The sequence below is a fragment of the Podarcis raffonei genome, chromosome 13 (assembly GCF_027172205.1).
Source record: "Podarcis raffonei isolate rPodRaf1 chromosome 13, rPodRaf1.pri, whole genome shotgun sequence".
Lineage (NCBI taxonomy): Eukaryota > Metazoa > Chordata > Lepidosauria > Squamata > Lacertidae > Podarcis > Podarcis raffonei.
Genome location: NC_070614.1, coordinates 3,648,308 through 3,708,044, shown reverse-complemented (window position 1 = coordinate 3,708,044; position 59,737 = coordinate 3,648,308). Strand labels below are relative to the sequence as shown.

Sequence of the window (59,737 nt, the reverse complement as noted above, 5' to 3'; positions counted from 1 at the left end):
AAACAGTGCCAATATATTTCACATCTGGCAACCAATGCACCCCTTTGGTTTCAGACAGTACATGGGTAGACAGTCTAAAAAGCCCTGGATTCTGACCAAACTAAGCTGCCTGATGTATATTTTGCTCTAGGAGTCTTAATTTGGTCAGAATTGAGTATATACTTTCAGATTTAACATGAAATACATTACTTCTGGTAAATGAGCCACCATAGCCACTAGAGGGCCATGAAAATTTGTGTCCTGGACTTTTGGGACTTGTCAACCCATGTACTGTCTGAAACCAAGGGGCGCATTGGTTGTCAATTTCCCCCCAGCACTCTTATCCCACCAAACCTTGTGTGCATAAGTGGCTTAAATTTGTGTCATGCTGCCCATTTAAAAGCATTAACATTTATCTAAGCAAGATAATATAGATCAGATTGATTGTTGCCCACTATGTACACCGTATCCCCCAACAGTTAGCTTAACTGTTCACACAAGTCACCACTTTGGTGTATGTGTGAGAGCAAAAGAGGCTCCCATGATACCTACTGTATGTTAGGACACTTCTCCACAACAGCCAGCATGTCGGTTTCACAAACGAAGCAGGAATGGATATTCACAATATCTCTACTACAAGATGGAGGCTTGAGTTAACACCTTTTAGAAACTGGACCATAAAGAAGGCTGATCGCCAAAGAATTGATGCTTTTGAATTATGGTGCTGGAGGAGACTCTTGAGAGTCCCATGGACTGCAAGAAGATCAAACCTATCCATTCTGAAGGAAATCAGCCCTGAGTGCTCACTGGAAGGACAGATCCTGAAGCTGAGGCTCCAATATTTTGGCCACCTCATGAGAAGAGAAGACTCCCTGGAAAAGACCCTGATGTTGGGAAAGATGGAGGGCACAAGGAGAAGGGGATGACAGAGGACAAGATGGTTGGACAGTGTTCTCGAAGCTACCAGCATGAGTTTGACCAAACTGCGGGAGGCAGTGGAAGACAGGAGTGCCTGGCATGCCCTGGTCCATGGGGTCACGACTAAACAACTAAACAACAACAATCCCTGCATTAGTTAGGAAAATGCCCTCCTCCTAACAGTAAATAGATAGATTTTTTCACACCTTTAAGATGCCAAAGTATATTTCTGTTCTCTCCAGTGTTATGAACAGTTAAAGATAAGGAAGCAATAATCCATGAATAAAGCAGGGTATATTTTGCTAAAAGGGAAATTACTTCCCGTAGCTGTTCTGTTCCTAGCAAACTAGGGTCATGGGCTAACAGATATTGATAGAACTAGGGGAAACTACAACAGTGGTTCTGCTTTTAAAGATCTACAAGACCTGCTTAATATACTGAGAATATGAACTGGTTGACATATGACCAAGAGTTCATGTAATTGTTGGTGTGATATAAATGTGGAGCTGTACATTGGAGGTGTGGTGGAACAATCTACCATTCTGCATGGATCACATCAGTTTGGACATGGGAATGAACTCTTCCATCTCAGAAGCCCCAACTTGTGAGGGAGATTGGGAGGGCTGACGTTGCGCATGCAACATCACATGCGCAACATCCCGATGTCAGGACATTGGGAAGAGCCAGGTGTGGAGCTGAAAGCGATGGCAGCGTGGCTTCAATGGCTGGTGGCTCCTCCTGCTGCCACTGCCCCCCGGGGGGCTGCTTCTCCTCACCTTCACCTCTGTGGCAGGAGGAGGAGGAGGAGAAAGATCCGGCCAATGAAGTCACTCTGTGCTTGGCCCTGACTTTTTTAAACATTGCCCCCCCCCAAAAAAAAACCACCCAGGGTTGGGTCCTCAGGAGCTGGCAGCCCTGTTCCATCTCTGCTTCCTGACACAACCATCTGTCTGAGAGCAGCCACACAATCATTTTGATGTGCAGAAATCCTTGTGTGTCCTTTCCCTGCCCATGGCCAGTTGGTTGTGGCAAATAGTTCTGAGGAAGAGCCAGATAGACTTGAAATTGCAGTTTTGGTTCTGTGCTCCCATCAGGAGACATATTCAAGTCTATCCTGGAATTGTCTGTAAGATGCCAGGATGCATAGAAGTGAAATGTAAATGGCGGCAAGCTTTTTCAGGGTTATATATACTAAATAAACTCCACAAAAGTTGAGGCATATGACAAAATGTCCATTTATTTCAGTGGTCTCAGGTTTGCATTGTGTGAGCGTGATCCATGTGAAGGACAGATCCTGATACTGGCAAAGGGCAGAAGGGCTGCTCCAGAAATGGCACAGGGATTGGGGGACCATGACCAAAATCTTAATGATTTTTGTTATGAAGTGTCTTGACACTGGAAGGAACTGGTTCTGGCTGCAGTCTTTGCATTTTTTTAAGGAAGGCTTGGTTATGTTTAAAATCGTCAGTGCAAGTCAAAACTTACTCAAATCAAATTTAAAATGAATAAACAATAGTTGGCAGGGAGGAGCGTAGAAACTTGCTGTTATTTTTAAAGTTAGATGGGTTTGTATGTATTTTAAAAGTAAAGATTGAATATGGGTATAGTTGATAATTAGGGTAAATGTGAACCACAAAATGCAGCTGTTGCTTTTTCCTGTATGCTAAACATCCACTGTGCAAATGCTATTAAGCTATTAGATGACTGGTGTATGGAAGCCATTTCACAACTAACACATGCCAATTTTATCACGTGGTTCTATGAGGTTTTGGCGGTCATATTTGCAGACGAAATGTGCATTAGGCACACTTGGCAAAGACGTGTGTCAACCATTACATGTGTTCCACCACTGCCGCCTCTTCCCTAACTTTGTTCATGGGTTGGGGGGGCATGTTCCTCAGAAGCTTATGGCAGCCTTCCCAAACCCTGTGCTTTCCAGATGTTCTGAACTTCAATTCCCATCAGCCCAGGGCAGCATGGTACTTTTAAAGTTATAGTCCATAACATCTGGAGAACCTACAGTGACAGATCCACGCCTCTGGGTTGTATCTAGAGTAACCATGCACGTCTCCTCCGAGGTAGGCCTTGTTGAGTTAAATGGGACTTACTCCTAAATAATGTTTACTTGGGAGTTAACCCCATTCAATTTTATCAGATGTACACCCAGTTAAGTGTGCATAAATTTGCAGCTGCATTTAGGTGAACTTTGGTGCCACTGAAATAAGTGTAACAGCCTCAGACTGGATCCTAACCATTGTCTTCCAATCGCCATCTTTCTCCCTCAACTCATAGCTAAACATAAGGGAAACTGGTGTGTTTTGGGGTCACTTCTGGTTTAGTGGGGCACAGGAGGCTGGGCCAGCCAGGGCCAACAAGAGCAAGGGCTCTCTCCTAGGAGCTGCTTGTGTGTCTTCTGCAACAAACTCGGTTTCTGTGTCAGGTGTAGATGTAGAAGGTTCTCGGAAGGTAGCAAGTTATAAAACTCCTGCTCTGCTGTGTTAACTGGAGAGGGATAAGTAAATCAGTTTATCCTTGTTGAAATGTAAATGTTTCCACGTACTTTAAGCACAAGAGGAAGATTATATATTTATATTGAAAACTATTTTTGACTAATACTGTGAGCATGTTTTGTTGCCTCTTTTTTGTTTTGCACAATTTAAGGAAACACAGGTTTGGCTTATCTTTTTTGTTGAATATATATATAAAAATTTTTGGCATATGGCCAGGGAAGGGTTATTGGATAACTCCCTACCCTGACCATTTGCCGTGCTGGGAGACGCTAATGGGAGTTGAAGGTACCACATTGGCTACCCCAGCATATGACAACACATGGTTTGCTTTCAAATTGCTTCCCTTTGGCTACCTAGAGATGCAACTGCATCATATGCTGGCTACTGGTGGAGAAGGTGAACTTGCTGTTATCTCTCCCGGAACACTAGACAGCATTATAAAAGCTGGCATGGACTCCACCTGTTTCTTTTTCCTCATTGACACGTCATGCATTAAAACCAGTGAAATGGTAACCTGTACAATGTATTCTCAGATCTCAGAAGGCGTAACATTTGGCTGCTCTGAGCACAGTGGGCCCCGCCCAGCACAAACTAGTCAAACTTAGAGCAACACCCTAGGACATGTTTTTTTCTGGAAGTCACTCAAAATGAAACAGGGTGTGTGTCTTGCTGAGTAAGCCTGCATAGATTTGTACACCAGCAGCAGCCGCTCTCGGGGGAATGCTTTTTGGAGGTGCAATTTTTGTCAGGATGCAAGCGTAGCGGGTGGTTAATTCCCTTCTAGCAGTGTGAATTCTTACTGGATCCCCCCCATAGCTGTTATGATAGTAACATGTTAAAACGCAACCATGCATTTTAACATAGTGCCCATTTTGCCAGATTATGCGTGTTGTCCCCGCTGAGATTCAAACATTATGAAAGTCCTATGTAAACGTGGAGTGAGATCAGTTACTGAGAATTTCTAGTTTGGAAAACATCTGGTGTAACTTCAGACTTAAGCTCTGGGGCTGATGGATGTTACGGAATTCACCAGCAGGGGGAGCCTTTGCAGTTGGAGGCTTCCCTGGTGCTCCACCACTGCTGCCGGACCACGGTTGGCCCCCCCACAGGATGCTCTAGGGCAGGGGTTGGCAAGGCTTACCAGGTATGGGCAGGATCACTCCCGCGGAGATCCTCTGTGAGCCAGGCCTGCACAGCGCAACGCCGGAAATCACATCTGCACATGTCCGCGGTGCAGGAAATCACGTCTGCACATGCCCAGACCCTGAAAATCGCACCTGTGCAGAAGCAATTTCCGGCGTCTGGGCATGCACAGAAGCGATTTCTGGAGCCGCAGAAGAGAGTTCCCACGCCGCACCGGTTTAGCACAGCACGTGGGGACTCGCTGAGCAGGCGGCTCTGTTTGGGGGTGGCTCATGGGCCAGTTAAGCCACCCTCATGGGCCGCTTCTGGCCCATCGGCCTTCGGTTGTCGACCTCTGCTCTAGGGGGTGAGCAGCCTTTGGTCTGCGCGCTCCAAAGCCTCTCCTGACGTGCCCTCAGGGAGGCCAAAGAAACTGTGTCAGTCCTGGAGCTTGACTAATTTGCTCCCAAATGTGAGGGGAGTTGGGAGGAATTTTAAAAGGCAAAATGAGGCTTTTAGAATTGCCCTGAAAATGGCAAAAGAAACAGAAAGCTAACATTGGCTGATGAAATTTCACCATATGCTGGCCAATCTAACAGTGGAAAGTAAGGCCCAGGCAAAATCTATTCTGATTGCAGGTCTTTATTTTTTATTAATTTATAATACCAGTATTAAATATTTACACAAGTAAATTAAAAGAAACTTGAAAGTGAGTTATATACTACTAGTTTGTACTAGGCTTTTTCAGGAAAATGAAACAAATTTATATATGTGTGTGTGTATATATGCAATATATTTTTACACAATTTATTAATGCTAGAAACTCAAATGTGTATCACTTTATCTGTGTGAATGTTAAAATTGTGATAAGTGTTCCAAATGCTGAAATCTTCTGCTAGTTGTCTTTCTAATTTCTAAAACCACATTGATGGCTTCTGTCAAGTAAACATTCTTCATTCATTAGAAAAAATCAAGTTCATCAGTTCTAATAGTGCTGTAAAAAGCTTGGCTTGAGAATAGATGTCAGTTTTCATAGTGTTTTATAGCTGTTCTTTAAAAGCAAACTTTCTGTAATATATATATTATTGCTGATGAGAGTATAGAATTGTATCTTAAGTTGGTAAAGTGATCAATAAATGTATTAATATAAACGTCTTAATTTGCTTTTGCAAGTGTCGTGTGTGTACATTTCTAAGAGAACAGTCTTAATGTGGTCAGATCACTGGGTAGCTCAGTTCAACATACCTTGGTGGTCAGAGCATTTTTTGCTGCTTTGTGTCACATGCACTACTGACTAGAACGCCCTTCATAATTGCATGGCATCCCACCCATATGCTATTTTCTCATGGGTATACCAAGAGCTCAGGCCACAAGTTTCAGTATAAGGAATAATTCCTACTCGAGAGTTGAAAAGAAAAACGTGTATATTCTGCTAAGAATGATACAGACTTCCAACAGATTTATAGTCCTCAAAAAACTGAGCTGAAGAAGGCGTTTATTCCGAAACAGGGCCCTGTCCTGGTCACCACTACTGAGTCGTACATCTGATTCACACTCCGGATACTCCTTTTCGGCCCTATTTGATTCTTTATTCTTTATTCTGATTCTATATAATATGGACTCCTTTTGACTGCCATTGAGACTTGTACAAAATAATTGTTGTGTACTGGTATTTTATGTACCTTTATACTATATCACTGCATATTTGAAACTACATTATTTCTGTACTTAAACGTTTTACCTTAAAACTATCGTACTTACACGTTGTGTTTAAATTTACTATTAGCTTCAAACTGTTATTCTTAGCAGAATATACACGTTTTTCTTTTCAACTCTCGAGTAGGAATTATTCCTTATATTGAAACTTGTGGCCTGAGCTCTTGGTATATCCTTTTTAGTGTATTTTCAACAAGAACTCCAATTTCTTTAATAATTTTCTCATGGGTGGCTACCCTGTGTTGCTGGAATGCAATTCCCACTATCCCCATCTACTGTGCTGCCCAGGGCTGATGGGAGTTGCAGTCACCATTGGGGGGCCACAGGTTGCGTGACATAATGACATCACAATGCTAGTGGACAAATGCCATGGCCACAAGTGGCTAATTGCAGCCATCACCTGAGAAGCAGCATTGGAGCTCATGTGATTAACTTTCTCCAGAGGAAGAAAAGATCCAAGTGCATTATCTAAAAGCTGATTTCGCAGGCTAGCTCCTTTGCTAGATCCCATTCACCTTCTGATCTCATCTACTGGAGTATTTTTAGGCAGCTTAGCATACCTTGCAACTGTACAGTTTAGGTGGCAGCTGCGTTTATCCTGCCTCATACGGCATTCAAGGTGTACTTGCCCTACTTTCTCCACAAAGCAGTCGTCAAACACTTCACACACCCTTACATTTCGCTCATCATTCACACCCAGCCAGTTCCCTGCTGTTTACAATGGAACCAACGTAATACAATACTACCCAACTTGCCTACTGGGCTGAAACTCAGATCCTTAGAGCACTAGAACTCTGGCTGCATTAAGGAATCCTTGCATGAAGTCCCTTCAATGAAATCTTTTAGGAGTTTCTTTTTCAACACTGAAAAACAATGGTTTCTAAAATGAACAAAAGGTGCTCACTATGGCCATGAAACCCTTTCCACACAGGGAGCAGGGGGAAAGGCAAGATCACTTCACTGGGGTTTGCTCTCAACGTGCACACCACCTGGCTCAACGGAGACCACTATTGTCTGTAAAAATGTAAGAACAGCCCTGCTGGATCCAGCTAATGGCCTGTCTAGTCCAGCATCCTGTTCTCATAGTAGCCAACCTGTGGGAAACCAGCAAGCAGGAAGCATTGTTGCCTCCAACTGTGGAGTAGAGCAGAGCCATCGACTGCCCTTTCCATGACTTTGTCTGTTCACTTAAAGCCATCCCTGATGGTGGCCATCACAGACTCTTGGGGGAGCAAGTGCCATACTGTTGATTGTGCTCTGCATGAAGAAGTAATTTCTTTTCTCTGTCCTGGATCTTCCAAGATTCAGCTTCATTGGCAGCCCACGAAGTCTAGTGTCAGGAGAGAGGGAGGGGAAAACTGTTCTCCTCACTTTCTCCCTGCCAGGCATAATTTCACACACTTCTATCATGTCACCTCTTCCTCAACTTTAATCTAAAGTGTCCCAAATGCTGCAACCTTTCTTTGCAGGGGAGTTGCTGTGTATCTTTGATCATTTAGGTTGCCGTTTTCTGAACTTTCCCCAACACTGCAATATCCTTTTTGAGGTGAGGAACCAGAAACGTATACAGGACTTCAAATGTGGTCACGCCAGAGATTTGTATGACGGTATTATGATAGTGGCAGTTTTATTTTCAATTCATTTCATAAGGAGCCCTAGCATGGAATTTGCCCTTTTCTCTGCAATTCTATGATTCAATTAGAATGCCTTATCTGGAAAACAAGATTAAAAAAATTGTTGGAAGTTTTAAAATTAAGTGCATTTAGAGAGGCTTTTTATCTGGTCCACTTACATTTCTTGAGTAGGAAAAGCATATATTGCATGGTTTCATTTTAAAACACACACACATGTGCAAACACTGCACAGCCAAAAGTCTGTTCTGGAATGTAACAACAGTATTATTATTATTATTATTATTTATTATTATTATTATTATTACTATTACTATTTTTATTATTTTATTTGTACCTCGCCCATCTGACTGTGAAAAGGAAGGTGCTGTTTCAGCATGGAACATATTACCATAGGAGATGCTTTTTGTTCAAAAGTTGTACCAAAGGAATTTGAGGCAGCAACTATGTGGCTCTTTAACGTTTTTTTTTTCTTTAACGTCCAAAACGTTAAAGAAAACAAAAGGTCACTTCAGTAACATAGGACACACACCATGATATTTCCCACCAGCAGAAATTTGGGACTGCCAGAATGCAGAGAGAAACTGGATCTCAGTGAGCAATCAACCTAATTAGTTGATCAAATGGTATCAATGAAGATGTGGACAGTATTGTTGAAACAGCATCTTTTTAATGGAATATGGAAACAGCAGCTACTGATCTCATATGCCAAAGGTTAATTCTTGATCCACAGATAACACATTCAAGGACAGGATAAGTGAAAGAATAAGCTAGGATTATTATTTTTAAAGCACCTGCAACAGTATGAGAATCCCTCATCCCTTCTAAGGCTGCAGTTCAAGAAAACATGGACAGGATTGCACTGCAAGTCACATTACTGCTAAACTTCATTCCATGAGCAGAAGTACTCGAAGCATGTCTTAATGCCATGGTTTTGCAGCTGTTGCTAAAGTATCAGCACACAGCTCTGCAACAATAACTTGGTCAATGATAAACATGATCCCTATTTGAAAAAGTCTGAGGTGAATACAAAATTCACAGTAGAAGAGATCTATTTTATTTTACTTAAAAACTCCATATAAATTGCCCTTGATCGAATAATGCATTAAAATCATTCAATAATTTAATATATTCACTCCTATATTCCAAAACCATGGGGAGGATGTCTTTAAAAAATGAGGTACAAGAGAAATCAGCCACAGTGTTAAAAGTTGGTTGGTTCATGGAAGTAAATAACCCCAAGGGTTTGTCATCCTTTATAAATCATTTACACTCACATGCCTTTCACTGTTATTAACATCTGCTGATGTTAATTTTGGGTGATGTTGCTAGGAGGAAGTGTTTTCTTTAACTGATTGTAGTTCCAGTGTAGTTGCTCCACTTCCGCCTTGTGCCGGCAACGTGCCTCTTCCAGTTCTTTTAAGAGACGTTCATTTGTAGAAACCAAGGTTCTGCAAGAAAGCGTTGCATTTTTTTAAAAAAAGAAAATCAATTATTACGTTACAAAATAAACTATGGAACCTACAGATGTGAACAGCCCTGCGCGTGCACAGCTGCACTCAAACCTGGAGAGATCACAGATAACATATTTTGTTGCTTGAAAGCATGTCTTGGCTGCTGGTCTGTCAAAAGGGAGCCAGTTCTTTCTACCCCTTTGCTCCGCTGGTTCAATAATGGGGAGGGAAAATCCCTTTCTCTTCTACAGGATAACAAATAGATGCTCGTGTGCATTTTTTCACATGCCTTAAGGTAGCCTTCTCCTTACTTGTCCATTTGGTTTGAGACCTGTTGGTACTTTCTCTCTCTCTCTCTCTCTCTCTTAACACCAAGGGATTGCAAATGCAAGAACAGGAGGTAAGAATGAGAAAAACGACAAGTCTTTTTTTGAGGGGGGCAAGTCAGGGAGGAAAAATTGGGAACCAAGTTTTTGGGGGTAAGCAGGGTGGAAGGGAAGAGAGCTTGGAGTGAAATTAAACTTGTATAAGAACAGCTGGTTCTGGCGTTTGTGATTCAGACCCTGCCTCGACCTTTCAATCTGTCTGTCTACTTGTGCAATCACTTCTCTCCTCCTGGGTCAGCCCTCCATTTCCTCACTTTTCTCAACGTTTAGTATTTAGATGTTGAGCACTGGAGGCTCCAGGTGGGCAACGTGGCTGAGCAGAGCTTGGGGTCAAGTAAGAAGGAGCACTTCTGTGTGGAGGGAGATGAAAGAACATGTGCTGGAAGCAGCTTGGCAAAGACAGTGACCATACATTGGGAGAAGCCGATGCCATTGAACACAAGAACAAATTTTTAAATGGCCAAACGTTTGAAATCTTGAGAGCTTCCACTTAACATCCAGTACTAAGCTTCTACCTGTGGCTTTCCTGCAACATCTTTGTGAGTTCCTGCATCTTGTCAAAGTGCTGGAGGCGCTGTTTCAAACTGGCATTTTCATCAGCCAACAGCTTGTGGTGGTTTTCAAGCTCTGGAGAGAGAAAGAATATAGCCATAGGCAACCATCTTACTTAAAAAAGGTGTTAGCACTGCATGACAGGGAAGTATATATGAAAAAGATGAGGAGAAAGGGCTTGCTTGTTGTACTCCCATTCATTGCATTCCCCTGAGCCATATGAAAAAGTTCAGAAGGAATGGGTATTTGTCAGCTAAGCCAAGCAGTTGAGTGTGTCATGGATCCAATAGGCAGCACACTGGCTGCTTGTGAGCTACCAAGCCCAATTCAAGGTTTTGGTGCTGGTGTACAAAGCACAAAGCTTGGAGGCCCAAGTACTTAAAGAAATTCCTCCTGCAGTGCCAGCCAACCTGTGCCCTGAGGTCAGCAGGGAATGCCCAGTTAGTAGTACTACTGATGGGTACTGAATTATTATGAGTATTGATATAAAATTGTGATGTATTTTTTAAACGTTTTAATCTTTGCAAGCATTGTATTTTAATTATGTTGTCTACCACCACCAGTTCCCATGAAAGAAAGGGTGGGGTTAAAAAGGGGACCAAAAAAGGTCTTTGGGATAGGAGCTGCCAACTGATGAGATAGTGACATTTTCCTATGAGCAAAGCATTGGGATCTCAACACGATCTAGCACAACAGGACTGAGACAGAGAGCGAAATCAGTTCAGACACGAGGGTTAAGAAATTTTGGAACTTTTGAGATTTACTCCTCTGAAATGCCGTTTTACAAACCCCAATAATGCATATATTTGATATGCTTTTTTGTATCAGATCTCAGGTGGAAAGTGTGGGCACCTTAATCCGAGTAAATTGTACACAGTTATCATTCTGAAAATCAATCAGCAGGAATTTAAGGGGATTTTAAATCTTATTAGCAGGCTTCTTATGTGACCAGGTCTCCATGTGCTTGAATACATGAAGGCAATATTTGGGTGGGTGGGTGTGCATTTTAAAAGACAGCCCAATATGCGAGGTGAAAGACACCACAGTCCTGTTTCTGGTGACCCCCCCCCCACACACACTTAGCTGGCCTGGTGGCCCTGCCAGGTTCACGGTCCTTTCCCGCCACCACCAGTTAGACTGTGCCCACAGCATCTTTGCCTGTACACTAGGGATAAGCTCATCTCCCCCTCGCACTGCAGCAAATGCTATTCATAAAGAGTCTGCAGTGATTAGTGCAAGGCTAGAAAAGACCAAAATGTACATGCAAAGTTCCATATGCCATTTGCAGGATCTCTGCTCTAGGTTGCCCCTTCCACAACTGCTATAAACTTACAAAGTTGCCTTTTATCGGATGGAGGATACAGAATCTTCATGTGTTCAAACGAACACATGGACAGCTTTATTCAGATACATATTTTTAGAAACTTACTGATTATCTGCAGTGGTGCTGCCTGAGTGGCATCTGCATTCTGGGTCCTTTGTTCCATTTTGGGACTGTGCACTTTCAGAGTTGCATGTTCTTTCAGTAATTTGTCTAAATTATGCTTCAACATATCCTAACACAATGAGGGAGGGGAGGTGTAGAAAGGAAAAAATGATGAGACAGAGAAAATGATTAAAGTAGCTATTACTTCACCAAACCTTTATTAGGCATCACAAATGATTAAAGTAGCATTTCAGACTCTGTTATATTGTCTACATCATTTTCCTTTAAGTAGTTTTGGAGAGTTTTTGTGAGACTCTCTAATTTGTTTATTTGTGGTTAGGATGGGACTGAAGGACCATGATGGGGTGGGTAGTGTTCCTTCTCCTATTTTAATGGTGACTTCTACTGGGGTGTGATCTGTGATTTTAGTGTTACCTATGTTTGTTGATTCCATGGAGGGGATTGGACCTTGTGTGAGTAGAATGCTGTCCAGTCTGGACACTGTACCATGGCATCCGGATTGGAATGTATGGCTGGTGTCTCCTGGGTTTTGCTCACCCCAAATGTCAGAGAGACCCGTTTTTTAGCATTTTTAGTAACTTGTAAGGGTCCCTAGTTGTTGGGGGTTTCCTTCGGAGGAAGGTTGCCCATGGGGTTGTAGGGTGTATGTCTTTCAGGGATATGCCTTTCATATTTAGATTGAGGTCCCCTCCTAGGATTGCTATCCTTCGGAGAAGGAGAGGAACTTGTTTAGTGTTTTTTGGGTGAATTCTAGTTGTTTCGAGTTTGGGGCATACATGGAGCCGATTGTCAGTTTAATTTTGCCATCTAGTGTCCCTTTAGCAAAAATGAATCTGCCTCTTTTGTCCTTTGTTGTGGCTTTGAAGTTCAGGTCTCTACTAAGTATTATGGCTACTCCACGGGCCTTCCCTGATACTCTCTATAATCTATCCCCCACTCTTTAACCTAAATGTAATCCTAATCCCACTAGTCCCCCAACCACCACACTCTAGGTCAGCGCAACCCCAGTGGTTCGTTAAACAACACAAAGTGAGAGGCACAGGACAACCCAGACGGGTTGGCAAGGAATCACCCTACATTTCAGACTCTGTTGACAGGCCTACATTAAGACCACTCACCAGGCGAGGATGAGAGGCTCCTCCGCTGGCCTTGGTGCAGGGAATCACCTGACTGAGACACAGGTCAAGTAGCTCCCTCTCAGCTGTGCGGCTCGAGGGGCTTTGGAGGAGAAAGGATGGCCGGCAGCATCACCGAGGGAGGAGAAAGGGGCAAACTGGTTGGACCAACGTCATCACCTGCTTAGCCATGCATGGCACCTGCTGTTCCCATTGACCCTTGCTGACTTTTTCATTCTGTACCAATTTGAGCAACCAAGGAAGTGAAAGAGGAAGAAGATCTGAGTCCAAGTCCTCCATCCAGCAGGAGCCAGGACATTTAAAGGCCAAGGCTTCATGCAGGTGTCCTCTTCCTGTCCCCCTGTTCTGACAGGGCCACACTCCCAGGGAGCACTGATTTGATGTCAGTGGTAGCAGGCTAAGCATGTTCATATGACTGAAGTGGGAAGAGTTTTCAGGGGCAATTTGACCCTGTCTTCTGAAGAGGAGTTAACCCTATCCTATATGCTCTGCGGACAGAGAAAAAGTAGCCGGGTGGATGCGAGACAGAAATCCAAGAAGATGAGGAAAGAAAGAGGGATTTGTAGTGACTAATTGGCAAGATAGACTTGACTGTATTTAGCTCAAGCTGCTGACCAGTAAATTACAGTAAAATGAAGAGCAAGGAATTCAGGCATGTGTTACCCAATATTAGTGGCTTGAAATACTGGCCAAGTACACCAATAATTCCACAAAGGGGCTATAAACCTTTCAATGATATGCCCTGCAGAGCTCTGACAGAAGCAAATGTCAAGCTCCGGCTGCCGGTGTGGGTGCAACCTCTGAGCACTCCTTCCTACAGATTCTACCCAGCAGCTGCTCCAACTACTGTGGGATCCCAGTGATCCTCTGAGCTAAAAGTAATCAGAATAGACCCTGCGGATCAAGCAACAGCTGCTACAACGCAACACCAGAGGACAAAATAAATTAGAATGGTCTGAATTTCAGTGTTTGCTTTGTATTTTGAAGGAATTATAGAGCTTCTATAGTTAAGGTGGCTTAAACTGAAAAGAAAGAAATCTCTGATTTGCAGACAAGTTTGGAGAAATTCTGCCCTGAAAAGTAGACCACTGCCGCCTGGGGAAGAGATTCATTAGGCAGGATTTGTGCTTTTCATGGCCTTTAGTGATGGAGGTATATGCTGAAGTTCCACAAAAAGGACAGAATGTGACATTGGAAACAAAAACTCAACTTTCCTTTTAAAAATAAAGCAAATTTCTACCCCTTTGCCTAGGAGTACATAGTCAACGATTGCTGAAACATCGGAAACCAGAGTGAATTGCTGAACTTTTCACCAATTGCTGAACTCTTCCCTATGACTGGCAGAAGCAACATTAAGCAAAAAATGATAGAAGACAAGTCTGGTAATCAGCAATACAGGAAAACTAGTATAGCATCCTGCACCCTAGGTCCTTTGGATGGGTTTTAAGTTCGAATAAATGCATTTTTTAAAAAATCTGAAACTGATTGTTGGGAGTTTGACAGCTGCATCTTGCCATCCCAGATTAGAAGACTGTTTATATGTATGTAGATACCTATATGCACAGGGAAATCATGGGGTTGCGGAATACGTCATTCTACTTACCCTGTCTTTCTTAGCACTATTCAAGTCTGATGCCAAACTATTGATCTTGGCATTGAACTGCTCTTCTTGCTCAGAGATACGCTTTTGCAAAGCCTGTCTCTCTAACCGAAGGTTATTCAGCTCTTGGTGTTCTGCAGGTCTCTGTTGATCTGTGGGTGTGGATTTCTGAATTGCAGACAAAACAGTTTCTGCCTGAGCTAGGAATTAAAGGAGATTTTTCTAAGTTCATATTTAGTGACCAGGTTTTTTTGGGGGGGGAGCGGGGGTGTAATTTCCTTCAAACTACCTGCTTCACTCTTCCAGTAGAGCAGCATGGCTTTTACTTGCAAGTAACCTCAGCAAAATTGATCCTAACAGAGCTGCTTTACTATGAGAGCAGAAGGCGATGTCCAATGGACACGCCTTTGTATTTTTAAGTTCACAAAGAAATTCTGCTGCAGGAAAATTTGTTATTTGCTCTTGTGACCAATGGCCCTTTTACAGCATCACTACTGAGCCATTCAACCACTGGTTCTCCAGGCCCCAGTTCAAACAGAAGCCCCTTTTCTAATTCCTTATGCTGAGCCAAGTACCCTCAAGTCTCATCCTATCTATTGAGTCATGGGGTCACATTGCAAAACACAGTTTTGATCACATGAGACCTCTTCAGACCATTTTCTTCCTGTGATTATTTCCAGGCAGAGAGACTAGGTGTTGGGATCCCCCACTCCCTCCCTTGCCCCACTGTGCTTCATAGCATGAAGAAACCGAGGTAACCAATGCCAGTTTGGGAAGATGCCTTCGCCCAGGTAAGCGCTGCTCACCTTGCTTCTCCTCTGGCTGACACTCCTCCCATCACTCTCCGGAGTAATCTCCTGCTTCCCAAGGAAAGGGACCACTTTTGTGTTGCTACTCACATGACAACAGGTGTCCATCCCAGCAGTTCAGAGTAACCTCATGAAATGGCACAATGAGCCTTTTAACTGGCCCGTCTTGCTCCTTGAGCAAATGCAGTGAATGGTGCTGAAGAGGCCAAAAACACGTGAGGAAAAATAAAAGCCCAGCTCTCATTTCCCCACTGGGACTATTTCTGCCAGGTGAAAAGCAGTGCACATCTGTCAAGCTTGTTGCCAGGGTTGGAGAAATCAATGGGGGAAACAGAGCTATCGTTACCCGCAAGTCACCTTGCAGGAGGAAGGAGCCAAATTATCACGGAGAAACACACATCCCCAACAAATGACTCGTACTTACATAAAAAAGTTTGGTTGCAATGAAGTGATTTGCAACCATTCCAGTGTTTATCAACCAAGTCTAGAAGACATTCAAGTCCTGTTTCATATAGCACTTCATCCGCCAGCTGAACTGCTCCTTGAGGTTTGCACTTAAAAAAATAATAATTAAATAATACTTTAATGTTTACATGTTTTTTAAAAGAATTCTTACTGCTTTTAAGTGCTTTTAATTGTTTTAAATACGTTTTTGTTTTATTTTTAATAGTGCTATTTTACTACTTGGCGTCTGCTACCCTGGGCAGGATAGATTAACAGGCACTGCACACAGAAAAATGTTGTGAGCTCTCTAACCACTATTGTGCAGGATCTAGACACAGCTTAAAACGAGGAGCTGCATGCAGCCTGCGGCCTGGCACAGTGAGCAAGCCTGTGCTTTCCCATTAGCATTGCAAAATGAACAAAGTAATGTATTCTCACCTCATCCATAATGCTCTGGGGTTCAGAACTGCCTGGATTGCTGATATGCACATGTGCTCCATTTGCGTATCTAGTCCCCAGCACTCACCTTTGTCGGATCAGTGCACAGGGCTCTTTACCGGAAGTAAATGGCATATAGACTAGCTTATTAGTCAAACAGCTAAAATCCAAAGGGTTGCTTAGCATTCTGCTGCCCCCACTCACTCCTCTGGTAGTGATCAGATGCATATGGTTGCCATGTTTAGAAGCGATATTTTCAAGCTCATGGGCAGAAGAATAAAGATAAATCTACTCTCTGGCCATAAAGCTCTTAATCAACAAAACTGTTAGTCCTAGGCTATATGCAAAGAAAGGAACATACAAAGCTGCTAGTAGATCAGAATGCTGGGTTAGAAGTGGAACAAGGAAATGGAACACAATGATGCAAGGAGGCAGGTGTGTAGCAGGCAAAAAGTGCAAACTCAGAAGCAAGAGGCAGGTTAACTCAGCTAACAGGGTTCAAGCATTGGAGGAGCATGGTCCCTAAATCTGAAAAAGAGGGAAGCGACTACTTTAGGGACTATGACAAATGGATCAAGAAGACAATTGGGAAAAGATTCTCTTGGCTCTTGGGTCAAAGCACGGCACCTTTTTCAGGCAATTTTCTTGCCCCATTATTAATCCATGTTCATAGAAAATAGTTAAGTCGCCAAGTCAGCTGTGGCGAGAAGAACTGCAACCAGCCAATGAGTCACAGAAGGTTTATGAAAACCTCTTACAGATTACAAATTACTAATAATGTATGACTGGCTAGTAAACATTTTGTGGGTTACTGACTTATGTAAGAAGGCATTGCTATCCTTGACAGGTTGCCTCTACACAAATGCCTTTGAAGATGATGAGCTCTTGACTGGCTCACCAATACACATAAATGTATTGGTGCACTCGTGCCTATCAAATAATCCTGAAGAAAAACAAGGAGGGGATTTTTCTGAAACATTTCAGGAGAATTTCAAGAGAAACATTTCAGGAGAATTACAAACCAGGAATGAAAACTTAAGGTACGATGTCTATGCCAAACTTTTTTAAAAGGGGAAATTACTGAGCTGTGTGCCTGAGTCATGAGGAACCACTTACGAGCCACTCCCACAAAGATGGGAGTGATCTAACAGGGATATAACACATCAAACAGTATTAAAGATATCCTAGACTCAAGTTGTTAAAGGCTTTGTAAATTTATGCATTAACTTTGTAGTTGGCCCAGTAGCATATGGGCAGCATGTGTAAACTGTTACAACACTGGAATTATGTTCTGGGAGATAAACATCATTTCCATATGAATACACAGATAGCTACCAGAAAAAAGGGGGGAATTACTTCACTAATGAAAAGGAGATGAATATGCACAGATTTCAGAAAGGAATTGGGATCCTATTATGGAGGAGTCAGTTACCAGGATAAGGAAATAGAAGGGAAACTTAGTGCCTCTTTAAATGAAGTACTAACTTTCATTTGAAAAACACACACCAGGAAATGGAATGCTGATAAGGGGGGGAAATTTAACCAATCCATGCTAGTATCAGTGATGAGGTGCAAACACATATCCTTAGGAATCTTCAGTGTACCCGTTTTGTTATAACTGATCCACTAGAGAAGTTGGCTTGATCTCAAACTGACACATTTGTGACATTATCTCCATTCTTTAGGTCTTTGCTCTTTAGCCTTTCACGTTCAGGTACCTTCTGGTGATGTCCCGTTGTGGTCTTCTGAGAAGTAACTACTATTTCATTGACTTCTGGTGGGGCTACAAATGGAAAAAGTATTTGAACATAATGGTTTCAGTTTAGGTGAAAAAACACTAAACCATGAAATAGCAGAATAATAAAAAGCATTTATATTCCTCCCTTGTGAGGTTGGCTAGGCTGAGAGGCAGTGACTGGCATCAGAGCTGAGTGAAGATATGGACTCTTGTCCCCCAGGTGCTAGCCTGACACTCTAACCAGAACACTGCACTGGCACCCAGCAACTTTCATAACAATAAGATAATCTCAATATAAGCAAACTATATTTCTTTTCCAGTCGTCTACGTTATGTCATGTGCAGGAGTTACATCTGCTGCTCTGTGGGTCAGTGGAAACCGTTCTCCTAACAAATGCTGGATGTTTCAATGTGTAGGTTCTCATAGGCCCAGTTCACACATAATACTAAGCCAGAACACAGGTCAGCACCAATTAGCAAATGCATGGGCTCCTGGACAGGTGATCATGTCTACTCTGTTCCTACCTGGCCATTTGCTGCTGCCCTGTACTGAATTAAGTCATAGTTTGGCTCGTGGCTTAGCTCTCCCAAGAGAAACTGTGAGATACAGATAAGCTCATTTTCTCTGCAGAGAAATAGCTTCAACTGAAGCTGAATAAATGAAGTACATAAATAACTAGTGAAATACTGGGCTACTCCACATGGTGGCACCCTTATCATAAAGATGGCTAGGAATTAGCACATATGTTTGAGGCACAGAGTCCCAGATCTAAGACCATCCCTCTATTTCAGAAAGACAACTGCCACAGCCAACCATCTTTGCTGAAAACAGCAGCCAGACATCTAGCTCCCACATTCCTCTTCATACAGTCTAGCAGAACTGATCCCTAGCCCATATCCCTGAGTTTTCTTGGCCATGCTCCACATCATTACCTGCCTCTTGTGGCGGGGAGGGAGTGGAGAGTCATGGACACTGACTGAGAGACCAAAACGCCAGTTAAGTTTGACAAGACAGGGCTGGGAGGGGGGGGTAGATGCATGGCTGCTGCTGCTGCTTTCGGTGGCAGCTGTATATTTAGATGTACAGCAAGGCCACAGAAACACTTCAAAAACAATTTTACCTGGATGTGGTGTAAAAATAGCATGGCTTGTGATCTTTTCATATGCTTCAGCCTCATTGTGGAACTTCAGATTAGGGTCTGTCTTGGGCAGCTCTTGTGATTTAGCTCCTAAGAAGGAAACTCTAACGCCGATTTTCTTTTTCTTGTGTCCTTGACCAAGGGCACTGTGAGAAACTTGTAGAGTTGGTGAAGTAGGCAAGCTTCTATATTCTGGAGGGGGAAACCCGAATTAGTGCAACATACTGACATGTATTTGACTTCGTAATTTGCTACTGGATAATACAGTTTGGAAACTGGAACAGTCTACAAACACATTATTCAAGTCTAGCTTTAAGCCACTGAGGTCCCGCTGGCATGAAAGGAGACGAAGAACCAGTTTACTCTGATCAGCAGAATCACAGAGCAAGGCTGGTCCAGGACTAAACCACTTTAATCGGCAGGTGATAGAGCTTGCTGACAAAAACTTTCTTGAGCTTTTAAAGTTTTATTTATTTATTTATTGCAGAACAATATGTCCAGCTTAACCATTCAGGCGCAGTGCACAGTTTAGGCCACAGTCCAACCGAGATGGTCGTGTTTAAGGCCATTTATTCCCAAAGTACTGAAGTGCGAAGTCTGCAGTACAATGCCAAGGAGTTCAGTCTCACTGAGGTCAGCGAGGTTTACTTCTAAACAGTTATGCACAGCACTGCAATGTCACTCTCCATTTTGGATTCTGACCATTACCTGTAAAAAAGGTACAAATCTAAAGCCAAGTTGCAGTGCAATTAAGTGACACGTGTTCGCCTGTATGCTGGAGGAGTGTTCCATATAAAAACACAAAAGTGAGGATTATAACGGTATTTGTTTTAGCCACTTCACTTCTGTTGCTTGTCAGTAAAACCTATCTATCAGCATGCAAAGTGACAGTTGGAACCCTGCGCAACAGATGCCTATGGTATTAATGACCAAACTCTGCCATTTAATTAGCAGAATAACATTTGTTATAACATACCTTTATTCGTTTCTGAGGCTTTCAGCATATTTCTACTTTGTAACTGAGCAGCCTAGAAGGAAAAAGAAAAAGAGGACTCTTCTACAGTCAGGATCTCTGGACTCAGCTATACAGCTGCAAATAAAACATTTTAAGTGCGATATACAATGTGACACTAGATGGCAATGGTGAGCCTTATGGAAAATTCAATGAATTTTAAAAACGCTTTAAAAGGCACTTTCAGAACAGTTTTTATATGTGTGTAGATTCCACCTCTGTAGCACAACCAGCACCTGACAAAAGCAGGGCTTAAGTCTGAACCCACCAGCCGAATGGCAGTCCTGTTTGGACCTTCCTTTGTGGTCTAGCTTGGCATCCGCTGCAGTAATTTGGAGCCCATGTTGCTGTCCTGTTGGCTTTGGGGCTTTTTGAAAGGGGGGAGCTGTTCCCATGAGAGTGGGAGAGGTCCTCACTCCCTCCTTTTTCCAGCGCTTGTCCCCAGTTCACACCAACTTATGTTTTGAAGCCTGGGGACTTCCTGGCCTTACAGCTCCCCATCACTCAACTTGCTGCTCTTTAATGCTATAATGCTCTGTTTTGTACCTGGCCCCTGTGGAGACTCCCACTGTCTCACACCTCCTCTTTCAAGCTCTTCCTGGGTGGTTTGTAGCCAGGCAAACAGCCGCAAACCACCAGGTCTACTGCTGATGTTCCTACCCCTCTAGGAATCCCTTGTGAGTCCTGCAGTCCCTCGTGCGTGCGTCAACGGGAAAAATAATTTGGGATGGGGAGGGCAAAACAGAGAAGCAGATACAACATTTAAAAGCTTTTGTAACAAAGTTAAACAGATGGGTTTTTAAGAGCTCCATCTAGACCCAAATAATCTGCATGTGGCAGAGAACTGGTCTTGGGAGTGGAGAGGCTGCCAGAGATGTATCATGAGGATGTGAACCCTGCCTATCTCTGCCAGAGGGGAGAGCCATTCCAAAGTAATGGAAGGTCCTGGGAGTTTCAGAACACAGTTTGTTTGTTTGTTTGTTTGTTTGTTTGTTTGTTTGTTTGTTTGATATCCCCCCTTTTCTCCAAGGAGCTGAAGGTGGTGAACACCCTTCTCCTGCCCTCCCTTTTATCCTCACAGGCTAGGAGGCTGTGACTAGCCCAAGGTGACCCAGAGAAATTCATGGCCGAGTGGGGATCCTAACCCTGGTCTCCCAGGTCCTAGTCCAACCCTCTAGCCATGCTGGCTTTCACACTGGTTATGTTAAAGACAACCAGATCCTGTATGGTTTGCTTCGAGAACCACACACCGAGTTGGAGGCATTCTTGACATGGGAAGAATGTACGACACAGGATTTTAAATGTTTTTATTTACCTTGGGCAGGTTTTCTTGCTTCCAATTCTGCAACAAGACAAGCCGTGGTGGAGACGCTCCTGGCTTTCGATCCCTCTTAGTATTATCTTCTATGTTGTGAATACCTCAAGAAATAGATTTAAATGGTAAATTAATCTAAAGAAACCCATACAATATACCACAGCCCTATATAATTTCCATTCCAAGGTCGTCACCTTTACTATGGCTCTGCCTTTGTGAGTTTTCTGCTTTGTGTGATTTGCTGTCCTTTCTATTTTCTGATGTGTTTTGCTCTTTTTGCCTTCCTAAGGTTTACTTTTTTAAAAAAGCTTTCTTCTGTCCTTTGTTTTTGGTTCTTGCCTCCTGAATTAGCTGCCTTAAGGCTCCATCAGCTTGGTTGGAACTAGAAAAGGGGCCTTTTTAGTAGTGGCCCCATATATTTGGAACACTCATGCAAAGTAGAATATTCCACCCTATATCTGTTTTTAGGGAGACCTTTAAAAACTGGTTTTTAAAATGTGTTTAAAAGTATCTGGTTGGCTACTGCTGAAAACAGGATGCTGAACTAAAAGGACTTGGGCCTGATCCAGTCAGGCTCTTCTTACACTCCAAATCCCAACCTTGGCTCAGTGGGATAGAAATACAAAGGCAGTGGTTGGGTGTTTTGAGATGGCAGACTGCAAAAAAAACTTCTATTTATCTCAACGGTATCGCAGGATGGTCTAAGGCCCCAAGCCTACATTGTGACATCATCACATAACATCAGAATGGATACTGAAGAGAGGGATTTCTACCAAACAAGTAATAAATTCCCAACTATGAAATAGATCAGTGAGCATTTAAAACTACTATACAACCCAGAAGCCTGGGGCTCCACCCTGACATGAACTAGCCTGTTATTGAAGACAACATGAGAAAAGTAACAAACAAATCACATACTGTTTAAATCGTGGAATTCAACTTTGGGGTGACTTTCGGCCGATCCAGTTATTCCTGGAGGCTTACTTAAGTCCCATCCACACTTTGTAATGAGGTTCAGGACTGCCTCATCATCTTTATCCATCACCAAGCACTTTTTGGACATGAAGTTAATGTATTCAACTCTTGGATGGGCAGAACTGCAGCGAGAAAATGGCATGCTTTTTATACCTTATTTAAGTTTTCATTTGAGAGAAAAATGTATCTTAAGAAACAAAACATGAGCGCTCTTCAGGCACTGCTGCCCTAAAAGGGTTGCAGGGATGTTAGCTTAGCCCTGCCCCCCCCCCCGGGCCATGCATCCAACACTCAGGTAACCTGAGTGAAGCTCTCAAGTGGGGAGCCTTGTGTGCCCATAGAGGCTTCCTACATGACTGAGGAGCTTGTGGGGAGCCTCCACAGGCAGGCAACTCTCTCTGCTGCAGAAGATCACTCAAATCACCTGAGTAGCCAAGAGGACTTGCACACCTCCAGGAGAGAGGCTGAATGTTGGCCTCCACAGGGCGGCTGTACCAGGGTTGCTTTTTAAAGTGGTGACATCCAAAGACGGCCATGGAGAGCTCATAATCTAATTCTAATTAACACACTTTTGACAAGGGAAAGTAGGTCAGTTAGCCTGATTAAGGATTAAGACTCAGAAGATCTAACAGAGTTTTTAAGCCTTTCAGAGACTTCCTGTGCCACAGAAAGCAAACATAGTTACAGCTCAAGCTGTAAATGAAGCCCAAGTACTTGGATATTCGCCACGTCTGCATAGCACATCCCTACATTCCTGGCTTTGCCTGAAGGATGAAACGGCTCCTCTTTGAAACAGGAACCGCATGGCCTGGAATGGCTCGGTGCCAAGGAAGACCAGATATGCCGATACTGTGCCTAACTCTGTCTTCGGCACAGATAAACAACGGGCATGTTTGCGGCAGAGTACAAGCTGCACATGAATCTTTATTGAACACTGTGTATCAGTTATCATCCCGTTTTCCGGGTCCTCTAATTGGCAGTGGGGTTGGGGCAGCACAGTAACAGGAAGGGGCATACGCAAATTCCTGAGGCAGCCCTTTGGATCCTGTCCCAATTTCCAGATATTTCCATAGTCACATGATTACAGTTGCTTGAACCCTTGTTCTGATCCTACCTTTCCGTTTCAGTCCATCTTGTTACCAGTGGAGGCTTCCTGAATCTATAAGCATGATCTGTAGAGAAATGTAAAAGGGATGCTTTTCGCTCACTGTCTCTCACAGGACGATCATCTAAAAAAAAAAAACCCACCCAAAAGGGAAGAAAATGTATTTATGATGGTCTGCATTCAAGGAGAACATTTGCAAATTCAATACTAGAATATTCCCAAATTTATAAGATGAAAGTTTTTTCTGAAAACCCCCCACACAATTGTGCGCCTTGTGGCAACTGCCCTTGTGCCCCCCCCCATGCTACACCACTATCTTGAAGGGAACAGTGAGCGCAGAGGGAGGGTGCTTTCTGAGATTCTGCAGGTACAGGGAGAAGACTTCAAGGGCACCTCTGCACCCACAGGAACCATGTTGGTAACCCAGCTCCAGAGGGCAGAAACTAAACCAATGGGTTCAAATTCAAAGATGAAGGCTTAGTCTAGACATTAGGAAGAACTTCCCAATAATATGAACAGACTGCCTTGGAAGGTGGCAGTCTCTGCTTCGTTAAGAGGTTTCCAAACAGAGGCTTGATAGCCACTTATCAGGAATGTAGTAGATTTCCTGCACTGGCAAGAGGCTAACTAGATAACCTCTGATGATTCTCCTCCCTCCCCTCATGCCTAAATCTGGTGCAATCAACTGGATTAAGTTCATGGTGACCCTACATACAACATTTAAAATATGTGCACTGACCTATTTTGAACATTATCTGGGTTTTAATATTTAAGTTTCTTTCTTTTTTTACAAACTTTATTGAATAGCCAGCACATGTAGACACAAAGTCATAAAAGCTAAAGCACAGAATGAACTCAGCTTGCTAGGAGAGGTTAAAAGCAACAAAAAAGGCTTTTATGGGTATGTCCGTAGCAAAAGGAAGAACAAAGAAACAGTGGAGTCACTCAGAGGAGAAGATGGTGAAATGCAAACAGGGGACACAGAAAGGGCTGAACTCCTCAATGCCTTCTTTGCCTCAGTCTTCTCTGATAAAGAAAACAATGCCCGACCTGAAGAATTTGGAGCAAATGATTCAGCAGAGGAAACAGCCCAGAATAACTAAGGAGATAGTACAAGAATACTTGGCTAGTTTAGATGTATTCAAATCTCCAGGACCAGATGAACTGCATCCAAGAGTATTAAAAGAACTGGCAGATGTGATCTCAGAACCACTGGCAGTCATCTTTGAGAATTCCTGGAGAACAGGCGAAGTCCCGGCAGACTGGAGGAGGGCAAATGTTGTCCCTATTTTCAAAAGGGGGGAAAGAGAGGACCCAAATAATTACCGCCCAGTCAGTCTGACATCAATACCAGGGAAGATTCTGGAGCAGATCATTAAGCAAACAGTCTGTGAGCACCTAGAAAGGAATGCTGTGATCACCAATAGTCAGCATGGATTTCTGAAAAATAAGTCATGTCAGACTAACCTGATCTCGTTTTTTGACAGAATTACAAGCCTGGTAGATGAAGGGAACGCAGTGGATGTAGCCTACCTTGATTTCAGCAAGGCATTTGACAAGGTGCCCCATGATATTCTTGTAAAGAAGCTGGTAAAATGCGGTCTTGACTATGCTACCACTCAGTGGATTTGTAACTGGCTGACTGACCGAACCCAAAGGGTGCTCATCAATGGTTCCTCTTCATCCTGGAGAAGAGTGACTAGTGGGGTGCCACAGGGTTCTGTCTTGGGCCCGGTCTTATTCAACATCTTTATCAACAACTTGGATGATGGACTCAAGGGCATCCTGATCAAATTTGCAGATGACACCAAACTGGGAGGGGTGGCTAACACCCCAGAGGACAGGATCACACTTCAAAACGACCTTGACAGATTAGAGAACTGGGCCAAAACAAACAAGATGAATTTTAACAGGGAGAAATGTAAAGTATTGCACTTGGGCAAAAAAAATGAGAGGCACAAATACAAGATGGGTGACACCTGGCTTGAGAGCACTACATGTGAAAAGGATCTAGGAGTCTTGGTTGACCACAAACTTGACATGAGCCAACAGTGTGACGCGGCAGCTAAAAAAGCCAATGCAATTCTGGGCTGCATCAATAGGAGTATAGCATCTAGATCAAGGGAAGTCATAGTGCCACTGTATTCTGCTCTGGTCAGACCTCACCTGGAGTACTGTGTCCAGTTCTGGGCACCACAGTTCAAGAAGGACACTGACAAACTGGAACGTGTCCAGAGGAGGGCAACCAAAATGGTCAAAGGCCTGGAAACGATGCCATATGAGGAACGGCTGAGGGAGCTGGGCATGTTTAGCCTGGAGAAGAGGAGGTTAAGGGGTGATATGATAGCCATGTTCAAATATATAAAAGGATGTCATATAGAGGAGGGAGAAATGTTGTTTTTTTGCTGCTCCAGAGAAGCGGACACGGAGCAATGGATCCAAACTACAAGAAAGAAGATTCCACCTAAACATTAGGAAGAACTTCCTGACAGTAAGAGCTGTTCAACAGTGGAATTTGCTGCCAAGGAGTGTGGTGGAGTCTCCTTCTTTGGAGGTCTTTAAGCAGAGGCTTGACAACCATATGTCAGGAGTGCTCTGATGGTGTTTCCTGCTTGGCAGGGGGTTGGACTCAATGGCCCTTGTGGTCTCTTCCAACTCTATGATTCTATGATTCTATGAATTTTTAAAAAACAATTACCAAGCATAAAGTGTTGCCTTCCAGGACAAAATACATGTACTCGTATTTTATAGTTCTATTCATTTAACTTTTGAAATATTTTTCAAGCCGTGAGTCACTATAAATCACGTGGCCAAGCAGAGTATAAAATAATCCGAATAATTCAAAAAAACTTTTTCCCAAAACTTGGGGAGAACGGCACAATGAAAAAGAGGGTACTGATTTGCTCCCTCAGTCTGTAAAACCCAGGCAAAAATTGTCAGAACAATATCCTAGTGGCACAGAGACAGACGCCACCAAGAGATGCTTGTCCATTTAGCCCTCTGAGCCATAGCCCCTTCTGGTTAATAATGAAAATAAAGGGTCCAGGGTATCTTTCATAACACTGCAAACCAAGAAGGGGAGGTACTGCAAGTAAGAGAAAGAAATGGGAGATGAACGGTTTCTTTTTAATTTTCACACCATAAAGCAGCCCTATGCACCAGGGGCATTGCATGGGGGGTGCCAGAGGGATGTGGCCCCAGGTGCGGATTTTTGAGGGGGTGTGAAGCAGGTGCCTTTATGCAGGTACCCCAAGTATGGGCTGGCACTCGTCTCCTGGTGTTGGAGGAACCAATGCTCATGGAAAGGAGAACTGGGCTGGGCTGCACTGGGGGCGCCAACATGGGGGTGCCTGGTTCGGCCTGCCAAGTGCCATGTCAGCTGGGCTCCCCCAAGCAGGGGCAGCTAGGCGGCACAGTGCAAGCCTGAGGGCTGCAGTGTTTGGCAGGATCAATGCAACGGGGTCAGAGGTGATGGCTGGGGTGCTGCAACGGGCTCCTTCACTCGCCATGCCCTGTTTCACGCGCACCCCCTTGGCGCTCCCAGCCACGTACCAGCGCACGTGCGCCCTTGGCGCTGTGAGCTCACACAAGACCGCAGCTATGCACAGTAACTCTGAGCAGAGCTTTTGGTGCTGCTGCTCCAGTTTAGTGCAACAGCATCTACAGGTACCCATGATCTGTAACTTCCAGAAACAATTGAAGACATTTGTTTCAAGACTATCCCTGAGTAGGACTGCCAAGAACTGCAAGGGTTTGTGTAAATGTAGGTAAGTATCCTGTCAACAGAAATTAAGCAGGAAACAAAGAAGAAAACTATTTTCTTATCCAAGTATTTATGTATATAGCTGCCATGTAGAGCAAGGTGTGCGTTATGAGGACGTCTAATGATATCACATTTACAAAAAATATTGAAATGTAACCGTCAAACAGAATAAAGCTCCCTTTCATACACAAACTACTGTGACTGTGACATTGTTCAAATGATTGCTTTATGGTCTTGGTTTGGCTCTTTAATCATTCAGAATCAAGACTCTGTAAACTGAAGTCACCTTTCCCTTCCCATCGAATCTATGATAATCTAACAGTGCTAGCTTTTCTGATTCCAAATGAATGGTAGAACTCACAGGAACTTTGATAGGAGAACCATGATAAATTCTCCTACTGGACCTACTCCCTTTCCCCCCAGTTAATTTATTACTTGTTTTTGCCATTGCATATACACATGCAGACTGTAACTAAGAAAGTCAACCTCAAAGTCCTGATTTCTTTATGCTGCTCAGAAATTTTTACCTTGCAAGGGAAAAGAAGGCAGGCTCTTTGCCAAGATTCAACAGCCATCAAGTCTGTCTGTTACCACTTGGAGGCTGGATTTCTGCCTCTCAGCCACCTCTCCCTTCTACTTCATGACTGACAGTTCCCAAACCCACCTTTAGGTGAAAAGCATCCAACCCCCTGCAATGCAGGAATATGCAGATCAAACTTGCAACCTTGGCATCATCAGCACCACACTCTTGTCAACTGAGCTATCTGTCAGTTTTTCAGAAAATGCATACATAGGAAATGAGAAAGAAGGTAAGCAGCAAAAGGGAATTATGGCACTTCGTTTAAACAGAGACTTTGGCCACACAGCAAAACAAAAACAAGAAGAAACAGCTTGGCCACAAAATGTATCCTCAACGAGTAGCAGCAGACATCCTTGTTTCCAGATGTGTGCATGAGTATATGATACACGTGCTTTCAAAGATCTATTTACTGCATTCACATTCTACATTTAGTTGCTTGCCTTAAAAAAGTAACATGAGATGATAAAAAATATTTCCCATCTTTGGGAATAACTGCGCAGCCACTGAAGGAAAAAAAATATTCTCATCACTTTTTTTTTTTTGCAATAGGTACTAACATGGCTCTGTTGTGTCATCTTACTCACCCAACTGCCTGAGATTCGGGAGCATGTGAATGACAAAAAGACGATAATCAGATTCATTTTTAACAACAGGATTCAGCCGGAAATCCACATCCTTGAGTGCAGTTAAGCTGTGGAGTCGAAATACTTCCGACAACGAGGAAATGTAATTGAAGTAAAGATTGAGCTTTTCTAGGCATGTAAGATGTTGAAGGCCCTGTTAACAAATGGTTAAAAAGCAATTGTATGCTTATTTCCATCTTACAACTCCATAAACTGTGTGTAAATCAGTATTTATTGCTTGTAGCCCCAGACCATTGCAAACAGTACTAAACAAGTTAAATAACTGAAGCTAAGATCTAAAAACATAAGCCACAGAGTTGCCCAATTTTCATTTAACAAAATAAAGCATAGCTAAAATAAACCATTCAGTGAATTATTTCTGCTTACTAAGATTAGTGAACACTTTTGCAATCCACTGACACTTTCTTTAAAGCTCAAACTTTCCTAACTGCAGTAGTAAATAATGCTACTTGATGCACTCATATTGATCTCAAAGCAAGTATCACACACTATCCTGTACTGACCACATATAAAGGTAAAGGGACCCCTGACCATTAGGTCCAGTCGTGAACGACTCTGGGGTTGTGGCACTCATCTCGCTTTACTGGCTGAAGCAGCCAGCGTACTCATGTGGCCAGTATGACTAAGACGCTTCTGGCGAACCAGGGCAGCACATAGAAACACTTTGACGTGCTTTCGAACTGCTAGGTTGGCAGGAGCAGGGACCGAGCAACGGGAGCTCACCTCGTCACGGGGATTAAAACCGCCGACCTTCTGATCGGCAAGTCTTAGGCTCTGTGGTTTAACCCACAGTGCCACCTGTGTCCCATTGACCACATATAGTGGGATGGAAATTTCACTCTGAAAGAGTCATATAATGGATCAAACAATAAATAATGGGCTAAGTACTCTATGCAACCACATCCACAGATATATAATCTATATCCAAAAGAAGCAGTTGCTTAATCTGAATAGGGTACCTTAGATAATTGTTAAGTTATAATGCCCCACTACTTGCCCCTCAACACCCCACACCAGGTGCCAGAGAGCCTTCCTTCACCCCGGGTGCATCTAGCTCAGTACAGTGGTAACTTGGGTTACATACGCTTCAGGTTACAGACCCAGAAATAGTACCTCGGGTTAAGAACTTTGCTTCAGGATGAGAACACAAATCATGCTCTTGCGGCGCAGCAGCAGCAGGAGGCCCCATTAGCTAAAGTGGTACTTCAGGTTAAGAACAGTTTCAGGTTAAGAACGGACCTCCGGAACAAATTAAGTACTTAACCCGAGGTACCACTGTATTGTCTAATCTGAATGGCAGTGGCATGTTTTATAATCTATGCTGGACCACTGAAATATGGCACCTTTCTTCTCAAGGGATTTAGGTATCGTGGGTGAGCTTTTATCTTTTTACAGACTGTTTATAGTTGTAAACCACAACAGGGTAAAATAACCAATCCTATGCAAACTGGGTGAACCATGTTTGAAATGTTAATTCGCTTACAAAACTGTTTAATTCAATAGATCTACAATGTAAAACATACAAAGCCCCAAATATGCCTTACCTCCAAGGTAGTCAATGCATTGCGTGAAAGGTCAAGTGATTTTAGATGAATAAAATTTTCCAATGAGTTTCCTAAATGACTAATCTTTTCATGGTAAGTTCCAGGAAGAGACAATGACCGGACATCAGCTAGAATAAGAAAATTATTGAGAGTTTAATAATTCATTCCGATGGCACTTAAGATAAGGAACAATGTATTTCATGATAATAGCGTGGATCAGAGTGTTTAGAAGAAGTGTCCATCAAGGAAGAAAAAGAGAATAGGAAGGAAACGGGGTGGCGGAAACCAGACTTGCACTGCACTGACAAAATATTAAGCGTAGCCTACATTTCAGAATGCAACTGAAGGTGGGTCCCAAGTCCTAAAAGGCTAAAAACAGAAAGTTGATTTTCTGATGGCTCCAGAGAACAAGAGATAGAAAATTGGCAAAGCGTAATATTGGATTGGACTTGATTTTTACTTTTAAAAAGGTATGTGAAACTTTTGAAGTTGTGCAAAACCTTTTGCCCAGTTCAAGAGTTGGAACAGATACAACAGAAGATGCTATCAATACAGACTCTTCATGTAATCAATCCAATAAATAAATTGACCCCATAATTAATGGTTCCTTTGAGTCTACTACATCTCTGTTCTGGTCTCATCTCCTTCCAAATGGTCTCACTGGGGACAGGCAGTTATTGTCATTCTTTGCATAACTGGGGCATTGAAGTACTTCCAAATCAAATACCTATCCAGCTTCAGAATAAATTCATGTTTCTTCACACAAGTGAGTGCTTTGGCTTTGCCTTTTACCAGTTGGGGTACACTTCTCTGAGGCTGAGTGGAAGCAAGTTTAATTCTTATCCCCCCCCCAACTTGGCTCCCCAATGTTGCTGGCCTCCAACTCCCATCATCCCCAGCCAGCATGGCCAATCATGAGGGATGATGGAATATGGAATCCGGCAACAGAGACCCAGTTTAGTCATCTCAGTCCTAAATTATTTCAGGTGTAAGGATGAGCTATCTAATAACACCTGGAGTAGCACATTCTACATTTATTTTCAGTATTATTTCTATTTTAATTCAGAAAAGGAAGTGTATGATGGGAAACACTGCTGCAAAATATTTTGCCTCTTTTGAAGAAATTCTGAATGTGCATTCCAGAAGTGTGGGCTGATGCAAATGTTAACTCACTCTTGGGGGAGCCCTTTTGAACCCCAGTAAAGAGTGTGACCACTTCAGCTCGTAGATGCCCCAGACAGGAGGCACAAAGGTTGCTTCTGCACTGTGCAAGGGATCTCCTAACAGGACAATGAGAGCCACTCCAGGGGTTGTTGTTTGTTGTTGTTGTTTAGTCGTTTAGTCATGTCCGACTCTTCGTGACCCCCTGGACCAGAGCACGCCAGGCACTCCTGTCTTCCACTGCCTCCCGCAGTTTGGTCAAACTCATGCTGGTAGCTTTGAAAACACTGTCCCACCATCTAGTCCTCTGTCATCCCCTTCTCCTTGTGCCCTCCATATTTCCCAGCATCAGGGTCTTTTCCAGGGAGTCTTCTCTTCTCATGAGGTGGCCAAAGTATTGGAGCTTCAGGATCTGTCCTTCCAGTGAGCACTCAGGGCTGATTTCCTTCAGAATGGAGAGGTTTGATCTTCTTGCAGTCCATGGACTCTCAAGAGTCTCCACCAGCACCATAATTCAAAAGCATCAATTCTTCGGCGATCAGCCTTCTTTATGGTCCAGCTCTCACTTCCATACATCACTACTGGGAAAACCATGGCTTTTACTATACGGACCTTTGTTGGCAAAGTGATGTCTCTACTTTTTAACTCCAGGGGTTAACGGACCACAACTCCCCTACTTGGTGTTTGCTTTATTTATACACCGCTGTATTTGATATTATAATGATTGCAATGCTTTTGTTTTTTCACGCTACTGTGGTTATTGTGTCCTGCTCTAACATAAACATTTGCTGTTGGAAAAGCGGAATACCCTGCCGGGGGGGGAGGGGGGGAGGGAGGGAGAGAGAGAGAGAGAGAGAGAGAGAGAGAGAGAGAGAGAGAGAGAGAGAGAGAGGAGGGCTGGGAGCAGCAGCAGCAGCAGCAGCACATTGGCTGCGCCTGCGCGAAGCCTAGGAACGTTTCCCCGTGGAGACATAAACGCTGACACATACATCGCCCCCTACTGGACAGAGGATCGACTCGCCAATCAACAGCCTCCGCCTCTCCGATAGGACAGCGCGCACCCCTTGTCCAGCCCCCTCCGCGGGCAGTACACCAACCCGCCCTTTTTGCCGCCTGATTAACGGATCCAACAGCCAGCCAGGGGCGCCTGGTTTGAAAGCTCCGTCGGTCAGTCCTCCCCCCCCCCGCTCGTCGGTCACCGAGATTCTGGTGCGTCAGGCAGACTCTCTCGCGGATGCTCTCCTCCGTCAGCGGAACCCCGTCCGCCGCCATCGCTTTCCGCTTTAAACGGGCGCTTGCCGCCCGGCCTGAGGGGAAACCAGCGCCGCCGCAGGGCGCATGCGCCGGATCATGCTGATCCCGCGCCGCGAAGAGGCCAATCGGACCCTCGGCCTGGGGGAGCGGAGCCGCCCCCGAGGAGGTGCTGCCCACTCAGCCGCCCATGAGTCGGGCGCTCCGTTGCCCGGCAACGCCTGAGCGAGTTCCGCCTTCGGAGGCGCCGGGCGGGCGGGAGCTTGTCTGCCTCTGGCTCGGGGCCTGAAGGCTGAGGAGGCGCCCTCGGAAGAGAGAAATACGCGGGGGAAGAGACAGGAGCAGCTGCGAGCAGGGGCTCGATTTGTAGCACAAAACACAACGACGTTATATGTCCCGACACCCAGAAAGTACAAAATAAGCGCAGCTGCCTAAGAACACGAACCATTCCCAAAATAGGATTATAAACCCACCTCTTAAATAGATATGCCCGTATGTGATGAGAGGCGTGAGCTCACTTTACAACCTTGCTTTACAACCATAATCCCTTCTGGAGGTCCGGTTGTAAACCAAAACAGGTTGTAACCCAAGGCGCACTTTCGCCAATGGGGCCTCCCAAAAAAATAATTTGTTGTAATCCGAAAAAAAGGGACACACACTTCATGGTTTGACGTGGTTGTAATCCAAAACGGTTGCAAACCAAGGTACCACTGTATTGAGTCTAATTTGAGATGAGCAATCTGTTTAAAAGGGGTGAGGGGGTTATTGGGTTGATTATGTACAGTGGTACCTCGGGTTCAGGTTACATACGCTTCAGGTTACAGGTTACAGAAATAGTACCTCAGGTTAAGAACTTTGCTTCAGGATGAGAACAGAAATCACAGCAGCGGCAGCAGGAGGCCCCATTAGCTAAAGCAGTGCTTCGGGTTAAGGACAGTTTCAGGTTAAGTACAGAGCTCCGGAACGAATTAAGTACTTAACCCGAAGTACCACTGTATTTTGCAATTTTATATTGTGATTTCATCCCGTGAGCTATTTTATTGCTTTGGCCTGTGTAATTATGAGAGGATTTACTGGAATTTCATTCTTTTGCAATTGCAGCTGATTAATAATTTGTTATTTACACCTTAATTTTGCCTTTTTGAAATTGAGTTGTGTTTGCAAAGTATACTGAGTCCCAGGAATGTAGAAGCTGGTCAATCCTTTCCTAAATGAATAATGAAGACTGGATTATTTATAAATAACACCGTAGAAATGCTTTCAAAACAATGGGAGTACAACAACTTCAGCACAGAGCCTGATTCTTCCTCTGCCAGGACCTTTAAAGGGGAAAGTGGGATGTTCAGTTTTTATGGAAGTAAGAGGCAGAAGGATGTGTGTTACAAATGTCTTCCGGATGTTCTTGTACAAAATCTTGATTTTCATGAGATCAAAAGGTACAGAGGGAAGATGCTCACAAACTGACTCTTCTTGGGTGGAGTTTTGATGTCAGAGTTTTCCTCAGCATTTAGAACAAAATGTTAATAAACTTACATATTACAAAACAACAGATGTGTTGTAATCAAGCATAGGAACTGAGTGATGGCAAAAGTGTTTATCATTGGGAGCTGAGAACGATTTTGTAATTTCTTGAAGACCATAACTTAAAACGGGTCTCTTTCCCATTGGTTGTAAAAACAAGTAGCATACTCTGAATGGTCTGCAAAGGAAAGTTGAACCTACTGACGATGAATTTAAGGGCAGGATTATACATACACACGTTTAGATTATTCAGTTTTTTATTACCCTGTAGCCTGGTCTTCCCATACAGTGGAATGAAGATGTAGAATCCCAAGGTAAAGGTAAAGGTACCCCTGCCCGTACAGGCCAGTCTTGACAGACTCTGGGGTTGTGCGCCCATCTCACTCAAGAGGCCAGGGGCCAGCGCTGTCCGGAGACACTTCCGGGTCACGTGGCCAGCGTGACAAAGCTGCATCTGGCGAGCCAGCGCAGCACACGGAAACGCCATTTACCTTCCCGCCAGTAAGCGGTCCCTATTTATCTACTTGCACCCGGGGCTGCTTTCGAACTGCTAGGTTGGCAGGCGCTGGGACCGAGCAGCAGGAGCGCACCCCGCCACGGGGATTCGAACCGCCAACCTTTCGATCGGCAAGTCCTAGGCGCTGAGGCTTTTACCCACAGCGCCACCCGCCAATCCCAAGGTAGGTAGCATCATTTCTGAATCAACCCTTTAACTTACAAACTACACTACCACAAACAAAGATTTTAGACTTCCTCCTCCCTGCAAATGATTGCTTCTTTCCAGAAGAGGTCAACAGGCATCAGGTACCCTCTCGTGACATCACTTACATAGGCCTTTTAATATTTTTGGCAAACTCTTTTCACATGTTCGAAACATGAGCAGATCATTCCTGTTGTGCTAGGGGAATCTCTCCTCAGGGCATTCTTGATCCACTGTTGACCAGTCATCAAAGTTTGGTGACAGTGTCACCCACCGACCCACCTGGAACAGATCAGCAAGTGGATCCATGTCTCTTTCAGAGCTACAGTTGCCAGAGAACTCTCCCTTTGCGGAGTTGTGGTCTGGGGCCTTGGCAATGTAATCCATTGATTAAATTCTTCAAAGTTTATAGTTTTACCTTTTGTAGGTACGAAACAGGCAAGAGAAAGTTAAATTCCCAAGACCACTGCAGATAAATCCTTGAATTTGAACCAACATTGATCAGATTTGTACCCTACATTTTAGCAAATGGAACACTGGACTGCATATAAAGTGCATTTCTGAATTTAAAAAAGGGTATACAATATTTGAACATCATTTGCCAATAGCGTTAAATTCATTGCACCCCTAAATGACAAGCCCAGTATGTTTTTACAGTAAGAATACAAATTGGCATCCCTTTTATTAAACAGTTAAGAAAAGTGCTTTTATTTGAAGTCTGTTCTATGGGTTTTGGCAAGGTAACAGGGTAATAGTTTTAGAATAATGTGAGTTTTGAAAGAATGATGATGAATCTGTTGTCATGTGAAGCAAGCACAGAGTAAAGTATTTGGATGTTCTGCCAGTTTTTAGAAATATCTTCCTTCCCTTTAATTTTAACATAATGATAGCATTCATAGACTGTTTATGCTGCTTTTATTAGGGTTTTACAGCAAACATGTGCAAGCCAAAAAGGCAAATCATTAAATTAAAAATTGAAGCAGGAATTTCAATAGAGCACATTTCTCCCCTAAGAGTGGTATCGTATAACTAAAGTACAGAGCAGGTTGTAACTTTTCAAAACACTGTCTCTTCAGTAATTTTCATTTTTTGCATTTTGTTTCATTGTTTTAGATGCAAACATGCATGCGCTGGGAGATTACAAGGGGTCAAAAAAAATGGATGTACCGTGCTATATTAGAAGCAAAAAAAACTTGTTTTGATGAATTGGAAGAGCTGCGAAAAGATTCAATTGAGCACATGGATTGACAATATGGACAGATTAGCTACATACAAACAAATTTCATGTTGATGCAAATTAAGAATGGATAAATATGAAGAAATCTCAAAGGAATATTTAAGCGATAATGCGGATAGTGATGGGAAGTAGGGGGAGGAGAGAGAGGTGGGAAAATATTGTTAAAAAGGTGTAGTCATAGGTATATCAGTGTATTCAGATCCGAATTGTCAAATTGTGTTATTAGTGTTTTTATGGTTTTTGTTGTATGTGTCTTTTGCGGTTGTTTGTATTGAAAAAAATGATTAAATAAATTAAAAAAACAAAAACATGCATGCGCTGATTGTTTAAATTGTCTACTTTTAAGATAGGCAACCAGCTGGCAGTCCTTTGACTCCATCTATCCCTTATGCACATCAACCATCTTATCTAGTATGAAATGAGACACACAGAGAGAGCTCTTTTTTTATTCCCCTTATCCAGTGTGAATAGCAACAGAGACTGCTGGTTTCCCCTCAGTTTCTGAATCACATGCACAAGAAACATGCAAATGGGAGCAGGTTGCTGAAGTGCTTAAGGGAGAGCTCTACCAAAGCTTCCATTATTCACATTGGGGGGCTAAAGACCCCTTTTTGCCTGTATGATGAGAGTAAGCAACTGAGTTGAATAATGGCAAGAGGACTCTTGCTTTTCACATGGAGTTGAGGGATCTCTGCTTAAAATTCTGTGCATTCCTTAGGTAACTTAGGTATAGTTCCACTCTAAAGCAAGCTCATGTGGGCCATATTACTAGCATCTGTGGAGGTATCTCAGCAGCTTAGTGAGAAAATCTTATACAGCCTCAAATGTTTCTTCCTTTCTCAGGCCTCAGAAGCAGCAGCATAGCGTGTGCTACAGTCGCCCTGGGCATGTGTGTGCTGGGGGGGGGAGGAGGCACGGAGGCAGCCTGTTGCGGCAGCTTCAAATCAATCCGATCAGACTGATTTGAAGGGCACACTCACTCCACCCTGGCAGCCCTGTGTGGAATTGCAAGTCTGGGGTTGGACTGTCCAATCCCAGCCTTGCAAAGCGGCGCAGGGGGCACACTCATGCACTGGAGCCCCGTGGAAGAGAGGGGTGGCAAAGCTGCCACAGCCTCCCCACTGCTTCCACCCCCTGGGTCACGCGCTCTTCCTCCCTCCTTGATGGCCCAGGGGAGGGGTGCACACGGCTGTCCCTTCAGTGGCCATAAGGAGAAGGAGGCACTGCTGTCACTCCCTCGAAGGTCCAGCCTGGGTATGTGAAATATATTCGGAGTCGAGTGGATTTCATGCTCTTTATTCAGCTCATAGTGGTGAGGAGGAATAAAGTTCCCCCAGAATGTCTGCTTTATATACATTATTTACACAATGGGCCCCACGTGATTGGCTCATTCCAGGATTCACCTGTAGGCCAATCAGGTTGCGGATTCACTTCCACCTGGAGCTGGATTGGGTGGCTCCTGTGGACCAATCAGACTGCTGCATTCTGAATCCTAATGTTCTAGGACCAATCAGACTGCTGCCTTTTGGATGCTATTCAACTCAGTACATAACACCATGCAGCTCCAAGCTTGAGGAGGGAGCCTGTTGTGGGGGCGCCTGGTTGTGCCCCATCATCAAAATGTGCCTAAGGCCACACTCCCACCAGCCCCCCACGCTATGCCACTGCTCAGAAGACAGGCTAAAAAACACACCACTATAGAACTTAACAGAACTTAACCACACTGACATTTGAGCAGTGAGAGGCGATGTTAAAGGTATGGCTGTGTTAGGAAGGAAAATCAAGAGACAGGAATTGAGAATCATTAAGCAACCTAAAATGAGGTCCAAAAAAGATAAATGGCTAAAAATAACCTGCCTTGAATTTCGGGGGGGGGGGCACTAAGGATGTTAAAACATTTGAGATTTGGAAACATGCCCCGCAGGGTTCCTGGAAGCAAAGTTATCAGTCACAACGGAGGAGGGGGCAAGGGTGGACAAGGCAGAAGGATTAAGGGGGTCTAAAAATAGCTTCCACCCAGGAACATAGTGAATGATAAACACCAAATTGCTCCCAGACGCTGCAAGAACTAATATACGTGATTGGAAAAGGGAATGTGATTTCCCGCTCCTCCTTTCTTCCTGTAAATTGGGGTTTGCGAGTTCTTCTGTTCTCAGCCTAGAGCTCAGGTGTTGTTCAATATTTGCAGTTCATTCAATTTCTCTAATGATGGGCTTTAGTTTCTAACAGTATTTGAATTAGGAAGTTCTGAAACAATTTTTTGAGTACGCTTCATCTGCTTCCTTTGCAATTCAAACTACCTTGGAAGAAACGCAGAAGGCAGGTTGTGTGTGTAACTACCAGATTGTGATATTTTGTAAGAGCTCATATACAAAACCATTGAATTGTAAAGTTGCAAGGGACCACTGGGATCATCTAGTCCCCCTGCAATGCAGGAATCTTTTTGCCCAGTGTGGGGCTCAAATCCGTGACCCTGAAATTAAGATTTTCATGCTCTACTGACTGAGCTATCCAGTTGCCCTGGACTGAAGGCATTTATTTAATTCCTAGTTATTAGAAGCATGGTCAAGGGGGTCATTTAAGGAGGAAGGGGGTCAACTATCTCCCCCCCCCCGCCAATGTTCAGAGCTTGTGTTCCTCTCTGACCATCTCACTACATATGCTTTATACTGGTCTATTATATGAACTGGTGGCACACATTCTTGTTGCTTCAGAAACTAGGGGGCTGGGCTGCTTTTCCTGCAATAACATCCCAATAGAACTTATGCAACAGAAAAAGTGAATGATCACAACAAATGTGCTACTTTTCTACCATTGAACTTTCAAGGTATCTAAGAGTGATGGGCTGTTCCAAATCTTGTTGTGTCTACCTCCCAGAGCTGGCCCAACCATGAGGTAGGGTGAAGCAGCCCTCAGGCAGCAGAAATGCAAAAGGTGGTGTCCCTGCTGTCACCTCGCCTGCCCCACTGCTTCCAAACCACCAGAGAAGCAGCCCAGGTAAGGACGGGGGTGGTGGCAGAACAGCTCAGCCTCGCTTGCTTGTCCGTCCCACCCCTGAGGGCAGAAAAAGACAAGCAGAAAAGCCCTGTGGATCACCCCCCCTCACAGGGAGAGCCACTAAGAGGGAGGCGTTCTGTTGCACCCCAGCAGCATGGTGAGGCTTTGCAAGAGCTTTTCCTTGAGGAGAAGCCCTTGCAGAGCCTCACCCCCACACCCAATTGTGGGGGCGATGGCAGAATGTTTTGCCTCAGGGCTTAGAATAAGAATTGGAATAACAACTCTGCAACCGTGCACAGAGAAATGTCACACTTTCTGAGTTTCCTTCTTCTTATATATCTTCTCATGCCAGCTACACCTGGAATGTCCTGTGAAACTATACAAGGCGCAGGAGCCCTGGATTCTTTCCTATCTAGAGCCCCTTCGTAACGTTAATGTCTCAACCCGTTCTGAGGGCCTGACATTGGACATAAACAGGAGAATGAGAACTTTGACAGACCAGCTCTAGAATAGAATGGCCTTGAAGCTGTGATTGGAGCAGAACAGCACAGAGAAGAAAAGGGTGGTGTGTTTTTTTAAATAGTGCTCCCCCGGCAGGTACTTGGTTGACCCCAATAACCCTAAGCCTTCATCTACTAATGATAAAGGCTTATATTTTTAAAAAACAGGAGAAAAAAGGATATCTTTTGGCACTCTGATCAAATGCTTCTTTTTCAAACAGACCGTTGTTGTAATGTTTGTCCCAGGGACATAAGAGATACAAATTATTGAAGTATTGTTTTCATTAAGCCACGTCTGTTGGTGTAAAAGAATGCCAGCCACTTGCAGGATCTCTTGATGAAGAGTCATTGTGTAATTCAATAGCTGGCATGTTCTTACACCACAAAAATAGTCCAATGAAATCATAATCCTTCAACTATTTTGTATAATTTCCCCCCAATAACTCCTCTAGGGCCTCATATAACCTCCTGAGGCTTTTCATAATTCTGTGCCCTGGGTTCTCTTCCAAACTCACTTCACTGTGTTATGTAATATCATGGAGGCCTACAATGGTTTTGTTATTTTTGATAACCTTAGATGACCTGAAGTCTTCTCCTCAGTAGACAAGGAAAGAAGAGCCAAGACTCCGTGGTATGCTGCTGATTTAGATGGTACCCCTGCAGGCTTTTATCTACTACAACTATGTGGGAAATTTGCATTAAAATGCTGCACTTATCTCACAGATTCTTCAGTTTCTAGCAAATGAATTCTTTCACCAAGTTTTGGGTTGAGTCTAATGTTTTTTATTTTATTTTTAAAAAATCTTCCAAATGATCCTCATATTTCAATTCAATGTGTCTTGGCTTCTTTAGTTTAGGTTCCATCGTTTTAATTAGTCTTTACATGATGCCATTAATCAATTCAGATTTCTGCATTAATTAAATACAGACAAATCAAAGACATCACAAAATCCTGTGGCACCTAAGAGCAAGAGGAAAAGTAATGAAGGGGCATTTGAATCTTTTACAATGTGATGCCAAAAATGTGATGTTTCAACTGGTCACCCTACATATCACTGTAGGAACAGAGGATGGCAAAAGGGGCTGCCGTCCGCGGTGCTGGAAGTAGACACAGTGTACATGCAGGTGCCACAAAAGGTGCCAACTTCATGTCTAGTTTGGGGTGGCTAGGTGCAGCTTGTTATCTATTCTATTCCTATGGAAGTTTCCTTTTCTACACAACTGTTAAAAGTGCAGGAACCTTGCTCATTTTCTCAACTGGCCTCTCTAGTCTAATTTTCCTCCTTTTCCTCTGTAACGTTTGGTCCAACATATCTATAAAGGGACCCCTGACCATTAGGTCCAGTCGTGGCCGACTCTGGGGTTGCGGCGCTCATCTCGTTTTACTGGCCGAGGGAGCCAGTACAGCTTCCGGGTCATGTGGCCAGCATGACAAAGCCGCTTCTGGCGAACCAGAGCAGCGCACAGAAACATTGTTTACCTTCCCGCCAGAGTGGTACCTATTTATCTACTTGCACTTTGACATGCTTTCGAACTGCTAGGTGGGCAGGAACAGGGACCGAACAACAGGATCTCACCCCGTTGGAAGCCACTGCCATTTAGCAACAAAAGTCACAAAGCTGAGTTGTAGCTTCAGGATAAGGTATTGCTCGTTTTTGACTCAGGTTGATACATAACCCACATTTTGTGCTCATGTCCTTGCAAACAGTACCTCACCTTTCATGGATTCATAAACTGTCATTTTGTTGAAGAGAATTGACTGGGAATATGCCTTTACCTTTGCCTCCGTCAGCCTTTTATTGTGTACTTAAGTTTTCGATTAGGTTAGACACACCATCATTGATTTTTATGCAACTTAATGTTGTTTTAAAATCATCTATCATGCTTCGAATAAATGCAGAGTACATGGTTCCAAAGTACAATACCTGTTATCAGAATAAATGTCCTAGTGAAACGTCTTTGTGAAAGAGTTCAGATACCTTCCTGGCTCAGAGTACTTTCACATGTGACACATTAAAACTGGGGTGGGGAACGGTTTTGGCCCAGTGGGCCAGATTTTTATCTCCCACACCCTCATGGGCTGATTTTGAAAGTTGAGCAGGACAGCCTACCTGTTAATCACCATGACAACGTTGGCCTGCAGGTGTGTGTCCCAGCAGGATCAAACTCTCTGCGCATCAGCTAATGTGTTAATTAATAAGTAATAAAATAACGATGCATGGAGAGTTCAACCTTCACCCATCTCTGTGGGCCAACTTTGTAATGAACATTCGTGAGTAAGCTTAGCAACCATGGATCAGGAATTGGTTAAGTATCAGGATGCAAAGAGTAAGAATAAATGGACAATTCTCTGAATGGAGAGGTGTAGAAAGTGACAGCCTCCAAGGATCTGTATTTGGACCTGTGCTTTTTAATATAGAATCATGGAGCTGTAGAGTTGAAAGGGACTCTGGGGCTCCTCTAGTCAAGGCCCGTCCAAGGCAGGGATCTCAACTAGATCATACATGACAAATGGCCATCCAATCCTTGCTTAAAAACTTCCAAGGAAGGAGAGTCCACCACCTCTCCTGGGAGTCTGTCCTACTGTGAAACAATTCTTACTGTCAGAAAGTTTTCCTGAAGTTTTCCTGAAGGAATCTTCTTCCTTGTAACTTGGATCCATTGGTTTGGGTCCTACCTTCCAGAGCAGAAGAAAACAAGCTTGCTCCATTTCCTTGTGACAGCCTTTGAGATATTTGAAGGTGGCTATCATATCTCTTCTCATACAATTCCCTCAACCTTTCCTCATAAAGCTTGATTTCCAGTCCCTTGACCATTTTGATGGCCCACCTGTGCACACATTACATCTTGTCTATATTCGTCTTAAATTGTAGTACCCAGAATGACACAAGATTCCAGGTGGAATCTGATCAAAGCAGGACTATTATATCCCTTGGTTGGAACACTATACTTCTGCTGATGCAGCCTAGAATAACATTTGCTTTTTTTGCCTTTGCATCACAGTGTTGACTCAAGTTAGGTTTGTCGTCTACTAAGACCCCTAGATCCTTTTTACAGGTTGTACTGGCAAGCCAGGTGTCCCTCCTCTTATATTTGTGCAGCTGGTTCTTCCTGCCTAAGTGTAGACACCTTACATTTGTCCCTATTGAAATTCATTTTGTTAGCTGGGCCCAGTTCTCCAATCTGTTAAGGTCATCTTGAATCCTGATTCTGTCTTCAGCGGCATTGGCTACCCCCCCAGTTTGGTGTCATCTGCAAATTTGATGAGCATTCCCGTTATACCTTCATCCAAGTCCTTTATAAATATGTTGAACAACCTTGGGCCTAGGACAAAACACTGTGGCACCCCACTTTTCCCTTTCTTCCTGGATGATAAGGAACCGTTAGTGAACATTCTTTGGGTTCAGTTTTACTAGCTTCTTCAGAAGAATATCTTTGGGGACTTTGTCAAAAGGGTTACTGAAATCAAGATACACTATGTGCATGCAACCACATTTGGAATACTGTATACAATTCTGGTTTTCTCACCTCAGAAAGGATATTGTAGAGTTGGAAAAGATTCAGAAAAGGATCAAGGGGATGGGGTGACTCCCCTGTGACGAGAGGTTGTGGTGTTTGGGTCTTTTTTGTTTAGAGAAAAGGCAAGTGACAGGTGATATGATAAAAGCCTATGAAATTATGCATGGCTTGGAGAAAGAGGGTAGAGAAAAGTTTTTCTCCCTTTCTATTGCAGAGTTGGGAAATGTTCAGAAATGGGCATACTTTAAATGTGATAGGCTAAAAGCCTTACGAAAGATCAAGTTTTCACCAGCCTATGGAACATCAACAGAAAGGGGCCAAGAAGTTCCAGAGCCAAGGAGAAGACTCTCCCCTTGTCCCAGTCTGTCTTGCTTCAACTTCTGGTGGGAGGCGAACCATTCCAAATAAGTTGCACGGGTAGCAATTCTTCCACAGGAAAAGGTCTTCCTGTCTTCACTATTTAAATTAAACAGACTAGGTTCCTTTGATCTTGGTTTGTAAAATAGATTCTCCATTGCTAATCCAGATCTAATTAATCCTTCTTTAGCTCAGCTGATGGACATTGCTTATCTAAACTTGAATTGCTATTTCTGGGAACTACTGTACCTTAGACCAGGGCGGTCCAGTGCATGGCATAAGAGCCTCATGCTGCGCTCAAGACCTTTTTTAGCGGCCCTCAGCAACATTTGATACCCTCTCCCGCAGCCTTTGTGCTGCCTTCCCAAAGCCAGTTAAGCAAGGTGCTGGGCTTTGGGAAGGAGACATGAGAGCTCTGGCAGGGTCCTAGAATCCTCCAGCACCTTCAGAAGCTGGGAGCCTGCCGTAGCCTCATGCCTCCTTCCCAAAGCCCAGCACCTCACTTAGCTTTGGGAAGGCAACTCCAGGGCTGGGGGGGATATCAAATGACAAGGCAGTGTGGAACCCATGGCCCACCTGATATTAAAAGTTGTACCACCCTGCCTTAGAGGTTGTAGACCCAAACTGATGTTGGTTGGCTCACCACTTAACTGACAATCGGCTGTATTCATTCAAATTTTCTCTACTTATGAAAAGTTTTTTAATGTTAATTGGTACAACTGTCAGGTGTCCTTTGGCTGACTACCTGTCCTGAAGGCTACTACCTGCAGAGTTTGCTTTTTACCTGTTAATCTCCCTTGAGGATGCACTTTGTTCAAGCGAGAGCGAAGTCCTGGGTAATGCACTTTCTCCAAAAGAACCTTATACACCCACCTCTCTATAATTATTAAGAAGAGATGTCATTAATCTTTTACACTTATTTACAAATCAGAACTGAGGGGGAAAGCAGTCATCATAAACCTGCCTAGAGGTTTATCTGACCCCTCCTTCCAATTAAACACCATAAAAAGCACTCCTTCTTCCAAAGGCACGAAAGAGGTTTAGAGGTTCTCCTAGAGTTAGTAAGATCCTTGCGCCCAGGGCTGCACCTGCCAAAGTGCTGCTTGGCTCCTCAGGAATAAACGGTTGGAGGGATAGTGCCCCCCACTGGCTGGAGAGCAGGCAGCAGAATTTGAGAGGAAGAACCTGTTATTGACAGCTAGGAGTTCTCAACTGGGCATCCAAGAAAATACAAGCAAAAGTGGGAAGCCCACTTTGACCTCTAAGCTAAGCAATACTAAAAGGGATAAATAGCACATTGCGCGCAAGGAGGCAATTTTTAGATAGCAGTTCTTTGAACATGAAGAAAAGGGCATTCGTTTTGCCTTTCTTCATTTTGCTAATAGTGTTGATGTGCCATTCAGAAGGGCTTACTGAAAGAGATGGTCTCGGAACTGCAAATGAAACCATCAAGGCAACTAACCACAGTGGCGGCTTCCAGATAGTCACCTTTGATTGGCTCCACGTTCATGTGCCTTTCCTCGTTACTTTCTGGATCCTGGTGGCTTTCTCAGCTATGATTGGTAAGTAATGATGCTTTGGTACTCCTTGGGGTCATTTGTCTGTTTCAAATGGCATTACTACAGTATTGTTACCCCAATCTCTGAGCAATGAGAAGTTTCACTGGGTGTACGCTGAGTTGTTTTCCTTTCAGTGAGGCCACTGGAGGCTTGCAGTGTTTTGGTGATATAAGGATTATTTGCACATATATATGGGTTCAGCATAAGATGGTGGTTTGTAGCATCAACTCAACTCCAACAGATATTGCTCTCCATGGGGAACTGCCAATGCCATCGCATTTGATTCTCATGGCGGGGGGGGGATCTGTTTCTGTTTCAGACTAAGTTCCAGTACTGCCCACTTACACCCGCCCCCCCCATACTTACTTCAAATCCCCTCCAGTGAGAAGGGGTGGGGAAGGAAATAATGCCCTTATATGTCAAACAAAATGTCTCTATCCAGGGCTCTTTATTTCAGCCAGAACTCACTGGAACTCAGTTCTGGCACCTCTCAGGTAGGCACCATTGTCATTATAAGAGAATGAGGGGGCCGTTCCTGATGAGTTTCAGCCCCTCTTTTTCTAGAAAAATAGCACTGTCTACAACATACTGCCTTAGACTGCATTACAAAAGAAGATGTTTAACAGACTGGCCAGGGCTATTATTTATTACTCATATTTATTAGATTATATACCACCCTTCATCATAAGATCTCAGGGTGGTTCACAAAATAAAACACAGGATAAAAACAATAAAATAATTAAAAATAAAACAGCTATTTACTGAGTAAACTAGTTTGATCATTTTGGCAGTCCTTCTCTTCTGCAAACCCCAATCTTCCAGTTCTGGAAATCGCAGGGCTGGTTCACTGTAAGCTGCTTTAAACTTGTAGGAAAGGGGAAAAAATACATGTGCGTGTCGGGACATGAGATGAAAGCTGAAATAGCACGTTTTCCATTTCCCAACTGCATGTATGAACACTATTTATTTATTTAGACTTCATTTAGCAGCAAAGAGAAGGAGCCAGGCATAGCAAACAATGTTGTGCAGGCGATAGAGATAGCAACTGCAGCACCAGCATCATCAGCAATGCCCTTTCAGTGGTGCAGGAGCTTCCCTGCTTCCCACAGTGGGACTTGTCCATGCATCCACCCACAGCTCTCCCTTTGTCATCCAAGTGCAAAATCCTCATGCACAACCATATGCCTACAACCCACTGTCTACAACCCGCCCCTCAGGATTTGTGGTCTGGAGAACTAAATCACCTCTGGCTTTAAATGAGGAAACATCTGAGGTCTAGGTCTTACTGTGGGCATAAACCTGTGTTTGGGCTGCACAAGGGAGCTCCCGGGACTGCATGTTCTTCCATGAAAAACTCTAGCACTTAGGTTTACTCTAGTAGTATATATTGTTTACTTTAGTAGTATAAATTAATATATACTAATATAGTATATATATGTTTAGTAGTAGGGACGCGGGTGGCGCTGTGGGTTAAACCACAGTGCCTAGGACTTGCCGATCAGAAGGTCTGCGGTTCGAATTCCCATGACGGAGTGAACTCCCGTTGCTCGGTCCCTGCTCCTGCCCACCTAGCAGTTCGAAAGCGCGTCAAAGTGCAAGTAGATAAATAGGTACCGCTCCAGCGGGAAGGTAAACGGTGTTTCCATGCGCTGCTCTGGTTCGCCAGAAGCGGCTTAGTCATGCTGGCCACATGACCCAGAAGCTGTACACCAACTCCCTCGGCCAATAAAGCGAGATGAGCGCCGCAACCCCAGAGTCGGCCACGACTGGACCTAATGGTCAGGGGTCCCTTTACCTTTACCTTATGTTTAGTAGTATGTATTATGTTTACTCTAGTAGTATACAGTGGCGTAGCGTGGGTTGTCAGCACCCGGGGCAAGGCAAGTAATTTGCGCCCCCTAACCTGTGGATTTGCGCCCCCTAACCCTAACCCCCAGATGTTGCGCCCGGTGCGGCCGGCCCCCCCCTGCACCCCCCACGCTACGCCACTGGTAGTATATCTTTTAAGGCTTTTTTTGGTATAAACTCAAGTCATTATCAGGTAACTTACGTTTCCTCTCTCCTGAATATTCCATAGTTAGCACAATGATTTTGGGTGGCTCTGTTATGGAGATGAAAATGCCTCTGGTTCTGCCTGCTGCAGGATCTTTTCCCTTCCAGGTGTACCACCTAAATGTATCCCTTTCACTTTGAGAATAATTTCATACGTAATCTGAAGAGTTTTATAGTGAAAGCAGTCTTGTCTGAAATGCATGTCTTGGTCCCATTTTGACATATCCAATATTTTCTTTTCTTTCATGTAAAATAAGTACTGTTTTGATGTTTGCAGCTGGAGGAAAGCATTGTTTCACAGAGAACAGCATTACAGTGGTGCCTCGCAAGACGAATGCCTCGCAAAACGAAAAACTCGCAAGACGAAAGAGTTTTCCGTTTTTGAGTCGTTCCGCAAGATGAATTTCCCTATGGGCTTGCTTCGCAAGAAGAAAGCCCATAGGGAACTCTCCGGGGACCTCTTTTAAATGCTGGCGGTGGGGAGCAAAGCCTTTCACCCCCCGCCAGCCTTCAGAAGAGGTCCAGGAAGGCCGGCGGGGGCCAAAAGGCTTTGCTCCCCACCACCAGCATTTTTAAAGCGGTCCGGGATAGCAGGGAAGCGCGTTGCGCTTTCCCGCTATCCCGGACCGCTTTTAAAATGCTGGCCGTCGGGAGCAAAGACTTTCGCCCACCGCCGGCCTTCAGAAGAGGTCCTGGACCTCTTCTGAAGGCCGGTGGCGGGCAAAAGTCTTTGCTCCCCCCCGCCTGCCTTCCCGGGATAGCGGAGAAGCGCAGCGCGTTTCTCCGCTATCCTGGATGGCTTTTGAAGGCAGGCGGGGGGGGGAGCAAAGACTTTCGCCCACCGCCTGCCTTCAGAAGACCTCCGCTGTCCCGGGGGCTTTTAAAATGCTGGGGGTCGGCAGCGAAGGCTTCGCTGCCGCCCGCCAGCATTTTAAGATCGCCCCGGGACAGCGGAGAAGTCTCCGCTGTCCCGGGGGCTTTTAAAATGCTGGCGGTCGGCAACAAAGCCCTCCTGTCCCCGGAGCTTGCGGGGCGGGAGGTGTAGAGAAGGGCTTTTCTTCCCACCGCCAGCCTTCAGAACAGCCTTCTGAAGACTGGCGGTGGGAAGAAAAGCCCTTGTCCCCCCCCCAGCCTTCAGAAGAGGTCGGGGGACAGACTGTCCCCGGACCTGGTCTGAAGGTGGTTTCCATAGGAACGCATTGATTGATTTTCAATGCATTCCTATGGGAAACCGTGCTTCGCAAGACGAAAAACTCGCAAGAAGAAAAAACTTGCGGAACGAATTAATTTCATCTTGCGAGGCACCACTGTACTGCTTTGCTTCCCAGTTCCATGCTATGAATGCCACAATGTGTGATGTGATAAAATGGAATAATCTGACCAAACGTACTTTGTTATACAGATTTTTAATAGATTTAACTACAGTGGTACCTCAGTTTAAGAACAGCCCTGTTTACAAATGATTCGGTTTATGAACTTCGCAAAACCAGAAGTAGTGTCCCGGTTTGCGAACTTTACCTCAGTCTAAGAATGGAAGCTGAACGGTGGAAGGGCACTGGTGGTGAGAGGCCTCATTAGGGAAAGGGCGCCTCAGGTTAAGAAAACGTATTTTCAAACAGTAGCTGTTCAGTCCTTTTGTGGACATTAAGTAATCTCATTGAGCGCACAGGACTGAAGAAATCCAATGGAAACTAACTTGTCCAGAGTTTCCATATAAGAGCTACATGAACAGACAGATTTATTCTTATGCTCAATACATATATTGGATGTTGCATTTGTTTAAAGGTACATTTTATTTTCAAATTTGCTTGTTTTGTGCATATTCAGGCAATTCCTTGTGTTTTTCAGAGGATAGAAATTGGATTTTTTTTGGGGGGGGATAAGCTCAAGTCATTATCAGGTGTCCCTCCCCCCCGCCCCCGCCACCTCGTAAGGGAGGAATGCCATGCCAGCACCTCCCTTTACTCAGGTTACCAAACCAGTGTGTTAAACAAGTAATCCTTGAGTCTTTTAATCTGTGACAATAGTTATTTCTGAATACATCAAATTCTTCACAGACAGATGCATATTTCCTGAGGAACTCTCCCCCGCGTGGGGGCATTCCATTTCACTGAAACATGCCATGAGAGGGGCATGTTCTCTGATGCAATGTGGAGAGAAAACCATGGGGAGACGGCAGTCTTCTGAAAAACGCCTGTGCCAAAAAACATTGCAAAAAGTTGGGCGGTCTGTGTTGCTGAATGTTCCCTTGTGTTCTGTAACGAACATTTTCACAACGAAAAGCAAAATGCTTACCTCTTTCATGCCCTTTTGCTGCTATTTGCAACCTAGTACTCAAAATGGAAGGGCAAAAGGGACACGGGGTGGTTTTATTTCAAATTAAGCCAGACTCGGGTCCATTGAAAAGAAGTGGGGTCATTTTAGAGCTTCCTGAAAATATGCAAGGCAGAACCCCAGCTCACTTTGTGCACCAGAACGTCACTGTCTCTAGGCAGAGAAGGCAAAATGGGGAACAAAGAGCACTGAACTTTCTGGAAGATGCTTTTTTTGTAGAGCACTATCAGCTGAGAGAATTGGCTTGTTGCCCAAATGGTGCTGGGCAGGAGGCACCGCCATCTTAATGCATATCAGAGGATCATGGCTGCCTGAATGTGTTGTGAGTGCAAACTCCTTTGACACCATTTTTCTCCAGCTAATTATTGAAGCTTGTGAGACCAGGTTTGGGTCAGTCTTAGTTGGGAAAAGCCATGTTAATGGAAATCAACTGAACACATTACATTAAGTGCATGGCACCACTAAAAAGGGGAATATTTAATTTCACCCTCCCTAATGTACAATAAAGGGACGTGGGTGGCGCTGTGGGTTAAACCACTGAGCCTAGGGCTTGCCAGTCATAAGGTCGGCGGTTCGAATGATATACAGTTACTGGATCACACTTGCGCATAGCTGTCAACCGTCCCTTATTTGGTGGGAAAGTCCCTTATCCCAGCGCTGTGTCCTGCTGCTGTCCCTTATTGATGATTTCCCTTAAATTTCCCGGGTTTCAAAGGAAGCAGCTCCTCTCCCTCCCTCCCTGCCAGCCAGGGAGGAGGGAGGCTCCAACTGTGTTGCTTGGCTGCATTGCTCACCCAGTAAGGAGTTTAAGAATGACCGGGGAGTGGAGCTTGCATGCCTTGTGCCAATCAAATCGGCCGCATTGCCTGGGGACTCTTCTTTGCTCAGCGCTTCCCAGCGGAGAGGTGACGGTGGTTTTCCTTGCTGCATCCCCTTTGCCGGGTTGCTGCGCTGTGGGAACCACCACTTGAGGCTTCGTTTGGCTGCTGGCTGGGCTTTCTGCCTTTGGCTCGGAGGGGCTCAGAAGTTGAACATACCTGTGCTTGGAAAATCCCTTATTTTGGCTGCTGGTCCCTTATTTTCAAATCTGTAAGTTGACAGCTATGCACTTGCCTGCATGAAAGTTGGCTCAAGTTACCAGAGTGTATGTGGCCTGGCAGATTCACTGCAGCCACTTGTATTCCCCTCCCCCATTTTTCTTCTGTCTGTGTGCTTCCTGGAACAAGCAGGAAGCCATGTGGCCATGGCTCGCTGGAAGTGAACTGAATCTCTCTAAAAGGAGATTTTACAGGCTGCATTTTTGCTAACCCAAAGATTGTGTGATCCTTTATGTAGGGAAGCCAATTTATTTTTCTTTTTAAGTTGTATGGAACCTTTTTTATCGTTGTTTTACTGCCAGCGAATGGAGACTTGTTTGCTGTAACTTCTGGAACCTCTGTGAGTAAAACATTCATTTATTTGCAAAGCTAATTGTCTGTGATTTATTCTAGCCTAAGTATTTTCATGGAGAACATTTGTTTAATGGTGGGTGAGGGCAGTTGCACATGTAACCAACTTTTAATGTGCTTGGAACAATGTGAAAGAGTGGGAGATCTCTCTTCCAAATCTCTCTCTCCAATGATTAATTACTAATTAATTTTGTTCATAAATAGCACCGGCACCAATTACTTTTATTACAGAATGTGGCTTTCTGGCTTTATTTATTTATTGCATTGCATACTTATGACTCACTTCCCATTAAATATCCTGAAATGATTTTTTTAAAGATAGCTCTTTTGCCCAGCACTCCTCTTGTATGAAGCACCTGTGTTAAAAAATAAATATAGCCTGTGCAGGAACTGGGGACAATGAAGGGGGGAAGGGAAGGTTATGAGGAACCTCTGTTTCCATGTCTTTTGCATTTCCATGCTCTGCCAAAACTGTAACTATTTTTTAAAGCCCCAGAATTCCTTAGTTCCTGTTGGCATTTATTGTGCTCAGGAAGCAGAAGGCGACAAAGCTTGGCAGCTGAAGATGGCAGCGTGTTTGCGATTAGCAGATGCACGTGGCAAATAATGTCTGTGACAACTGCGCAACTCAAAGGATCCCCCGCAAGCACTGTTACATCTGTCCACTAGGTGGCAGCAGGTGCTGAATGATGAACGAAAGTTCAACTGAGGAATGCAAGAAGCCTATTTCACCGTCGGGAAAAACTCCAAAACCCACATTCAGGACAGGGATGGTGGAATCTGTCAGTTTGGGTTTCTTCTTTCTCAAAACTTAAGATCAGTTCCTCACATTTCCATACCAGTTTGAATTGAAACTTAGCCCTGTTGTGTGGCTAAATTATGTATTTTTCAAGTCAAGCAAACAAGAAACAAAGGTCAGCCCATATGAAAAATACACAAATCCACATTTTGGAAACCAACTGGTACAAAATAGTTTATAAGCATTTGAATTCTCCTTAATTCTTCAGCAGGCTGGATGGTAAACAAATGGGTGAGGGAAATGAAAAAAAAATAAAGCGGGATGATGTAGGAGCCATGAATCAATCTTAATTACTTGCACACCACTGAAAATTAATCTCCAGTTTTGCTAACATATAGGCTACCATGTGTTTCTTTATTTCCGCTCTCTGCATAGCTAGAAATCCATGTGTCGATGGATCTGGGTAATAGCAGCTGGCTTTTGTGGGGTTTTTTTTAAAGAATCTGAGGTGTGTGACCTGATACCTGTAAATATCTAGCAGAGATTTCCAGAGCAATCCTAACACTGGCAGAAGAGTCACAGAATTTGGGCTACTAGGACGCAAGATTTCTTTCAAGTGCAGAATGCTCTCATCCTTGGTTAAGAGGCTGAAATGGAAAAACTAAATAAAACATTGAACATTAAAAAAAACTTCCCTATACAGGCTTGCCTTCAGACAGCTCAAAAGTCGGATAATTGCATACCCCCAAACATTTCTCCAATGATAATAGGGACACCCTAAGGAAAAGCAGGACATTCTGGGATCAAATCAGAAACTAGGACGGCTTCTCTAAATCCCTGGAAAATAGGGAGACTTGGAGGGTCTGCAAATAGTTTAAAATATTTTCCTAGAAATGCGTCCAAGACAAGAAGCTGCCACTAAGTTTTGAGTATAAACACTCTGCAAGTGCTCCTCTAAACCATGAACTCTGGAGCGGAGTACATCGCACAACTATCAGGGAATAAATCTTGCGATACAAAGTTCTGGTGAGTAAGACCATTATTGGATTGGCCTCGTGCTCACGTGCCCAAGCATGGATCCCACACATGCTTAGGATTTTGTTCTTTTATTAGTTGGAGACTTATTCCAGCGTGTGAAGAGGGAGTGCCTGAACACAGGGATGCTTGAGCCATTGCTTGGGTCTCAGTTCCTAGTCCTTTTCAGGCTATTTCCTCATGGCAACCCCCTGGTGGACAAAAAAAGGTAAAGGGACCCCTGACCATTAGGCCCAGTCGTGACCGACTCTGGGGTTATATGGCGCTCATCTTGCTTTACTGGCCGAGGGAGCCCGCATACAGCTTCTGGGTCATGTGGCCAGCAGGACTAAGCCACTTCTGGCGAACCAGAGCAGCACACGGAAACACTGTTTACCTTCCCACCGGAGTGGTACCTATTGATCTACTTGCACTTGACATGCTTTCGAACTGCTAGGTTGGCAGGAGCAGGGACCGAGCAACGGGAGCTAACCCCTTCGTGGGGATTCAAACCGCCGACCTTCTGATCGGCAAGTCCTAGGCTCTATGGTTTAACCCACAGCGCCACCCACATCCCTCTGGTGGACAAAGCCAGAGGCAAAAGTGTGAAGACCACTGTACAGAAGACTCTATTCCACACAAAAGCACAACTTTGTGCTAGGTGGTCCTGCGTTGACTTTACTACAGTTCTTCATTTTTTGTAAAAAACGGGCACATTGCTGGGGGACCATTTTGGTGTAACAGGCCTCCTATACCGCTGTGTTTTGCAATCCTGCACAAGCCATACAACTTGGTAATACTGCAGATCTGCAGGGCTGCCTGGGTGGGAAGCCACCACTGAAAAGGCTCATTCGTGTTGCTGGATGGGGAGGACACGTGGGCTAGTGTATTGTTTAGGTGGGTTCACTGCTCTTATTGACATTCATTTTCTGTATCTTTATTTTAGATCTTCTTATGATTTATGTGGAAATCGTTGTCATTTGGTTGTGTACTTTTTGATATTTTTATTGTTTATGCCTACTTTTGTGATGTTTGTAGTTATGTAGCTTTTTGCATACACGCCTTGAGCATGGTTTGACTTTGGAAAGGCGACACACAAATAAAATGATTGATTGCAAGGTATGGGTCTGTTTCATAAGGAGGAAAGCAGTTCTTGAGGTCTTGGGGTCCTGAGCTGCCATAAGCCTGCATAGGTAAAAACCAACATTTTGAGTTGAGTCTGGAAGCTAATTGGTAGCAGAGCAATTGAATTAGGATTGGTGTGATGTGCTCAGACCGTCTCTCCAGGGCGAGCAACTGAATTCTGCACCGGCTGCAGTTTTCAAACTGTCTTTAAAGGTAGTCCCATCTCTCTATATTCAGGATGGGTACCTGTATCTATGGAATAGCATCTGAGGATTTTTGCGCTCTGAAAAATCAGGTACCAGAACTGTGGAACTGTTTAGAATATCTGATCACCACGTTCTCCAGGCAGTTGTCAAGGCAGATCAAATCTTTACTCCTCACAGCCTCAGACATGAGTCACTTTCTCTGCCCTTCTTCAGCATCAATAAAACAGAAGAGACATGGCAAGTTCTGAGTGCAGAAATGGTAAGGAGCTCTTTAGAGAGGAAATATAGATGTGATGTCATCTGAAAGGTGTTATATGCGGAACAACTTCTAACCACATAAACTAGTTGGAAAGTTTTATCACTGCTATTCAGGACTATGTAATTGCTACCAATAACTATCTAAACATATAGAACAAAGGTCAAATGTGCAGAGACTTAAATAGAAAGAGGCCTTAACTACATCTGATCCACGTGTATTTTTCCTCCTTGCTTTTTTTTAAAGCATTTGCAGAGGCTGCAGCCTCGATCAGCAGACTGATGAGTACGCTGGGGGCGGGGATTGCGTACCTCTTCTGCTGTTTTTTCTGCTTAAAACCCACTCAGACATAGGGGGCGGGGAGATTTTGAACAACAACAAAAAGATCAGAGGTGAAAGGGTTAATCGGCCTACTGTCGTCCTCATGTCAAGAACATAGCCTCCTCAACTGCTTTGGATTAAAATCAGGAAAACACAAGAGAACGGAGTGTGACATATAGTTTGGGCCTCTAAAACAGCAAAACTTGCAATCAGGCATTGCCAAGCTTTTTAGGCTTGTGGGTGCATTTAACTGAGCTTCGAGAAACAATAGAGATGAAAGGGAAAGTGGGAAAGAGTGTAATTGTCCCAACTTCCTGCTTTGACTCTATGTACTCTTCAAGGGAGAGAAAGGTGAGCCCTGTCACTTCCTCATGACCAAGAAGGCGGTGATCAGACACCTGGGGAAGAGCTCTGTGGAGCCACCGTGCCCAAGGCCCCGTCTCACCAAATATATACTAAGTTTGAGTTCATTCATAGATCCAAAAATTAGAAAGAATCCATAGCTCTACACACACACACACACACACACACACACACACACACCATTATTAGGAAGGTTAATTCATGTGCGCTTCAAAAAAAGGATACCCGAAGAGAGGTCTGCTCCATTAACATCTGTGAGCTGTTGGGTTTTGTTTTGTTTTTTAAAAGGGATACAGTTGTTAAAATGCTGTTGTTTCTGAACCCATTTGGTTTCTGTCAGAATTTTTTAATGATGTTTTAATTATTATTATTTTTTAAATATTTTTATTAAACAGTTTTTATAACCATACAAACAAAACATACATAAACCAACAAAAAACAAAAACAAAACAAGAAACAAGTACCATTTCATATCCTAATTTCTTAAACCTTTCTTCCTCGACTTCCTCATGCCTCCCATTTCTGTATTCCAAATTCTAATCAATTACTCAGCAAATCTTCCCTTATTTTACTATAAATTTAAACTACTCATCCTTATTCTCCTTGTCTTAACCATTGCTAATAGTAACCATTTACTTTCCAGTCCAACATCATTCTAACTGTCATTGATTTTGTAGTATTTCTTTAGATAGTCCTTGAACTTTTTCCATTCTTCTTCCGCCGCTTCTCTTCCCTGGTTTCGGATTCTGCTCGTCATTTCTGCCAAGCCCATGTAGTCCATCACCTTCATCTGCCATTCTTCCAGTGTGGGTAGATCCTGTGTCTTCCAGTACTTTGCAATAAGTATTCTAGCTGCTGTTGTAGCATACATAAAAAAAGTTATATCTGTCTTTAACACCCCTTGGCCGACAATGCCCAAGAGAAAGGCCTCTGGTTTCTTAGGGAAGGTATATTTAAATACCTTTTTCAGTTCATTATAAATCATTTCCCAGAATGCCTTAATCTTCGGGCACGTCCACCAGAGGTGAAAGAATGTGCCTTCCTTTTCCTTACATTTCCAACATTTATTGTCAGGCAAATGGTAGATCTTTGCAAGCTTGACTGGGGTTATGTACCACCTATAAATCATTTTCATAATATTTTCTCTTAAGGCATTACATGCCGTGAATTTCATCCCGGTGGTCCACAACTTTTCCCAGTCAGCAAACAAAATATTATGACCAATGTCCTGAGCCCATTTAATCATAGTTGATTTAACCGTTTCATCTTGTGTATTCCATTTCAGCAGCAAAGATGTTTTAATTATTTTCATTGCTTTGAGGACCGTGTGATGGGAAAGCCATGTATAAATTTAAATATAAGTAAAAGTATTTACTGGTTATTATTAACTCTGCGGTCTAATTGGCCTAACTTGTCATTGGCCTTTTTATCTCCGCTGGCTTTATAGTTCAGTATTTTGACCCTCTTCCTACATGGGAATACTACAGGGGGCCACCATTTTAGGCACATCCAACTGACACGCACAGGTACTTTTGGACCTGGAAGAAGGCAGGATGGGAGCAGAATGGGGGGGGGAGCTGGGGGGGGGAGTGACAGGGCAGGGAGCGCTTATATGCAGTCCGCCAGTGTGTGCAAGGGCCAGGAATGGATCCCCTGAGCAAAATGGTTGCTGCCTGTATACAAAAAAAAAAAAAGCTGGATAATAGTAATGGAAGTAACCTTTATGGGTTTCCTGAAAAAGATTTTAGCTGGAGTGGCTGGTTTTAGGGAAGCTCCTTTCTGCATCAGTTATTTTGTACATCTTACATGCTCTCACAAAGCCTATGGCATCTCAAAAGCTTTTCTGTGGCCCATGTATTTGTTGAAAGCGTCAACCTGCTGCTGTTGTTGTTTGCATGTCGAGACCCCGCAGCCACCCCCTCGTTGGAAATAACTCACACAAGGACACGGAAATTAGGTTTATGTTATTGGGCAAATTTTGGCCACAACTTTATTGAAATTACAGAATGTGAGCGGTATTGGCTTAGGCATTGTTTGGACCTGACTATATCTGACTCCTGCCCATTGTGCAGGGAGTCCAGTAAGGGTAAGCCACCGGTAGGGTAAGGGTAAGCCACTGTCGATGTGAACCAACTCAAGCTACCCCTGGTGTTCCCCTCGGGGTCATGTCAAGGCCTTAGCCCCCCAGCCGGGCTTCAGGCTAGATCACCACCCCAGGGTTCCTTTAACGGAATATCCTGAAGTATGGAGGGGCAGGTGATGGCGCCCCCCCCAAAGAGGAAGTCCTCTGGCTCGCTCCTCCATTTAAACGGCCCCGGCCATGCCCCCCCGGCCAGCGGATTGGCTGGCCGGGCTCTGACGTGGCTGGGATCCCCCAGGCAACGGGGGACAAAGGCCCCGCCCCCGGTGGGGAGTGGGTGGCCACGCGGTCCACCGCAACTCCTCCCCACTGGGAAGTGGAGCGGATTTTTAATAACATTTCTTTTTAGTTTTGGCTGACCACAATGTTTTCTGGTGCTCCATCGCTGACTTGAAGTGATTCTGTTATGTTTCTGCCTCTAAATTGTCAGCCATTTACTTTGCTTTTACATCCATTTTCAGATTACTTTCGGGGCTTGTGGGAGCGATTGTATGTTGTTTGGCAGGTGGAAGTGCACATTCTTGCTCCTAAACCAGTGCTACACCGAAGTGCTACCATTTCTGTGTGTGCAACGTATATTTATGTTTAGCTCCCTAAATATTCCAACAATGTAGGCTGTTTCTGGACTGTGCTAAAAGTGTATTTGTACACTTCCTGGAAGCCTGCCCCTTTCCTGCCCACTTTTTAATAGTTTTAATTTTTTTGCCATCTGCATAAAGCGGAATGTGCACAAGTTAAATGTGCATAAATTCTGGGTTTACTGTATTACGCCAGACAAATCCTGCACAGTAATCTCTGAACAGTTACGCAGACAAGCATTTCCAGCTTACGTTAAATTTTCATATGAACGTCAGACTTTAATGTAGGAAGAAGTTCATAACCTTCCAGCCTTTAACACAACGAGTTATCAGCAGATTCTGCACCTGAAATTGATGGTCTCTGCGTAAGCCAATGCTGCATGTGAGAATTGGCAATGTGTACCCAGCTCCTACAAAACATTTTACAAGTTCTTTAATGGTTTCTGAAACAAAAGCTCCATCACTTTACTGTGCTTTGGGTTGTTCCTGCCTATGCAAAGCCAACATTAATTTTATCTGTCTTATCGCTGCAACTTCTGGCTAGGATCATAGCTGTCAACTTTTCCCTTTTCTTGTGAGGAATCCTATTTGGAATAAGGGAATTTCCCTTTAAAAAAGGGAAATGTTGACAGCTTTGGCTAGGATAAAGGCTGGCGCTTTTCTAAATTGGTTGCACAGAACTTCATTAGTCTAAAATAGTATATTGGACTCAGACTGCTCATCTGAAGGTCTGTACTATTGTCTGGAACCAGGGCTGCCAACTTATTTTCTGGCAAGGTCCTCCTGTGCCTTTATTAGCTTCAAGGCAAGCAGAAATTAAACAGTTGGATGTTTTCCTAATGTGGAGAACTTTGCTTTCCTCCTCTGCTACTGTTACAGAGTGCAGGAGCCCTGCTAGAAAAGAGGATTGCCATCTTTTTTTTGTAACATGATTGCGAGAGAACTTCCTTCACAGATATGAACATACAGCCCAGGTTTGGAAATAGGTGTTCCCCTTGCTTATAAGACTTGGCGCTTGTTTGAATTCCTCAAATGAATAAATTATTATGATCCCTGAATTAGAGAGATTGTTGATTATTTTAACAAGTTGCTCTGAGGGATGGAGGGAACTTTGACACTTCATTCGATTTGTGATCTATTCCAACTATGAGCCCTTGAAGATAACTGTCTTAAAAGTTCAAAATGCACACACAACTTTCAAACAACCAGTGTTGTCAACAGTACACTGACTCTCTTGCAGTTTCCATTAGGGAATGCCTGTATCTGAACTCTTCTTTTGTGTTCTATGCAGACAAGCTGCCATCATCTACCCAAGTAAGGATGAAGTGTTTACCGAAAGGTTAGGGGGCAATTTCTATTTTTTTTAAAATCCCGCAATGATCCATTGAAATGTTTTTAATATCCCAGAAAGTATTGCCAATGGATTTTCCCATTGGTAGAGCAGCAGCAGGGAGAAGGCACATCTGTATACAGATGGGATCATTAAGATTGCTCTTAATGTGTGTGGGTTCTTCAAGGACAGAAATTGTTTACTATTTTGCTTCTTTTTTAAAAAACCACGATAATGACAACAGTTATGCACAGTTAGAGTGGGATACCCAAATAAATACATATAGGGCTGCATTTTTTGGTCACCTATATGTTCTTGAACATATCAGTTTCGTTGTTAAAATAAGCATGTGATCGGAGCAGGAGCAGTCTTCAGCCTCAATCTCCTCTATGAGGCTCACATTTCATTCCCTGCCCCTCTGCCTCACACCTGCCCATGCCCTTCTTTCTTCCCTCCATCGTCTGTGTAGGTGCTACTCACACTGTTTATCTGATACAAACAGGCATGTTCAACCTTGGAGTTCAGCAGGCAGGATCTAACTGCCCCTTCATATCCTGCACAACGACATTTTCACATGTTTCTGCAAAGCTTGATGGTAAAACTCATGAGAAGATGCCTTTGTCCTGCCAAATTTCACATAACTAATGTTTCTTGTAGGTGTACCCATATGTGCCGATAATTGGTATTGCACTGCAAGAGACCTTGATTAAGGATTAAATTTAATCAGGTGCAAATACACACACACACACACACACACACACACACACACACACACTGGCCCTCCCTGCACAGCGGTGGATTCGTAAGATCTGTTCCTTGCATGATGTGGACACGATAAAGGGCTTATCCCACTGATTTTCCTCCCCCAGGGAAACCACTCTTTATCACTCAGTCAGTGCAGACGGCAATTTGGGTTTTCCCAGGATTGTTATTTGTTCCAATCTGTCGCTAAAGAGCAGGTTTTCCCTTGGAAAGGAGCAGGGAAAGGGGGAAATCACTTGCATCTGTGCTTTCTAGGCCCAGCACAAGTGGAAGTGTGCAGTGTGTCCAAAGTCTCTTCAGGATGGCTTTAT

At 43.9% G+C, this 59,737-nt stretch overlaps 1 protein-coding gene and 1 long non-coding RNA gene across 4 annotated transcripts; one reads left to right on the top strand and one right to left on the bottom strand.

Annotated features, from left to right (window-relative positions):
* Nucleotides 1-8,526: 8,526 nt before the first annotated feature.
* On the bottom strand, nucleotides 8,527-32,488 carry CEP72 (centrosomal protein 72). Of its 3 annotated transcripts, XM_053361491.1 has the most exons (14): nucleotides 32,317-32,486; nucleotides 29,957-30,084; nucleotides 28,353-28,545; nucleotides 23,435-23,549; nucleotides 22,264-22,442; nucleotides 21,346-21,449; nucleotides 19,995-20,046; nucleotides 19,001-19,210; nucleotides 17,861-17,925; nucleotides 15,685-15,814; nucleotides 14,455-14,651; nucleotides 11,698-11,824; nucleotides 10,232-10,343; nucleotides 8,527-9,327 (listed from the first exon to the last, which is right to left on the bottom strand). In XM_053361491.1, the coding sequence occupies exons 1-14, from the start codon at nucleotides 32,387-32,389 to the stop codon at nucleotides 9,186-9,188; spliced, it is 1,827 nt and encodes a 608-aa protein (XP_053217466.1). In that variant the 5' UTR covers nucleotides 32,390-32,486; the 3' UTR covers nucleotides 8,527-9,185. The 3 variants fall into 3 exon arrangements, 2 of the variants coding, with proteins under 2 accessions (XP_053217466.1, XP_053217467.1); XM_053361492.1 differs by lacking the exon at nucleotides 10,232-10,343 and having other exon boundaries at nucleotides 9,179-9,327; nucleotides 32,317-32,488; XR_008327261.1 differs by lacking the exon at nucleotides 11,698-11,824 and having other exon boundaries at nucleotides 9,224-9,327; nucleotides 32,317-32,488.
* Nucleotides 32,489-33,367: 879 nt separating this feature from the next.
* On the top strand, nucleotides 33,368-35,154 carry LOC128399694 (uncharacterized). The gene is made up of 2 exons (XR_008327256.1): nucleotides 33,368-34,203; nucleotides 34,570-35,154. It is a non-coding gene; the product is annotated as an uncharacterized LOC128399694 (long non-coding RNA).
* The last annotated feature ends 24,583 nt before the right edge of the window (nucleotides 35,155-59,737 follow it).

Coding starts and splice junctions, on each gene's coding strand:
- CEP72 (XM_053361491.1), bottom strand. CDS start 32,389: ATGGCGGCGGACGGGGTTCCGCTGACGGAGGAGAGCATCCGCGAGAGA. Junction 22,443..23,434: donor AGATGGACTGAAACGGAAAG/GTAGGATCAGAA, acceptor TTCTCGCTGCAG/TTCTGCCCATCCAAGAGTTG. Junction 10,344..11,697: donor AGCACCACTGCAGATAATCA/GTAAGTTTCTAA, acceptor TTCTCTCTCCAG/AGCTTGAAAACCACCACAAG.